Below are 72,089 nucleotides of genomic sequence, written 5' to 3'. Positions count from 1 at the left end.
GCATATGATATTAGTACAGTCCAAAATATTACATCTTGGCTAAAATATAGCACCATATATAATATGATAATTTTGTTTGAGTATAGTATTTGCAGTTCTTGTACATGCTAGCTATATAATTAAATTAATGTAGTAGAAGAAGTCGCAGCAAAAGTGTGTTTACTCAAAGATACAATACAATTAGAATTTTTTATTAGGTTACTCAGGGCAAGGAAACCCACAATCAAGTATCAAATATCCTATAACCCTGAGTCCTGAAGCTTTATATGTGAGTTTCAGTTACGGAAATTCTGATTTATACATTGGCTACACAATTGTGATGAATCCACCTTGACCTTCCTTTCTAAAATTACATGACAGAACCAAGATGGAAAGTACAGATAGTGATAAATTAAAAGGATTTGCATTACAGGCTATGAGTCAGTGAGGGCTCTTCATCTTTATGCTAAGTTTAGATTTTTATATTTCACCTTACTTATATAAAACTTTAACACTTTGAATTATCTCCTGTAATCATGATGTCTAAGGTCACTGCTGTCCTTTTTAGGTTAGGTGATAAATGTCTGATAGTGTCTGAAATATCTGTCCGAGACCCTTGTTCCTCTTCACTGCACCATCTGTAGTGAGGTAGAGCATGAGGTGTACCTGCTGTACCATTCAATTTACATGGGACTGCTGAAAACAGCTGAGTAATGTACTCACCTGACTCCAGTCCCATAGACTTTGACTGGAGTGGCATTGCGCAAGTTGTGCAGTGAAGAAATGGGGGGCTCAGGACCCCAGTTCTAGTGATCAGTGGATCTCTGTGGATAGGTGATAAATGTTGATTCTCAAAATGCCCCTGTCATATACTGCATATAGCAGGGTAATGTAAAGCAGCGGTCCCCAACTTTTTTTGCACCAAGGACCACTTTCGTACAAGACAATTTTTCCATGGACTGACTGGAGGGTTTGACGGTGGTTTTGGTGGTATCACGCGCATCACAAAACAACCTGCAGACTACAATTAAATGGAAATAAAATAAAAATGAAAACGTTTTTAGGGTCAGTTCATACGTTGCGTAAATACTGCGGATTTTCCACAACGGAATTCGATGCGGAATAATTGTAGCATAACACAGTAGCAGCGAAGTGGACAATATAGAACAAATCTGAACCAAAAGCTGCGTAAATAACGAGCGGAATAAACCCTTAGAAATTAACATGCGGTGCAGAGTTTTATTCCTCAGCATGTCAATTGTATTTGCGTAAACGCTGTTAATTTGTTGCGGGTTTCCCCCAGTGAATTCAATCGCAGTGATTCCGCAGCAAAAACACAACTCAGAAAAAAAATACCCAGGAGTCTGTGTTTTTTTCCACCATGCTGGCCTCCTGGGACAGCGTTTCATCCCATATGACCGCTACAGCCAATCAAAGGTTGTATCGGTGGTCACATGGGATGACGTTTCTGCAAATCACAGGCTGCAGCGGTTTCCTTGGATGGAATGACATTCCAGGAGGCTGGCCTACTAGCAGGCCAGCTAAATGCTGCAGATTTCCGCAGCGGACATTCTGGGTGAACACCTACTCCACAGTTTGGTAATCTTTTTCGCCCCGACTTCCCTGTGGCCACCGGGGTGGATACCGGATACCGCGGCCCGGTAACAAATGATCCCCAGCCCAGTGTTGGTCCGCGGCCCAGTAGTTGGGGACCACTAATGTAGAGGACTACATATATGCGACATCTATAAACATTAAGAATAAAAAAAATAATTAAAAAAACCAAAACTTTTTTGCTAAAAGTTTTAATAAATTAATTTAGCTAAATATTTGTTCTGAGCACTGCTTAGTTTTCTGAAGTTATAACAACTTACGTATACATTATCATGTTTTTTTTTGTTGTTTTTTTTAATTCTTTATGTTTGTGACCAAAAAATTTACATTTTACAAGAAGAGAAAGAGTACAAAATCACAGCAGCATAAGAAAAAGAATGTGTTGAACAATTCACAACATTCATGGCACTTTGGTGAGGCAGGAGTGCTCAACGATTCGAAGATAAAATAGCATAAAAATATAATGGGGAGCAAATACACTAATGTACTACACAAAATAATAGTGCAAGAGTGTGCACAGGGAGAGCGAAGGGGGGTAGATGAGGAGGAAGGGAGGGAAGGCAGGGGGAGGTTTGTAACTCCAGATAACTATAGGTAGATGTCGGAGCGGAGATCACATTATATAATATGGTGATCAATAGCAGTGCAACAGAGGCCTAGGAGGTAGGGTAAGCAAGGCTAGAGTCTCGGAAGATATCCCAATAGGAGACATTGAAATACGTTCCATTGAGCCCATGTTTGACAGAATTTGTCATGTGAATTATTGAGAGAAGATGTTAAGTCTTCCATGTGCGTAAGGTCATTGACCTTTGAAATCCAGAGGGATAAAGTGGGAGGAGAGGTTTGCCATTTCAGAGGGATGCAATAACGTGCTGCCATTACCAGGAAGTGGAGCAGTGAACGCTTGTAAATTTTGGCAGGAATATCGCAGTGGTGGAGAAGGAAGTGAGCCGGACCCAAGGTTATTCCAGTGTCCGTGACTTCGTGGATCACCGGCTTGACCCCTTCCCAGTATGATGCTAAAAGGTTGCAGGACCAGAAAGCATGGAGGAGGGTACCATCTCCCATGCCGCATCTCCAGCAAAGGGGGGATGCATTAGGGAACATCGTATGTAAACGTTTTGAGACTCTGTACCAGTGAGATAGAAGTTTATATCTAGCCTCTTGATAGCGAGAACTAATAGATGTCTTGTGAGCCAAGGTGAGGATGCGTGTGTGAAGGAGAGAAAGATATGTTCAAATCTGATTCCTATTGTGTTAGATAATTAGTAGGAGGTATATTTGGGGGGTTTGCAGAAGAGTGTAGATCGTAGACAGGGTATGGCAAATCGGGCCGGATACGGAGCATAGTTCCTCTAGTGGTGTCTTATCATTTTGATAGGCAGAAGGAGGCGAGATAGAAGTACAGAAATGTCTAAGTTGGAGGGTTCTCCATAGCCCCAGAGGTTTAGGGTCTGATAAACTGGATAGGTCAGAGGGAGAGAGCCAGTCTGACGCAGAGGTGAAATGGGAAGCCCTAAATTTACCAGTGAAGGACTCCAATCGGAAGCTTTGATCTTCTAGGCCTGGAAAGAAGAGGGGGTTACCCAAGATAAGGTACATGGGGGACAGGGACGAGAGCAGAGTTGTCATATCTCATTAGGGAGGACGAATAGCATGAGAATGTTGGGCCAATGGTGGGATGTTGGCGTAAAGATTTCATATGGTCCGGCTCTAGCCATGTGGCGGCAGAAAGGGGAATATTAGTGAAACTATGTTCTAGAACTATCCAGGGTTTGGTAGATGAATGCCTGCACCAATCGACTACCCGTTAAAGGTGTGATGCAATGTAGTAGGATCTAATATCTGATCTAATGCTAAGTCACCGGTTTCACTGGGTCTACACAATAGTGTGCATTTAAGTCAGGTCAAGTTTGCCTGCCCAGATGAATGAGATTTGGAGAGAGTTAACCATTTTAAAAATTTAAGTTGGTATGGCAATTGGGAGGGCCTGGAACAAATACAGGATTCTTAGCAATACGTTCATTTTAAAAATGGTACAGCAACCCATCCACGTGAATGTGCCTTTCGACCATCTAGTACAGTCTGCCTGGATGCCTGCGATGAGAGGAGGGAAGTTTAGTTTGAAGAGGTCTTTCAGGTCGGCTGGGATCTTAACCCCAAGGTATTTAAGGGCCGATGTGTTCCAACATTATCAAGTTAGCTTCAAACACAAAAAATGCAAGCAGAAAGGATTGTTACTAATGGAAACCATTGTAATAACCATGTCTTTGAATGAGTAAGGTCACTAACTCATAAAAGCTCTAATAAAATAAACAAAAAATAAAGAAAAACAAAAATATTTGCCCTAGTGGGTAGCAGGTAAATTTTATGACAAAACACAATTTGCCTATTAGGCAACTAACCCTATTTTCCACACTACTAACAGAAGGTATTGTTCTAGTCGCATAATGTTTCACGTGTTTTTGCCGAGATGGCGTCCTCCGGGCCATTGCCCCATTTTACCTCTGAGGATGCCATCTCGGCAAAACATGTCGGGGGGGGGGGGGGAGCTTTGTTGAATGTTTTTTTTAACATACTATCTGCTCAGAATTGATTCTGGGATAACGGTCTGCAGACGCTTCCCTCTAATATAGACTGTATATTAATTCTACAGCTGTCAGCAGAGACTGACCATTACATCTATATGAGTGATAACGTTTCAGGGTTGTTAGAATATAGGCTATGTGATTTTTAACCCCTTAGTAACCAGCCCATTTTAGGCCCTAATGACCAAGCTATTTTATTAGTTTTTCTATAGTCGCATTCAAAGAGCTATAACTTTTTTATTTTTTGGGCTACATAGCTGTATGAGGACTTGTTTTTTGCGGGATTAGTTGTACTTTTTAATAGCACAGGTTTTTTATGTTTTACGACTTTTGCACAATAAAAACACTTTTGAACTAAAATTATTTGTTTTTGCATCGTTGCTTTCCAAGAGCCGTAACTTTTTTATTTTTCCATCAATGTAGTGATTTTTTGGGCTTGTTTTCTGCGGGACGAGACATAGTTTTGATTGGTACTGTTTTGGGGTGCATGGGACTTATTGATTCATTTTATTATGATTTTTTTGGGGGGGCAATGGAAAAAAATTGCAATTTCGCCATTGTTTTTTGCGTTTTTTTTTTACGGTGTTCACCTTGCGGTTTAAATTACATATTAACTTTATTAATGGAGTCATTACGGTCGCGGCGATACCATATATGTGTACTTTTATTTTTATTTTACACTTTTACTAAATAAAACCACTTTCTATGGAAAAAAATGTTTTTTGTTTTTTTTTTACTGTAACTTTTATTATTAATCTTTATTTCACATTTATTATTTATTTCACTAGTCCCACTAGGGGACTTTACTGTGCGATCTTCAGATCGCTGATATAATGCTCTGGTATACTTCGTATACCAGAGCATTATTGCCTGTCAGTGTAAATCTGACAGGCAATCTGTTAGGACGTGCCTCCGGCTCGTCCTAACAGGCATATGTCCAGGGTAGACCTGGGGGCTTTTATCAAGCCCCCGGCTGCCATGACACCCCATCGGAGACCCGCGATTGCATTCGCGGGCCGCCGATGGGTGACAGAGGGAGCTCACTCCCTCTGTAAACAAAGTTAAATGCCGCGGTCGCTATTGACGGCGGTATTTAACGGGTTAAACGGCCATGATCGAAGTAAACTTCGATCGCGGGCGTTGGAGCAGGAGCTCAGCTGTCATCAGACAGCTGAGCCCCGGCTCCAACCTGCACGGGAGACCCGTGCAGGACTTAGACTAGGCTCACGTGAAAAGGCGTCAGCCTAGCCTAAGGCCCCTTAGTGACCAACGTAAAAAGGCGTATTGGTGGTCACTAAGGGGTTAATAAAAGTTATTTTCATTATTGGAAATTATGTGAATAGAACAATTCAATACCTTCTGTAAACTGATAAAATAACCCTACATATATTCTGTCTATTCATTTAGCAATTTTGCAAAAATTAACTCCCAATATTCTCATTTGCCTAATTACGACATAAATAAGTATGAAACAGTGACACTGCCCTTGACGCTGAGACCTGTATCCGTCAAATCAACGGGTCTGACGGCTTCAGTTACAAACTTAGATGTGATCTGTAACAGATAAATCCTGCGTGTCAAAGACACGAAGGACCCGCTGTCACTGAACCCGTCAGTGATGCTGACCTGACGGATTCAGGTCTCAGCGCTACATGTACGGTTAGGTCCAGAATTATTTGGACAGAGACACAATCTTCATGATTTGTACTCTGCATGCGACCACATTGAATTTGAAATGAAATAACAGATGCAATTGAAGTGTAGACATTCAGGTTTAATTCAAGGGGTTGAACAAAAATATCCTGTGAAACGTTTAGGAATTGCAACCATTTTTCTACACAGCCTGCTCATTTCAGGGCCTTAAAAGCAATTGGACAAATTAACGTTACCAGTAGAGATGAGCGAACCGGGACAACCGAACCCGGTTTCGGTCCGAACTTCCGGAAAAGTTCGGTTCGCAGCGAATCCGAACTTCACCGGGTTCGGCCGAACCCGTTTTGACCGAACCCGGTCAAAAATATTATACAAATCGGCAGCCACTTGTCTCTATCAATCACTGATAGAGAAAAGAGGCTGCTGATTAAAAATAAAATAAAAAGCATTTCATACGTACCTGGTCGTTGTCTTGCGGACGAGTCCCTCTTCTTCCTCCAGTCCGACCTTCTTTTCTGACGCGGCAGCCTGTGATTGGCTGCAGAGGCCTCTGCAGCCCGTGATTGGCTGCAGCGCTCACATGGGCTGCATCGTCATCAAGGAATGTCGGGCCGGATGTCGCGAGGGACGCGTCACCAAGGCAACGGCCAGGAGACCGGACTGGAGGAAGCAGGGAGTTCCCGGTAAGTATGAACGTCTTTTTTTTTTTTACAGGTACTCTATATTGTGATCGGTAGTCACTGTCCAGGGTGCTGAAACAGTTACTGCCGATCAGTTAACTCTTTCAGCACCCTGAAGAGTGACTATTTACTGACGTCGCCTAGCAACGCTGCCGTAATGACGGGTGCACACATGTAGCCACACGTCATTACGGGGCCTCATGCACACGACCGTAAAAACACCCGTTATTAAGGGTCATAATTACGACCCGAAATAGCGGGCCCATAGACTTCTGTTAGCCACGGGTACCTTCCCGTTTTCTCACGGGAAGGTGCCCGTGCCGTTAAAAAGATAGAACATGTTCTATTTTTTTATTTTACGGGTCGTGCTCGTAATTACGACTCGTAATTACGAGCACGTCCGGACGTAATTGGCGCTGCTATTCATTGGAGTCAATGAATAACGGCTCCAATTCCGGCCAAAGAAGTGACAGGTCACTTCTTTGACGCGGGCGTCTATTTACGCGCCGTCATTTGACAGCGGCGCGTAAATTACGCCTCGTGTGAACAGACAAACGTCTGCCCAATGCTTTCAATGGGCAGATGTTTGTCAGCGCTATCGAGGTGCTATTTTTGGACGTAATTCGGGACAAAAACGCCCGAATTACGTCCGTAATTAGTGCGTGTGAACATACCCCGAATTACGCCCGAAAATAGCGCCTCGATAGCGCTGACAAACATCTGCCCATTGAAAGCAATGGGCAGACGTTTGTCTGTTCACACGAGGCGTAATTTACGCACCGCTGTCAAATGACGGCGCGTAAATAGACGCCCGCGTCAAAGAAGTGACCTGTCACTTCTTTGGCCGTAATTGGAGCCGTTATTCATTGACTCCAATGAATAGCAGCGACAATTACGTCCGTAATGGACGCGGCGTTCAAGCGCCTGCACATGCCGTTACGGCTGAAATTACGGGGATGTTTTCAGGCGGAAACATCCCCGTAATTTCAGCCGTTACGGACGCTGTCGTGTGAACATACCCTAAATTTTATAGCAGCACGGCCCGTAAAATAGAAAAATAGAACATGTTCTATTTTTTTAACGGCACGGGCACCTTCCCATGAGAAAACGGGAAGGTACCCGTGGGTAACAGAAGTCTATGAGCCCGTTATTGCGGGTCGTAATTACGACCCGCAATAACGGGTGTTTTTACGTTCGTGTGCATAATGGGAGCACGGCTTGGAAAAACGACCGGCTGCCTGTGGCCGGCCGTGCTCCTCTCCTGAAATACTCTGTGCTGCCTTAAACTCTGTCGACATGTCAGGATCCTGTTTCTTTTAAATGCTGCTAGGGAACCCGCTCGATCCACTATATAAGGCTGCGCTACAGTGCAGCATTTAAAAGAAACAGGATCCTGACCTGTCCACAGAGTTTAAGGCAGCACAGAGTATTTCAGGAGATGAGCGTGCAGATTCAGTGCTGCTGTGAACTCTGCTCTTACCATTACGTAGCTCTCAGTCTGTTACCTCTCCTCCACTACTGTCCTCAATAACACCTTCATGATTGGCAAGTCACCACGTAACGGTAAGAGCAGAGTTCACAGCAGCACAGAGTATTTCAGGAGATGAGCGTGCGGATCTTGTGCGCAGTGGTGACTTGCCAATCATGTGAAGGTGTTCTTGAGGACAGGAGTGGAGGAGAGGTAACAGACTGAGAGCTACGTAATGGTAAGAGCAGAGTTCACAGCAGCACAGAATATTTCAAGAGAGGAGCGTGCAGATTCTGTGCTGTTGTGAACTTTGTTCTTACCATTACGTAGCTCAGTCTGTTACCTCTCCTCCACTCCTGTCCTCAATAACACCTTCACATGATTGGCAAGTCACCACCCCGCACAAGATCCGCACGCTCATCTCCTGAAATAATCTGTGCTGCTGTGAACTCTGCTCTTACCATTACGTGGTGACTTGCCAATCATGTGAAGGTGTTCTTGAGGACAGGAGTGGAGGAGAGGTAACAGACTGAGAGCTACGTAATGGTAAGAGCAGAGTTCACAGCAGCACTGAATCTGCACGCTCATCTCCTGAAATACTCTGTGCTGCCTTAAACTCTATGGACAGGTCAGGATCCTCTTTCTTTTAAATGCTGCACTATAGCGCAGCCTTATATAGTGGATCGAGCGGGTTCCCCAGCAGCATTTAAAAGAAACAGTGTGTGTGTTTGGGTATGTGTCTTTGTCTGTTTTTGTTTTTATATGTGTGTTTGTGTTTATGTGTGTTTGTGTATATATGGGTGTGTTTGTGTATATGTGTTTGTGTATATATGTGTGTGTATATATGGGTGTATGTGTACATGTTTGTGTGTAGATGTTTGTGTGTGTGTGTTTTTGTATATGTGTGTGTTTGTGTATATGGGTGTGTGTTTATGTGTGTGTTTGTGTATATATGGGTGTGTTTGTGTATATATATGGGTGTATTTGTATATATATATATTTGTGTGTAGATGTTTGTGTGTGTGTGTGTGTGTTTTTGTATATGTGTGTGTTTGTGTATATGGGTGTGTGTTTATGTGTGTGTGTTTGTGTATATATGGGTGTGTTTGTTTATATGTGTGTTTGTGTATATGTGTGTGTTTGTGTATGGTTGTTTGTGTGTGTGTGCGTGTATATATGTGTGTAGGTGAGTAGAAGTATTGTTATTGTTCACATTGATAACTGTTTTTTTATGTTGTTGCAGATTTTGATGTACAGATTGGACTACATCTTCGATTCGTTGGACTACTGCGTAGATCTACGTTTTTTCAAATTTTAATAAAATGGTTAACGAGGCTTTTGTTGGGGATTTCTTATTTCAATAAAAAAGAATTGTCTTTGTGTTTTTTTTTAAACTTTATTAGTGCCTAGATAATGGCAGTTGGCTGATTGACAGCGTCCATTATTAAGGCGGTACTTAGTGTTAGCCGGTGCAGAGGCTAGCACTAACCACCCATTATTACCCCGGTACCCACCACCACCAGGGGTGCCGGGAAGAGCTTGGTACGATCCAGTACCCGACCATCTGTTGTGATGGTCGGGTACTGGGGCGGCCGTAGGCTGGTATTATGAGGCTGGGACGGGCCAAAAACAGTGGACCTTCCCACCCTTGTAATGCTAGGCTGCTGCTGCTGTGTTGTATCAGGCTGGTTATAAAAATGGGGGGGACCCCACGTCGTTTTTTTTTTTTAATTTAACAAATTTAACAATAGACGTTGGGTCCCCCACATTTTTAATAACCAGCCATATACAAGGCCGCAGCAGTCTGGCATTACATGGGTGGGAAGGGCCACTGGTTTTGTCCATTCCCAGGCTAATAACACTGTGTTGTTTGTGGCTGGTTATGATAAATTGGGTGGAACCCCATGTCTTTTTAAAAAAATAAATAAATAAATTTAAAAAAATGACGTGGGGGTCCCCCCCACTTTTATAACCAGCCAGGTACAATACAGCAGCAGCAGTCTAGCATTACAAGGGTGGGAAGGTCCACTGTTTTTGGCCCTTCCCAGCCTCATAATACCAGCCTGCGGCCGCCCCAGAGTCCGACCATCACAACAGATGGTCGGGTACTGGATCGTACCTGGCTCTTCCCGGCACCCCTGGTGGTGGTGGGTACCGGGGTAATAATGGTGGTTAGTGTTAGCCTCTGCACCGGCTAACACTAAGCCTCGCCTTAGTAATGGATGTTGTCACTCTGACAGCGGCCATTACTAAAGTGATAGTAATAAAATTTGAAAAGAAAAGACAAAGATATAGATAAAATATTTTATTGAAATAAAGCACCCCCAACACAACCCTCATTAACCATTTTATTGTAGAAAAAAAAAACGTCATCGAAGTAGTCCTCGAAACCGACGTAGTCCAAACACCAAACCTGTAAAAAAAAAAAAAAAATGAAATAAAACATGTTGTAGGCTTAGATTCAGTTTAATGTGTGATACTGACTGTTATACCATGTATAGAAGCCTGCCACGAAGTTGACTTAGATACAGGGCGCCAGCAGACAGTATCATACATGGCCATACAGACATATATACAAACAAACATACATGCAAACATACATACATACATACATATATACAAACAAACATACACACATACATACATGCAAACTATCATACATACATGCATACACACACACATGAAACCATACATACAAACATGCAAAGATACATACATACATATATACAAGCATGCACAAATATACATGCAAACATAAATACATGCAAACATAATTACATACATGCACATATATATAAACATACATGCAAAAATAAAAACATGCAAACATACATGACAACATACATACATACATGCAAACATACATACATACATACATACATGTATACATACATGCCAACATACATGACAACATACATACATGACAACATACATACATGCAAATATACATTCATGCAAACATACATAAATGCAAACATACATACATGCAAATATATACATGCAAATATACATACAAACATGCACATATATACATACATGACAACATACATACATGACGACATACATACATGCAAACATACATACATACATAAAATGCAAACATACATACATACATACATTCATGCAAACATACATACATACATGCAAATATATACATGCAAATATACATGCACATATATACATACATGCCAACATACATACATACATGCAAACATACACACATGCAAACATAGATACATGCAAATATATACATGCAAATATACATACAAACATACATGCACATATATACATACATACATGACAACATACATACATACATACATGACAACATGCAAACATACATTCATGCAAACATACATTCATGCAAACATACATTCATGCAAACATACATACATACATACATTCATGCAAACATACATACATGCAAACATACATACATACAAATATATACATGCAAATATACATACACACATGCACATATATACATACATGCAAACATACATGCACATATATACATACATGACAACATACAACATACATACATACATGCAAACATACATACATGCCAAAAAAATAAATAATACGTTCATACTTACTTTCCTCCTGTCCGGCCTCCAGCGATGACGTTTCATCCATGTCGCCGCTGCAGCCTGTGATTGGCTGCAGAGGCGGTCACGTGGGATGAAGCGTCATCCTGACGTGCGTGACCGCCACTACAGCCTGTGATTGGCTGCAGCGGCGAAAGGGATGAAACGTCATCGCTGGAGGCCGGACAGGAGGAAAGTAAGTACGAGACGTATAATTTTTATTTTTTTATTACATTTAAATTGTATTTTCTGCGCGCCGAGCATGTACTGTCAAGGTTGCTGAAAGAGTTAGTGCAGGCCATTAACTCTATCAGCACCCGAGACAGTAGCATGCTCGGCGCAGGTAAGTGACAGGTTCGGTCCGAAATAGTTCGGTCCGAATCAAACTTTTTTGTGAAATTCGGCGAACTAGCCGAACCAAACTTTTAAAAAGTTCGCTCATCTCTAGTTACCAGAAATAAAAAATTTAAAAAAAAAATTAAAAATACTTTGTAGAGAATCCTTTGCAGGCAATGACTGCCTGAAGTCTGGAACCCATGGATATCACCAAATGCTGGGTTTCCTCCTTTGTGATGCTTTGCCAGGCCTTTACTGCAGCTATCTTCAGTTGTTGCTTGTTTGTGGGTCTTTCTGCCTTAAGTTTTGTCTTAAGCAAGTGAAATGCATTCTCGATCGGGTTGAGATCTGGTGACCGACTTGTCCATTGCAGAATATTCCACTTCCACTTCTTTGCCTTAAAAAACTCCTGGGTTGCTTTCGCAGTATGTTTTAAGTCATTGTCCATCTGTACTGTGAAGCGACGTCCAATCAACCTTGCTGCATTTGGTTGAATCTGAGCAGAAAGTATATCCCTGAACACTTCATAATTCATCCAGCTGCTTCTGTCTTCAGTCACATCATCAATAAACACTAGTGACTCAGTGCCTTTGGCAGCCATGCATGCCCATGCCATTACACTGCCTCCACCATGTTTTACATAGGATATTGTAGGGAGAGACCCTGCATTTGCTGAGCCAGGGCCTCAAGGGGGTCCATAGAAGTGTGGGAACCAGGGTAGAAAAGGTATATGGGCCTGTGATTATGTAATGTCAGGATAGGGAGACAGACAGGTGAGCCCTAATCTACCCGCCACTCAGTCCCTGCCTACTTGCATAGCCCGTCCTAGGCGACGGCGTACAACTGGGCAACGGTCCCTATGCTCAATATGTGCACGACAGACAAACAAGACAAGGGTACACAAAAGCAAGGGAAGTGGGGCAGTTGCCCACGGCAACACCGTGAGCAACAGAGTAGTCGACGAGCCGAGTCAAACCAGGAGTGTACGTGGTAACAAATGCAGAGCAGGGGAATAGTCAGTCAAGCCAGGGTCAATATGAAGCAGAGGTCAATGGCAACAGCAGGAACAGCAGAGCCAGGAAACAAGAGAATCACAGGCAAAGGACAAGCAGCAAATGAAGGTATAAGTAGACCAAGGGCGGGAGCTAAAACCATCTGGCCAGGCTGCGATAGGCTCTCCCACTCCTCTGCCTACCAGCCTGAGTGGTAGCAGATCGAGTCACTCTAGCAGACCTAGGAACAGATGCAGACTGATTAACCACGGGCGTCGACACAGAAGCTGTGTCAGGCAAATCCTTTACAGATATGGTGTGCTTAGGATCATGAGCCGTTCCAAGCCTTCTTCATACTTTCTTCCTCCCATCATTCTGGTGGAGGTTAATCTTAGTTTCATCTGTCCAAAGAATGCTGTTCCAGAACTGGGCTGGCTTCTTATATGTTGTTTGGCAAAGTCTAATCTGGCCTTTCTATTTTTGAAGCTGGTTATTGGTTTGCACCTTATGGTGAACCCCCTGTATTTGCTCTCATGAAGTCTTCCATTTATGGTAGACTTAGATACGGATACACCTACTTCCAGGACAGTGTTCTTCACTTGGTTAGATGTTGTGAAGGGGTTTTTCTTCACCATGGAAAGGATTCTGCCATCATCCACCACTGTTGTATTCCTTGGACGTCCACGCCTTTTGGAGTTCACGAGATCACTAGTGCGCTCTTTTTTTTTCAAGAATGTACCAAACTGTTGATTTGGCCACTCCTAACATTTGTGCTCTCTCTCTAAAGGATTTCTTCATATTTTTTTTCAGCCTAACGATGGTCTGTTTCACTTGCATTGAGAGCTCCTTTGACCTCATGTTGTGGATTCACAGCAACAGCTTCCAAATGCAAATGCCACACCTGAATTCAACTCCAGACCTATTGCCTGCTTAATTGATGATGGATTAATGAGGGAATAGACCATGCAGACCATTAAATAGCTTTTGAGATATTTGTCCAATTACCTTTGGTCCCTTAAAAAAGCGGCAGCTACATTTTAAAGAGCTATAATTCCTAAACCCTTCTTCAAATTAGAATGTGAATATCCTCAAATTACCGTTGAGAGTCAGCATTTTGATACCATATTGATTATATAACTGTATATTCAATGTTTTGGTAAACAGCTAAAATGCCAAAACTTGTGTCAATGTCCAAATAATTCTGGACCTAACTGTGGATGCTCTGTATACAGAATACAAACCAGCTGAATCTGAAAAAGTAAAAGTAATTTTTAATAAAATGTAATTGCAAAGTTGCACCAATCACAATGATACACATTTTTATTAAATAAAGAAAAAATTGTTTTTAATGGTGTACATAGCCTTTAACCCCTTAACAACCGGTGTATAGACTTTCTATGTCGGGCGTTCGGGGTAGTTCTTCAGAAGTGCCGCCTTTTCACGTCGGCACTTCAGTAGTGATTTTGCACTCATCGTGCGCTCTGCCTCTGAAGCCAAAGCGGTTATCAGCCACCTTAGGCTTCAGGGCAATGATCGGAGACCAATAGCAGTTGTCTCTGATCATGTGATCACTGTGAGAACCATTCACAGTGATAACAAAAGTTAACAAAGTTGCGTCCCTCCCTGTCTTGCTGTCTGTCCTCACACTTACTTTGTATGAGAAGAGACAGAGAGAGAATTTTACTGTGAAAAACAGCCACTGATATAGATATATATATATATATATATATATATATATATATATATATATATATATATATATATATATATATATATATATATATATAAATATATATATATATATATACAGGGTGGGCCATTTATATGGATACACCTAAATAAAATGGAAATGGTTGGTGATATTAACTTCCTGTTTGTGGCATATGGGAGGGGGGAAACTTTTCAAGCTGGGTGTTGACCATGGCGGCCATTTTGAAGTCAGCCATTTTGTATCCAACTTTAGTTTTTTCAACGGGAAGAGGGTCATGTGACACATCAAACTTATCGAGAATTTCACAAGAAAAACAATGGTGTGCTTGGTTTTAACGTTACTTTATTCTTTCATGAGTTATTTACAAGTTTCTGACCACTTATAAAATGTGTTCAAAGTGCTGCCCATTGTGTTGGATTGTCAATGCAACCCTCTTCTCCCACTCTTCACACACTGATAGCAACACAGCAGTAGAAATGCCTCCCGATCTGACCCCCTTAGACTTTTATCTTTGGGGTCATCTGAAGGCAATTGTCTATGCTGTGAAGATACGAGATGTGCAGCAACTGAAACTACGGATACTGGAAGCCTGTGCTAGCATTTCTTCTGCGATGTTGCTATCAGTGTGTGAAGAGTGGGAGAAGAGGGTTGCATTGACAATCCAACACAATGGGCAGTTTCAGAAACTTGTAAATAACTAATGAAAGAAAAAAATAACGTTAAAACCAAGCACACCGTTGTTTTTCTTGTGAAATTCTCGATAAGTTTGATGTGTCACATGACCCTCTTCCCATTGAAAAAACTAAAGTTGGATACAAAATGACCGACTTCAAAATGGCCGCCATGGTCAACACCCAGCTTGAAAAGTTTCCCCCCTCCCATATACTAATGTGCCACAAACAGGAAGTTAATATCACCAACCATTCCCATTTTATTTAGGTGTATCCATATAAATGGCCCACCCAGTATATATACATACATATATATATATATATATATATATATATATATGTATATATATACATATATATTATAAGCTTTATATAAGTTGTACAGCTAGGCTAGGCAACGGTTATCCTCAGGGTTATTCTAGGGTTAGTCTATGGTTATTCTAGGGTTAGACTAGGGTTAGAAATTTTTTGGTTAAGCCTATTTATATTTTTGTGTAAGAAAGAAAAAAAACTGAAACAATTAAAAAAAGAATAATATAAAAAGTTTTATAGTTAGTCTTGTGTCTACATGTGTGTGTACGACATCCGTTTTTTGTAAAGTGTACTTGTGTGACGTCCGTGTATTTTTGTCTGTAAAAAATTAAAAAAAGTAAAAAAAATAAAATCTGTCATACATGCGTGTGTGTCTAGTTACAGTCTTTGTCGTACGTGTGTATTTGTAATTAGGATGGCCTATAGGAGGTTCACGGTGGATGAGGCATACGCCATGTTATGTTCTGACGGATGAAAGCGATACAGAAACAGCGTCCGAGGTAGAAATGTTATCTACCAGTGATAGCGACTATAGGGATATGCTTTCTGCAAATGCAAGTGTCACTGCAGAGTCCACAAGCACGGAGCATGTCGCTGAAGTACCACAAAACACGGCCGTCTCTATTGCCTCAGAATATATTGAGTGGTAACCTACAGAATCATTTTCCCCTAATATCCCAGAATTTATTGCCACAGGGACACAGTGTATGGCACTATTATATTTAGAGGTGCAGTGTGTGGCACTATTATATTCAGAGGTGCAGTGTATGGCGCTATTATATTTAGGGGCGTAGTGTGCGCCACCATGAAAATTTTATCTTCGTTTATAGGTGCAGAAATGTTTGAAAAGTGAGAAGCTGAAGACATCTAAGAGGCAGACTGCAGAAATGGGCTGTGGCCGGGAGAAGTCACCATAGAGGTCTGGACCGGATGGAGAAGAAAAGAGAAAAAAAAATATCTAGAATCTAAAAGTTACTGGTGAGTCACTTAATGTAAATGTTTATTCTGCCTCTAATCAGTACTGTAGTCACTGTATAACCTGCAGTGAGATGATGGGTGGTATGATTTTTTATTTGTGAAACAGCAACTCCCAGCATATCCATCCAGCAAATGCATGGAGCCAACAAGGAGTTCAAAAACAGGGGTATGCTGTGTAAAATAACCATTAGCAAGAGGAGTGGAGTCGATAACCACTACCGGGACAGGTTTAGGCAAATCAATCAAAGGCATAGCTAAAGACATAGCAAATTCCACAGACATGATATTAGCAGAAGACCCTGAATCCACGAAGGCACTGCCGGTAGCAGACCTACCACCAAAAGAGACCTGAAAGGGAAGCAAGATTATATTACATTTCATATTTACAGGAAATACCTGTGCGCCCAAGTGACCTCCCCGATGATCACTTAGGCGCGGAAGTTTTCCGGCTGCTTTTTCTTATGCCTAGGACAGGTGTTCACTTGATGCTTGTCATCCCCACAATAGAAGCAGAGACCATTCTTCCTGCGGAACTCTCTACATTGTAGGGGGGATACGGAGGCCCCGAGTTGCATAGGTACCTCCGAGTCTTCCGTGGAAGAGCGAAGCAACGGAACCTCGGGAGGCATCATGGGGGAGTCAGAGGGGAAAACACAAAAACGTTCAAGTTGTCGTTCCCTGTGACGTCGGTCAAGTCGTACCGCTAAAGCCATAACCTGGTCTAGGGAGTCAGAAGAGGGATAGCTAACTAGCAGATCTTTCAGGGCGTTCGACAGACCCAACCTAAACTGGCACCTTAAGGCAGGGTCATTCCACCGAGAAGCTACGCACCACTTCCTAAAGTCAGAACAATACTCCTCAACAGGTCTCTTACCCTGTCCTAAGGTCACCAGCTGACTCTCGGCAAAGGCAGTCCTGTCAGTCTCGTCATAAATGAGTCCGAGAGCAGAAAAGAAAAGATCAACGGAGGAAAGTTCAGGGGCGTCAGGAGCCAAGGAGAAGGCCCATTCTTGGGGCCCTTCCTGGAGCCGGGACATAATTATACCCACCCACTGGCTCTCAGAACCTGAGGAGTGGGGCTTTAAGCAAAAATAGAGCCTACAACTCTCCCGAAAGGAGAGAAAAGTCTTCCGGTCCACTGAGAACCGGTCAGGCAACTTGAGGTGGGGTTCAAGAGGTGAGGTGAGGGGCACTACCATGGTAGCATCAGGATGGTTGACCCTCTGAGCCAGGGCCTGGACCTGTAGGGAGAGATCCTGCATTTGCTGAGCCAGAGTCTCAAGGGGGTCCATAGTAGTGTGAGGGACCAGGGTAGACTAGGTATATGGGCTTGTGATTATGTAATGATGGGGGTAGGGAAACAGACAAGTGAGCCCTAATCTACCCGCCACTCAGTCCCTGCCTACTTGCAACGACCCGCCCTAGGCGACGGGGTACAACTGGGCGACGGTCCCTACGCTCAATAAGTGCACGACAGACAAACAGACAAGGGTACACAGAAGCTAAGGGAAATGGGGCAGTTGCCCACGGCAACACCGTGAGCAACAAGAGTGGTTAACGAGCCGAGTCAAACCAGGAGTGTACGAGGTACCAAACGCAGAGCAGGAGAGTAGTGAACAAGCCGAGTCAAACCAGAAGTGTACGAGGTACCAAACGCAGAGCAGGAGAGTAGTCAGTAAGCCAGGGTCAATATGAAGCAGGGTCAAATAGTTCAGAAGCTGCAGCAGGGCCAGGAAAGCAAACGAGAAGAATCACAAGCAAGGAGGAACAGGAAAGGCAGGTATAAATAGACCGAGGGCGGGAGCTAGCTCCGTCTGGCCAGGCTGTGATAGGCTCTCCCACTCCTAAGCCTGCCATCCTGAGTGGTGAAAGATGAAGTCAGTCTCACAGACATAGAAGCAGGTGCAGACTGATTACCTATGGGCGTTGACACAGAAGCTGTGCCTGTCAGATCCTTTACAGAAAAATTGCAAAAATGTGCATTTTTCTCAATTTAAATGTATTTGCGTGTAAGACAGTCACTTATACCACACAAAATTGTTGCTAATTAACATTCCCCATATGTCTACTTTAGATTGGCATCATTTTTCGAACATCCTTTTATTTTTCTAGGACGTTGCAAGGCTTAGAACTTTAGCAGCAATTTCTCACATTTTCAAGAAAATTTCAAAATACTATTTTTACAGGGGCCAGTTCTGTTGTGAAGTGGTTTTGAGGGGCCTACACAATACAAACCCCCACAAGTCACCCCATTTTAAAAACTGCACCCCTTAAAGTATTCAAAACAGCATTTAGAAAGTTTATCAACCCTTTAGACGTTTCACAGGAATTAAAGCAGTGTAGAGGTGAAATTTACAAATTTCATTTTATTTTGCAGAAATTCATTTTTAATCAATTTTTTTGTAACGCAGAAGGTTTTACCAGATAAATGCTACTCAATATTTATTGCCCAGATTCTGACGTTTTAGGAAATATCCCACATGTGACCCTAGCGTGCTTATGGACTGAAGCACAGGCCTCAGAAGCAAAGGAGCACCTAGTGGATTTTGGGGCCTCCTTTTTATTAGAATATATTTTAGGCACCATGTCAAGTTTGCAGGGCTCTTGCGGTGCCAAAACAGTGGAAATCCCCACAAGTGACCCCATTTTGGAAACTACACCCCTTGAGGAAATTATCTAGGGGTATAGTGAGCATTTTGACCCCACAGGTTATTTGCAGAAATTTTTGGAAGTAGGCCATGAAAATGAAAATCTATCATTTTTTCAAAGAAAATGTAGGTTTAGCTTATTTTTTCTCATTTCCACGATGACTAAAGGAGAAAAAGCACAACATTTATAAAGCAATTTCTCCCGAGTAAAACAATACCCCACGTGTGGTCATAAACGGCTGTTTGGACACATGGCAGGGCTCAGAAGGGAAAGAGTGCCATTTGGCTTTTGGAGCTCAAATTTAGCAGGAATAGTTTGCGGAGGCCTTGTCGCATTTGCAAAGCCACCGAGGGGCCAAAATAGAGCAAACCTTACAAAAGTGATCCCATTTTGGAAACTACACCCCTTGAGGAAATTATCTAGGAGTGTAGTGTGAATTTTGACCCGACAGGTTATTTGCAGAAATGTTTAGACACATGGCAGGACTCAGAAGCGCCATTTCACTTTTGGAACTAGGATTTAGCTTGATATGTGTGTGGATGTAATGTTGCTTTTGGTATAATAAAGGTGTTAATAAAGCATGAAATTACTAATTTATGGATATATGGTACTCTTTGAAGCAATCCTTGATACACAGGCCTGGTTTTTCGGGGCAGGTTTCACAGTGGTAAATAGTGTCTTTTCTTATTCCCCTTTTGGAACACACTCTGCACCTTTTTTTGTGTCCTTCCCTTCTTTGAAATTTGGGGCACTTCATTGGGGAAATGTTGCCCTGGTATAATAAGTGGACTATCGCTACCAGCAGATGTGCTTGTGCCCTCCCCTGCCTGGTTCCCAAATAGAAGCGCCTTGTTCACCACTTCCTGAAAGTTAAGGAATGTCCCTGTCCGGCTTGCACATCGAGATAGTACGTAAGCATTATACAATGCCATCTGTATAATGTGTACGGCCAGCTTTTTGTACCATGTCTTTGTTTTCCGTAGGGCACTTTAAAGGGAACCTGTCACCAGCATTTCACCTATTAAACCAGCAATACCTGGTGGTAGTGGGTGAAAAATCATTTCTATATAACCTATAATTATCTTCATAGTCAGCTCTGTAGCTTTAGTATTCAGGTTTTTAGTGTTCCCACACCGTATGCAAATGAGCATAAAAGAGTCAAATCTTCACTTGAAAAGAGTCAAATCTTAATTTGAAATTAGTCATAACTTCATTCCTCAAGTCTTTCCAAGTTAGCCCCGCCTCCTTACTTTTGATTGACAGCTCCTCGCCTTCCCCCAGCACACAAAATCCTGCGCTTGTGCATTGATGTCCTCTTCTGGTGTGTGCGCACAAAAGGATGCCGGATTATTACGATAAAAGGCGCAAAATGTTTGCAGACCGTTATTTACAGTCAGAGGAGGAGTTTAGGAGAGGGGATAACGGCAATGAACTTTTGAAAGCAGCGGCCAGTGAGGGATAAGTAAAGTTCAATAGGTGAAATGCTGGTGACGGGTTCCCTTTAAGGTTTCAGTACTTGATCAGAGAGATCAACCCCGCCCACTTACTTATTGTAGCCCAGTAATGCAATTTGGCTTCTGGGTCACTGTGGTGGTACCTTGTTCAGGGAAAGGGGTGCTGCCACTGCCATCTATTGTGGTCAATATAGGGACATCCCTCTTGTCCTTATATTTGACGAACAGCATGTACTCGCTGCATACAATGAAGGAAATAAGTATTTGATCCCTTGCTGATTTTGTAAGTTTGCCCACTGTCAAAGACATGAACAGTCTAGAATTTTTAGGCTAGGTTAATTTTACCAGTGAGAGATAGATTATATAAAAAAAAAAAAACAGAAAATCACATAGTCAAAATTATATATATTTATTTGCATTGTGCACAGAGAAATAAGTATTTGATCCCTTTGGCAAACAAGACTTAATACTTGGTGGCAAAACACTTGTTGGCAAGCACAGCAGTCAGACGTTTTTTGTAGTTGATGATGAGGTTTGCACTGAGGATCCTGTCAGATAGATGCGAGTCCCACCTCTGGAAACTGCACCTATCTCTAGTACCAGGCACGCTAAACCCTGTTCTACCTCTTTCTGTTATCGCTGCCTCTCAGCCACTTCCTGACCATGGACTTTCGGTAACTCTTATAGTAGTGAATGGCAGTTACGGAAGCAGTGTAGCATGCGTGCTACGCTGTTTCCGTAATTACCATTCAGTTCTATGGGTACTTATGGAAACAGTGTAGCTCAGCGTGCTACGCTGTTTTCGTAACTCCCGACCATTAAGTCAGAAAGTGTCCGGGAGGCGGCGAGAGCAAAAATAGGTAGAACTGGGTTTGGGGGCTCCGTTCTAGAGATAGGTGTGGGCCCCAGAGGTGGGACCCGCATCTATCTAACATTTTTGACATATCCTGAGGCTATGTCATAAATGTCCCTAATGGGAAAACCCCTTTAAGTAGTCAGACACCACTCCCCTTGTAGTAAAATAACTACTGAGGGCTGTATGGGTAGATTATATTGCAAGGGGAGGTCATATTGTCTGACTAACTGCTGAGGGCTCTATAGGGGGGTTTGAGTGTTCTGACTCTGACGTCTATGTGGGGGGGATATCCCTCCCATAGAGACCTCAGCAGTTAGTCACTCAGACCCCCCCCCCTATAGAGCGCCCAGCAGTCAGTCAGACAACCTCCCCTTGCAATATATTAGCGCCCCTGTATAACATATAGCACCCCCTATATATAGTGCCCTACATATAGTCCCCCTGTAGATTGTGTCCCACATAAAGCCTCCCCTGTAGATTTTGCCCCACATATAACCCCCTGTACATTGCGCTCTACATATAGCGCACCCTGTATATAGCGCCCTACATATAGTATCCCTGTAGATTGTGTCCCAAATAAAGCCTCCCCTGTAAATTGTGCCCCACATATAGCCCCCCACCTCCTGTAAATAATGCCGCCCACACTTTTTAGTTGAAAACAACAAACTTTAGATACTCACCGTGATCCCGTTCCCACGCCGTCCTGTGTCAATGCAGGCCTACTCTCTTCTCAGCAGGTTTGCTGGGGCTGAGTGACGCAACGGTGCGATGTCGCATTCGCGCCGCTTGCTTCGCTGAAAGGCGCTGATTGGCATGGCAGAGTGACATGCCCCGTCAATCAGCGCCCTTCAACAACGGAAGCGGTGCGATGACGTCATCGCGTTGCTACCATCCTTGATTGGCAGGGCAGAATGAATTCCCCCGCCAATCAGTGCCTTTCAACAAGTGTAAAGGCGCTGATCGGCGGGACAACTCATTCTGTCCTGCCAATCAGAGTCATTGTAAGGTGCTGAATGGTTGGGCACGGAACGTACCCGGCCATTCAGCGCTTATGCATGTAATTGTACAAATAGTGCAGGAGGGGGTGGCGGCGGCTGGTTTCAGTTGCGCTGCTGCCCCCTCAGAGAGGCAGCGGGGCGGACGGTGCGTCCCTGCCCTCCTCATTAGCAGCAGCCCTATTCCCTCCCCATTAGCGGCAATATGTGATTTTTTAAAATGATGTGCGGTTCGGGCGGCCATGGGCCCCCCTGGGAGCTGTGGGCCCTGGGCAGCCACTCGAACCACCCATATGATGATCCGCCACTGCCCATAGCCTACACCGCAAGTAATGAAAGTCGATGTGGTTGTATTGCAACCTGCAAGTAACTGCGACACTACAGTTTGGATTTCCTGCAACTGTCATGTTGTGGCAACTTGCGTGTTGCGACACAACCACATTGACTTTTCTTACATGCAAACTTGCACAATGCGAGACTCGCTGGATATGGACCCTTGGGACAATGTTTCCACATGGGCTAAATGAATCTCTGAGCTACGCTCCGTTTCTGTAACCATTGACTCCGCAGTGGGTCTTGGTTTTTTAATCTTTTCTATATTTGTGTTATTTTATAGTACTAACTACTCTCGTTTTGTCCATTCTTTTTTTCATATAACTAGAACTTCGCATCACCTATTGAGTCTATCTGAGGAGGTTACTAAGGGGATCATATCTAAGAGGACAAAGGAAGAATTCCTTAGTATCGTCCTGCATGCTATGTTTGTGTGTTCCGCTATTATGTAATTTTGCATTATTACAATAAATTCTACATATCCTCTATGTATGTATATTTTATATTACATTGAATTGTTCGTTGACACATTTATATTATACTCATTCATTGTGGTTATGTTTTTAATACATATGTCATATTACAACATATTGTTCCAGTATGTATCTTATAATGCACTTTCCCTGTATTTTTATACACCTATTGGTATTCACATTAAAAGTTTTTAACCAGTTTTTATAAAGCTTTTGATGATTGAATATAATATTCTGTCATGGTCTTATTTATTAATTGTCATATTATAACAACTTTGTGTCACTTATTCATTCTTATTCACTCACTTTATTTATTTCATTATCATGTTACATTCACATGATGTTTGAGGGTCTTTTTTTCCTTTTTTTCATTCACCACCATCGGTCCCATAATTAATATATTAGTTATTACTAATACTGGACCGTCATATATTCATTATATTCATTCATTCACACCTTTGTTCTTATGCATTCCCTCTTTATGTCACCACACACACATATCACCACATTTCTCCTACTATCACCCTTCTTATCCATCAGGGCATTTCCTCTCACTCCCTTGTCATCACAGTTTATTTACACTCACACGGCATACCATGACTGCCGTCCCCCTCCCTCCCCCTCCCTTCCTTTTCTCTCACTGCTCACACAACATTCCATTGTTCACGGTAATCAGTGCAGACATACTCTTATCCTATTATCCATTAACTACATTTCTCTTCATCTTATGGTGACGTAGCCACGATGAGAGGGTGCGCTGATGCAGTTTGAGAAAGCACAAAATACTAAACTCTCGGGGGGGGAGTGGTCCTGGCTCATTCCGTCTGCTGTCTCTAATTGGAGCAGGCTGTGGGGGGCGCGGTCAGTCCTCGCCGCCCCACATCCTCTCTGATGACGCAGTACAGGAAGTGGGGCAGCGCCATCTTTGTACCCCGCATCAGACGCCACCTATCCTCCATCCGGTCATATCACCTCCTCCTCTTGACTCATAACACCTGGGATGCGCAGTATATAAGAGTGGGCACGAGTAGCTTGACCCCAACCCCGGACGAAGGCAGGTGCCGAAACGCGCGTCGGGTGTAGACGTCCCATCTTTGCATCACAATGTCTACTGGTATGTTGAACAAATACTTGCCATCTTCAGCAGCTTGCACAAAACTTTGCCTATAACTCTTTGATTACACTTCAAAACCAGCTTTTGCACACCTAAACTGCTTTATACTATTGTATCCTGTTGGCGTTGTTTATACATTTTCTTTTTTACTTAAATCGCCACTACTGTACGAAATATATGCATATATGTGTTTTAGCCAGGTATGCTGCTATTTATTTATTCGCTGCCATAATACCCTATTGTTTCCAACATGTTGACCAAATTAGCACATCTGATTTATGATTGATGTGACGTCCTTTTTTATTGTGTGACTTATCCTTATTTCCATCTTTTTACTTGTCTCATGTCTCTATTCAATAAAGATTGTATATATATTTTTTGTACTTCACGTGCCTCAAGTCGATCATTTTTTCTTTGTCAGTTTCTCATGCTAAAACTTTTGATCGACGCACCAAGTGTATCTTGGTCAATACTTAGGATATGATAACGTGCCGCTCACATAACTAGCAACAGTGCTTTACAGTGTAAATGTTGATGCTTCGAGCACTATTATCATCATCATATTCTGTCTGTTGGTATTCTTTTGGTCTATATCTAATTCTTGTCTGTGTTCTCACAGAGTTCAATACCTCGGGTCCTATGGATTATAAAGCCAGGGAATGTGCCTGGCGGTCTCAGATGGAACAGGTCTTCAAGGATGAGTCCCCAATATTTGGTTTTAATGTTTGCAGAAACGTTAGCGAGCTCCAGAATAAATACACAAATTTGTTACATCGCCGTATGAAAGTGTGGTGGAACAAAACTTTTCTGGAAAATTATATCCAGAGAAACCTTGTCCCAAGGGGTCTGAGAATCCAGATTTTCCCATCTTTTCCTATCATTGAAGAGGATTTTATCTCCAAATGGGAAGAGGTCTGTAACCAGGGCTCCAAGAAATTTATGGAACTTCTGGTTGACCTCAATCAAAAAATGATATTGTCAATGGATGAAGAAATAGAAAGTGTCCAGGCCCAACTGTTCCCACTTATGTCCATGGATAACATGTCCAAATTTAAACATAATCTTGATGCACAATTTGCGGAGTGGGAAAAAGATATTCAGGAAGTTAAATCAAAAAAATTCTCTAGAGATATTGGGGATTTTCAAAACAACAAAGTATATAGGTGGAGAAGAAATCAGGCCCCAGGAGGCCGGAGTCGTACTCCTTCAATCTCCTCTGTGTCATCTCAGAGTGAAACTGACAACACGTCCTATAGATCAAATTTTAATATCCGACCCAAAAGAAAATTAGCACAAAGACAAGTGGCTAACAAAAAGCGACCTGATGTACGAGACCAAAGCAGCCGCCCTAAGGTAATTAATCTATCAACACATGTGTTTTCCAATATTGATTTAGAATTAATAGCTAAGGGTTTAACTTTTTCACCAAGCGCTAGCTTTGATATGTTTTCAGCAGTGAAAGACCTACATATCTTTGGTCGTTCGCTCATCTTCAAAAAATGGTTTGACAAACCAGTGGATAGTGAACATTTTCCAACGTTAGAAGAACAGCAGGCATTAAAAGCACTAGAGGATCTTTTGGATGAGCACAAGAACGATGAAGCTACAGGTAATGTTCCAGCATGCATTCGCATTAAATCTAAAAATTTCCCTGCTCTTAGCTTGTGCCCGGCGGTAGACCTGTTCATTAAGTCAGTGACCCAAGAATTTTGGAACATTCCAAGGAGTATCAAATATGATAATCTAACCCCTATGGAGAGAAAGAGTTTGAAACAATTACAGAAAATAAATGACGTGGTATTCAAGGCCGCAGATAAGGGGGGTAACGTGGTAGTCTGGCCCAGCAATATGTATGAGGCAGAGGCAAATAGACAGCTGCGGGATAAACACTGTTATAAGAAATTGACCTTTAACCCTCTGTCATCTTTCAGATCTGACTTACAGGCCAAACTCTCACAAGCAGTAGAAGAAAATATAATTTCAAAGGAACTATGCAAGGCACTTTCAATTGACGAACCTACCATACCAACCCTTTATTTACTACCCAAGATTCATAAAAATGAGAAAAGTCCACCAGGAAGGCCCATCATTTCAGGTAGGGGCAGTTTGACTGAGGGTATCTGCAAATTTATCGACTTCCATCTAAAAAACTTGGTCATTAATTTACCCTCATACATTCGTGACACTGCCGACTTGTTACAGAAAATCAGTGGCGTCAGTATTGACAGGGACATGCTCCTTGTCACTATTGACGTAGAATCTCTCTACACGAGCATCAAACATTCAGATGGGATTAGGGCGGTTGAATATTTTCTTTCAATGTCTGACTTGGAAAAACCACTCTGTTCTTTCATCATTCAGATGCTCGAGTATATTTTAACACATAATTTCTTTGTGTTTAATGGCAGTTTTCACTTACAGCTCCAAGGTACAGCCATGGGGGCAGCGTGCGCACCCTCGTACGCCAACCTCTTCCTTGGCCTCTGGGAAAGGGATCTCTTCTCGGATGACCGGGGTGACTCAATGGCACGGGTACTTTTATGGGCCCGTTACATTGATGACATTTTGGTCATCTGGAAGGGCACACAGGCTGACCTGGATTCCTTTATGACTGGGCTAAACACAAACGTTCTAAATCTGAAATTTACTTATAAAGCTCATCCCAGTCTCTTGGAGTTTTTGGATGTTCAAATTTTTACGGATGAAAATGGCTTTCTTCACAGCGATGTTTTCCGTAAGGAAACTTCCGTAAATGCATTATTACATTCTTCCTCTTCCCATCCTCCGCAGACTATTCAAGCAGTCCCTATTGGACAATTTCTGCGGATAAAGAGGATATGCTCGTCCGATTTACTGTTTGAAGAGCAGGCAGAGGATCTAAAAAATCGTTTTTTAGAACGGGGATACAGTATGAGATCTATCAAAAAAGCCTACCAAAGAGCTAAGCGTACCCCCAGAGACGACTTGCTTTTTCCCAAGAAAAGGACAGATAAACACAGTCAGGTAAGATACATTACTGGGTATCACTCCCGATGGCCACAAATGAAAGAAATTTTCAAACGCTATTGGCCGATATTACTCACAGATCCCACCTTGGATAGATTTATTACCAAATATCCAACTATTACTGCGAGACGGTCCAAGAATTTAAAGGACCATTTGGTGAAAAGTCATTATGACCCAATAAAAACTAAATACCCATTCGGGACCAAGGGTCCAAAGTGGGGTTGCAATCCCTGCGGACAATGCATCGCGTGCCCTAACATTGAAAAAGCCACTACATTTACTAATGCCTCTGGCACTAAGATTTTCAATATTACTCACCCTATAACATGTACCACCAAAGCTGTCGTATACTATGCAGTCTGCCCTTGCCCAAAAATTTATGTTGGTCTCACCTCCAGAGAGCTGAAGGTTCGAGTACGAGAGCATATGGCCGACATAAAGCGAGCATCAAGGTCAGAAAATCTGGAAAATCTAAAACCTGTAGCCCGACATTTCAAAACGCACCATTCCAGTGACCCGTCAAAATTGAAGGTGAGGGGAATCGACCATATTGCATGTGGTATGAGAGGAGGTGCTATTAAACAAAAACTTGCACAATGCGAGACTCGCTGGATATGGACCCTTGGGACAATGTTTCCACATGGGCTAAATGAATCTCTGAGCTACGCTCCGTTTCTGTAACCATTGACTCCGCAGTGGGTCTTGGTTTTTTAATCTTTTCTATATTTGTGTTATTTTATAGTACTAACTACTCTCGTTTTGTCCATTCTTTTTTTCATATAACTAGAACTTCGCATCACCTATTGAGTCTATCTGAGGAGGTTACTAAGGGGATCATATCTAAGAGGACAAAGGAAGAATTCCTTAGTATCGTCCTGCATGCTATGTTTGTGTGTTCCGCTATTATGTAATTTTGCATTATTACAATAAATTCTACATATCCTCTATGTATGTATATTTTATATTACATTGAATTGTTCGTTGACACATTTATATTATACTCATTCATTGTGGTTATGTTTTTAATACATATGTCATATTACAACATATTGTTCCAGTATGTATCTTATAATGCACTTTCCCTGTATTTTTATACACCTATTGGTATTCACATTAAAAGTTTTTAACCAGTTTTTATAAAGCTTTTGATGATTGAATATAATATTCTGTCATGGTCTTATTTATTAATTGTCATATTATAACAACTTTGTGTCACTTATTCATTCTTATTCACTCACTTTATTTATTTCATTATCATGTTACATTCACATGATGTTTGAGGGTCTTTTTTTCCTTTTTTTCATTCACCACCATCGGTCCCATAATTAATATATTAGTTATTACTAATACTGGACCGTCATATATTCATTATATTCATTCATTCACACCTTTGTTCTTATGCATTCCCTCTTTATGTCACCACACACACATATCACCACATTTCTCCTACTATCACCCTTCTTATCCATCAGGGCATTTCCTCTCACTCCCTTGTCATCACAGTTTATTTACACTCACACGGCATACCATGACTGCCGTCCCCCTCCCTCCCCCTCCCTTCCTTTTCTCTCACTGCTCACACAACATTCCATTGTTCACGGTAATCAGTGCAGACATACTCTTATCCTATTATCCATTAACTACATTTCTCTTCATCTTATGGTGACGTAGCCACGATGAGAGGGTGCGCTGATGCAGTTTGAGAAAGCACAAAATACTAAACTCTCGGGGGGGGAGTGGTCCTGGCTCATTCCGTCTGCTGTCTCTAATTGGAGCAGGCTGTGGGGGGCGCGGTCAGTCCTCGCCGCCCCACATCCTCTCTGATGACGCAGTACAGGAAGTGGGGCAGCGCCATCTTTGTACCCCGCATCAGACGCCACCTATCCTCCATCCGGTCATATCACCTCCTCCTCTTGACTCATAACACCTGGGATGCGCAGTATATAAGAGTGGGCACGAGTAGCTTGACCCCAACCCCGGACGAAGGCAGGTGCCGAAACGCGCGTCGGGTGTAGACGTCCCATCTTTGCATCACAATGTCTACTGGTATGTTGAACAAATACTTGCCATCTTCAGCAGCTTGCACAAAACTTTGCCTATAACTCTTTGATTACACTTCAAAACCAGCTTTTGCACACCTAAACTGCTTTATACTATTGTATCCTGTTGGCGTTGTTTATACATTTTCTTTTTTACTTAAATCGCCACTACTGTACGAAATATATGCATATATGTGTTTTAGCCAGGTATGCTGCTATTTATTTATTCGCTGCCATAATACCCTATTGTTTCCAACATGTTGACCAAATTAGCACATCTGATTTATGATTGATGTGACGTCCTTTTTTATTGTGTGACTTATCCTTATTTCCATCTTTTTACTTGTCTCATGTCTCTATTCAATAAAGATTGTATATATATTTTTTGTACTTCACGTGCCTCAAGTCGATCATTTTTTCTTTGTCAGTTTTACATGCAATGTAGGCTACAGGACATAGCAGTCATTGGCCAGCCAACCTGTGTCTTGCGTGGCCAAAGTCGCCGTGTAGCAGATAGATAAATTTATTTATAGAGAAAAATTTTATTGAAAAAAAAGTGTGTGTTTTTTTAAATGTTTTTTTTTACATTACATTATTCTGCAGTCTGCCAGAGAGGGAGAAGATGCAACTGGTGATCGCTGTGACAGGCTACTGACGGACGTAAAGTTGTTTTTTTACTGACGTTCATCCAGTACATTTTTAGAGCCTAGTTTTACTGTAGCACGTTACTTAGACTACAGTTTTTTTTTTAGTAATAGATAGCATCAGTTACTGACGGACGTTCAGTCGTTTCTTTCTAACTGACGATCGTACAGTAAATTCTATTAATTTTTTATATTTTTAAAATTCTTATCTTCTAATTTCTGTCCACTATACACGTGTAAAAACACTACACACACACACACACACCCCTGTGTAAAAATAAAAGTTGATTACTTATGTATAAACACCACACAACCCTCTGTAATAAATCAAAATGTCTCAATCGTCCAGAAGGATGTATTCAGTCGAGGAGGCATACGCCATCATTGCCTCTGACACTGATTCGGCCAGCGAGGGAGACGAGGAATATGCCCCACTCCTTTTAGTTTCCTCCTCTTCCTCCTCCTCCAGTGATGAGGAACCCCCGCAAAGGCGATCCAGGAGAGCAGCTGAGGCAACCCCAATGATTGATCCCATGTGGACTCCACTCCCTGAAAATTATGAGCCTCAAATTCCTGATTTTATAGGCAGCTCGGGAATTCAGTTTGAGACTGAATGCCTCACAGAAATTGACTTTTTCAAGGTCTTATTCTCTGAGGAGTTTTTTACTTTAATGGTGGCCCAGACTAATCTGTACGCCAACAATTTTTAACCCAAAACCCCACTTCATCATTTGTTAGGTGGACACCAGTAGATGCAGCGGAGATGATGACATTTTGGGGCCTTGTGCTGCATATGGGACTAGTGAGGAAGCCAGAGGTTAGGCAATACTGGAGTGCGGATACTTTGTACAACACCCCAATTTACCGTATGGCCATGTACCGAACTCGCTTTGAAGCGATTTTAAAATTGTTGCATTATAATTATAATGCACAGTGCCAGCCCCAGGACGGCCCCACATTTGACCGTCTATTTAAAATCAGGCCACTCATTGATCATTTCTGCACCAAATTTTCACAAGTGTACACCCCCAATAAATATATTTCCATAGAAGAGTCCCTTGTTCATTTTAAGGGGAGGCTTAAATTCCGCCAATACCTGCCCAATAAGACGGCAAGGTATGGAATTAAATTGTACAAACTGTGTGAGAGTACATCTAGGTATACACACAGGCTTAGGGTTTACGAAGGGAAGGACTCTATTATTGAACCCCAAGAATGACCACCCCCCTGTCCTGGGAGTTAGTGGGAAAATAGTGTGGGATTTAATACACCCATTGCTGGACAAGGGTTATCACTTTTACGTGGATAACTTCTATACCAGCATCCCACTATTTAGGTGCCTTTCTGCCAGAAGTACTGTAGCATGCGGTACTGTGCGCAAAAATCAGAGAGGCCTCCCTAAAACACTGCTTAGCCAAAGCCTCAGAAGGGGTGAGAGCAGGGAACTACAGTGAAGGAAATAAGTATTTGATCCCTTGCTGATTTTGTAAGTTTGCCCACTGTCAAAGTCATGAACAGTCTAGAATTTTTAGGCTAGGTTAATTTTACCAGTGAGAGATAGATTATATTTAAAAAAAACAGAAAATCACATAGTCAAAATGATATATATTTATTTGCATTGTGCACAGAGAAATAAGTATTTGATCCCCTACCAACCATTAAGAGTTCAGCCTCCTCCAGACCAGTTAGGGCAAAGCCACACGTGGCGGAATTCCTCTTGAATTCCGCAGCGGACACTCCGCAGCGTTAATCCGCAGCGGAGCCGTTTGTCCATTGACTTTTAGCAGTGTTCGTTTCGACGATGCGTAAAATTCCGCTGCGGAGCATAGGCTGCGGAGCGGAATTTGGTGTCCGCAGCATGCTAGGGCTGTTGCGGAGTTGTGGCGGACTGGTTGCAGACTCATGGCGGAATTTCTCCATTGACTTCAATGGAGATTCTAATTTCCGCAATGAAGTCCGCAGCTGTCATGAAAATGTTTTATGTGCTGCGGATGCGTCTTGCTTTTTTGACATGACATTTCTTCATTCTGGCTGGACCTATGTATTTCTAGGTCTACAGCCAGACTGAGGAAGTCAATGGGGCTCCCGTAATTACGGGAGCGTTGCTAGGAGACGTCAGTAAATAGTCACTGTCCAGGGTGCTGAAAGAGTTAAGCGATCGGCAGTAACTGTTTCTGCACCCTGGACAGTGACTACCGATCCCAATATGCAGCAACCTGTCAAAAAAATAGAAGTTCATACTTACCGAGAACTCCCTGCTTCTGTCTCCAGTCCGGCTTCCCAGGATGACGTTTCAGTCTAAGTGACGGCTGCAGCCAATTACAGGCTGCAGCGGTCACATGGACTGATGCGTCATCCAGGGAGGTCGGGCTGGATGCCGAAAGAGGGACGCGTCACCAAGACAACGGCCGGTAAGTATGAAATTAGTTTACTTTCACTAGGGAAAGTGCTGTCCCTTCTCTCTATCCTGCACTGATAGAGAGAAGGGAAGCACTTTTACTGCAGTCCGCAGCAGCTAGTCCGCATCAATTTACTGCACATTTTGGGCAGATCCGCCGCAGAATCTGCAACGCAGATTCTGTGCGGCATTGATGCGGACAGTTGCGGAGGAAATCCGCCACGTGTGGGCATGCCCTTACACGTTCCAAATCAACTTGGTGCCTGCATTAAAGACAGCTGTCTTAAATGGTCACCTGTATAAAAGACTCCTGTCCACAGGCTCAATTAATCAGTCTGACTCTAAACTCTACAACATGGGCAAGACCAAAGAGCTTTCCAAGGATGTCAGGGACAAGATTATAGACCTGCACAAGGCTGGAATCGGCTACAAAACCATAAGTAAGACGCTGGGTGAGAAGGAGACAACTGTTGGTTCAATAGTAAGAAAATGGAAGACCTACAAAATGACTGTCAATCGACATCGATCTGGGGCTCCATGCAAAATCTCACCTCGTGGGGTATCCTTGATCCTGAGGAAGGTGAGAGCTCAGGCGAAAACTACACGGGGGGAACTTGTTAATGATCTCAAGGCATCTGGGACCACAGTCACCAAGAAAACCCGTCTGAAGTTTGCAAATGAACATCTGGATGATTCTGAGAGTGATTGGGAGAAGGTGCTGTGGTCAGATGAGACTAAAATTGAGCTCTTTGGCATTAACTCAACTCGCCGTGTTTGGAGGAAGAGAAATGCTGCCTATGACCCAAAGAACACCGTCCCCACTGTCAAGCATGGAGGTGGAAACATTATGTTTTGGGGGCACAGGACTACTTCACCGCATCAATGGGAGAATGGATGGAGCCATGTACCGTCAAATCCTGAGTGACAACCTCCTTCCCTCCACCAGGACATTAAAAATGGCTCGTGGCTGGGTCTTCCAGCACGACAATGACCCGAAACATACAGCCAAGGCAACAAAGGAGTGGCTCAAAAAGAAGCACATTAAGGTCATGGAGTGGCCTAACCAGTCTCCAGACCTTGATCCCATCGAAAACTTATGGAGGGAGCTGAAGATCCGAGTTGCCAAGCGACAGCTTTAAAAAAAGTGTAACTAAACTTCTAACATATCATAGTTAATGTCAGAAGTTTTGATCGGTGGGGTTCCGAGCACTGAGACCCCCATGGATCGCTAAAACAAAGTGGCAGAAGCGCTCAGGTCACCGCTGTGCCGCTTCGTTTTTGATCTGCTTTTCTCGGAAAGCCAAGCAAGCGGTGTACGGACGTACACCACTCCGAGGTATGCCAATCAGAAACTAATCGGTGCAGCATTCAATCGTGCATTTCTGCCGCTTCACTTTAGCGATCGGTGGGGGTCTCAGTGCTCGAACCCCCCACCGATTAAAAGTTCTGACATATCACTATGACATGTTAAAAGTTTATTTACACTTTAAAGAGAGGTGGTATCATTTATTTTATTATTATTATTATTGTTATTATTATTTTCTCTTTAACCCCTTAACGCACCGTGACGCAACTGTACGTCATGGTTTGTCCTGCATTAAGGCACCATGAAGTACAGTTACGTCATGGTGCTTTTCTGTCACCAGGTCAAAACACATGTTGACAGAACAGTGACATCGGCTATCATAGACAGCCGAAAGTCAGTGTGACTCATCGGGGGAACAATCGCGGCGCCGCCAGCGATCGCTGTGATTGGTCAGTCAGTTGTGACTGACCAATCACAGTATTGCAGCATGGTTACCCGTCTAAAAGAGCCGGGTAGCCACGCTAGCCGATCGGCTGTTAGCAACAGGAGGCCTAACTATGCCCCCCTGTTTGCCAAGTACGGCAGCCTGTTAGGCACCGCCCAGAGGCGGGGCTTTAAAGGCTTCCGGCCGCAGATGAAAGATGGCGGCGGGCTCAGAAGCTGAGCCTGCGCCATCAGCCGAAGGATGTCAGCTGTATGTTACAGCTGACATCCTGCTGTAACGGCAGAGAATGGAGCTAGCTCCGCTCCCTGCCATTACCACCTTAGATGCCGCGATCAAAAGCGATCGCAGCATCTTAGTTGCTTCCAGGATACCGGCATCGCTGCGATGTGGTCGCACGGATGCTGATCGTTACTATGGCAACCGGAGGCCAACAGTGGCTTCCTGGTCTGACACGTACGGAAGCCTATTAGGACCCGCGCAGAGGCGGAGCCTAATAGGCTTGCTGTCAGTGAATAGCTGACAGCTCTTATGCATTGCATTATGTGGGTAGTGCAATGTATTAGAATAAGGGCTCGTTTACACGAGCGTGTTATTCGTCCGTGCGACGCGCGTGATTTTCACGCGTGTCGTATGGACCTATAATAGTCTATGGGGCCGTACAGACAGTCCGTGATTTTTGTGCAACGTGGGTCCGTTGCAAAAAACTCACGACCTGTTCTATATTTGTGCGCTCTTCGCGCATCACGCACCCATTGAAGTCAATGGGTGCGTGAAAACCACGCATGTCACACGGAAGCACTTCCGTGCAAACAGCGTGATTCGCGCAACAGCAGTGAAAAGGATGAATGAAAACATGTGCTTTTCTGTTTACAAACATCCAAACGGAGTGTCATAATGATGGCGGCTGCGCGAAAGTCACGCAGCCGCGCATCATATGGTGATGACACACGGAGCTGTTAAGTGCCTTTTGCGTACGCAAAACGCTGCGTTTTTTGCGTGCGCAAAATGCACACGCTCGTGTAAACAAGGCCTAAAGATGAGAGGTGCAGGTCTTCAAGTACCCTATTGGGACAAAAAAAAAGTTAAAAACTGCCTATTTTCCTATAATAAGTCTTTTATTATAGGAAAAAAAAATTAAACCGTTAAAAAAGTACACATATTTGGTATCACCGCGTTCGTAACAACCCAAACTATAATGTTACTTTTCCTGCAAGGTGAATACCGCAAAAAAACTAAAAAACAATGCCAGAATCGCTATTTTTTTGGTCACCTTCCCTTCTAAAGTATAGAATAAAAAGTGATCAAAGAGTCGCACATACCCCAAAATAGTACCAATAAAAACTACATCCCGTCCCCAAAAAGTAAGTCCTTACACAGCTTTGTCAACTAAAAAATAAAAAAAATTATGGCTCTCAGAATATGGGGACACAAAAAATTAATTATTTAAAAAAAAAGGGATTTTTTTTGTGCAAACGTTGTAAAACATAAAAAGAAACTATATACATATGGTATCGCCGTAATCGTACCGACCCGCAGAATAAAGTAAAATGTCATTTATAGCGCACGGTGAACACTGTAAAAAAAACATCAGAATTGCTAGATTTTGGTCACCTTGCTTGCCAAAGAAATTTAATAAAAAGTGATAAAAAAATTGCGTGTACCCCAAAATGGTACCAATGAAAACTACAGATTGTCCCGCAACAAATAAGCCCTCACACAGCTCTGGTGGAGAAAAAAATAAAAAAAGTTCTGTCTTTCAGAATATGGTGACGAAAAAATGCAGTGTTCCAAAAGCGGATAAGATTGGGCACCATTTATCAGTGTGACACACATCTATGAATTATTTATTTACCCCATTATTATACCCTCTTATTATGCCCTGATGTACTCCGCACAGATACATATGCCCCCACATTATAAACTGAAATACCAGTAAAACCCCAAACAGAACAACCACTGAGCAAAATCTGCACTCCAAAAACCAAATGTCGCTCCCTCCCTTCTGCACCCTGCCCAAACAGCAGTTTACGTCCACATATATGGAATCGCCATTCCCGGGAGAACTAGCTTAACAGTTTGAGGTATTTGTCTTCAGTGGCACAAACTGGGCACAACATATTGTGCACTAAATTGGCATATCAGCGGAAAATTGCAATTTTCACTTTGCACCATCAGCTGGGCACTAATTTCTAATGTAGAATCACCTGTGGGGTCAAAATGCTCACTACACCCCTTAAAATGCCCTAAGGGGTGTAGTTTCCAATATGGGGGTCACTACTTGGGGGTTTGTTTTAATATTTGAGTTCCGAGCCCTGCAATTGTGGGCCAATGCTGTGAAAATTACCAAAATAGACCTCAAATGCCCATGGTGCTCTTCACTTCTGAGCCCTGTCATATGTCCAGGCAAATGATAAATGCCTTGAGGGGTGCAGTTTCCAAAATGGGGTCACTTCTTGGGGCTTCCACTGTACTCTGGTAGCTCAGTGGTTTTGCATATGCGACATGGCGGCCAAAAACCAATACAGCAAAATCTGCATGCCAAATAGCGCTCCTTCCCTTTAGAGCTTTGCTGGGTGTCCAAATAGCAGTTTATGACCACATGTTTGGTATTTCCGTAATCGGGAGAAATTGCTTTACAAATGTTGGGGTGATTTTTCTCCAGTATCCCTTGTGAAAATGAAGACATTTTACAATTTAGTGGAACAAAATTTAGATTTTCATTTTCACGGCCCAATTCCAATACATTCTGCAAAAGATCTGTGGGGTCTAAATGCTCACTCTACCCTAGATAGATTCCTTGAGGGGTGTAGTTTCCCAAATGGAGTCACTTTTGGGGGGTTTCCACTGTTTTGGCCTCTCATGGGCTTTGCAAATGAAACATGACACCCGAAAAACAAATCAAGCAAAATTTGAGCTCTAAAAGCCAAATGGCACTCCTTCCATTCTGAGCCCTGCTGTGGGTCCAAACAGCAGTTTATTACCACATATGGGGAATTGCCATACTCAGAAGCGTTTGCTTTACAAATGTTTTGTTTTTTTTCTCCTTTATCTATTGTGAAAATGAAAAACACTGAGCTAAAACGACATTTTTTTTTTAGAAAAAACATAGATTTTCATTTTTAGAGCATAATTACACTAAATTCCGCAAAATACCTGTGGGGTCAAAATGCCCATTATACCCCTTGATGAATTCCTTGAGGGGTGTAGTTTGTCAAATGGTGTATTTTTTGGGGTGTTTTCTTTGTTTTGGCCCCACAAGACCTCTTCAAACCTGACATGGTGTCTAAAATATATTCTAATAAAAATAAGGCCCCAGTATCCTCTAGGTGCACCTTTGCTTTTGAGGCCTGTGTTTCTGTCCAGTAGCATGCTAGGGCCACATGTGGGATACTTCTAAAAACTGCAGAATCTGGGCAATAAATATTGAGTTGCATTTCTCTGGTAAGACCTTACAGAAAAAATGGATCAAAACTGATTTTCTGCAAAAAAAATTACATTTGTAAATTTCACCTTTAATTTGCTTTAATTCTTGTGAAACGCCTAAAGGGTTAAGAAACTTTCTAAATGCTGTTTTGAATACTTTGAGGGGTTCAGTTTTTAAAATTGGGTGATTTATAAGGGGTTTATAGTATATAAAACCAGTTCAGAATGCAACCGGTCCCTAGAATAAGGATTTTTACATTTTCTTGGAAACGTGAGAAATTGCTGCTAAAGTTCTAAGCCTTGTAACGTCTTAGAAAAATAAAAGGACGTTAAAAAAACAATGCAAACATAAAGTAGACATATGGGAAATGTGAAATAGTAGCTATTTTGTGTGGTATTACTATCCGTTTTACAAGCAGATACATTTAAATTTAGAAAAATGCAAATTTTTGCAATTTTCCCAAAATGTTGGTGTTTTTCATAAATAAACATTCAATGTGTCGACCAAATTTTACCACTAACTTAAAGTCCAATGTGTCATGAGAAAACAGTCTCAGAATCGCTTGAAAATATAAAAGCATTTTAAAGTTATTACCACTTCAAGTATTAGGGCGGGTTCACACGTGGCGGAATTTCACTTAAATTCCGCTGCGGATACTCCGCAGCGTTAATCCGCAGCGGTGCCGTTTGTCCATTGACTTACACTTTAATTTAGCAGTGTTCGTTTAGACGAGGCGTAAAATTCCGCTGCGGAGCATAGGCTGCGGAGCGGAATTTGGTGTCCGCAGCATGCTCTGTCTGTTGCGGAGCAGTGGCGGACTCATGGCGGAATTTCTCCATTGACTTCAATGGAGAGTCAAAATTCCGCAATGAAGTCCGCAGATCTTATGTGTGCTGCGGAGCGTATTGTTTTTACTACCATGACATTTCTTCATTCTGGCTGGACCTATGTATTTCTAGGTCTACAGCCAGACTGAGGAAGTCAATGGGGCTCCCGTAATGACGGGAGCGTTGCTAGGAGACGTCTGTAAATAGTCACTGTCCAGGGTGCTGAAAGAGTTAAGCGATCGGCAGTAACTGTTTCTGCACCCGGGACAGTGACTACCGATCTCAATATACATGTATCTGTAAAAAACATATAAGTTCATACTTACCGAGAACTCCCTGCTTCTGTCTCCAGTCCAGCCTCCCAGGATGACGTTTCAGTCTAAGTGACGGCTGCAGCCAATCACAGGCCAAGCACAGGCTGCAGCGGTCACATGGACTGGTGCGTCATCCAGGGAGGTCGGGCTGGATGCCGAAAGAGGGACGCGTCACCAAGACAACGGCCGGTAAGTATGAAATTCTTTTACTTTCCCTAGGGAAAGTGCTGTCCCTTCTCTCTATCCTGCACTGATAGGGAGAAGGGAAGCACTTTTCCCGCAGTCCGCAGCAGCTAGTCCGCATCAATTTTCTGCACATTTTGTGCAGATCCGCAGCAGAATCTGCAACGCAGATTCTGTGCGGCATTGATGCGGACAGTTGCGGAGGAATTCCGCCACGTCTGGCCGTGCCCTTACATGTCAGATTTGAAAAAAATGGCCTGGTCCTTAAGGCCAAAACAGGCTTAGTCACTAAGGGGTTAATAAAACAGTGCATCAGTGAGTTTGGTCCAACTCTCTAAATACTTTTTTATTAAAAATGATTTTTACTTTTTGAGATACAGCTGCTTTATATCCTGAATACAGAGCAGCTGTATCTAGTGCTAAAACCACTATCCGTCAGGTGAGTGGCACTGACAGGTATAGTGTCAGCGGGTTGGGGGGGTTGAATTGCGTGTGAGGGGGAACAAGGAGGCCCAAGTTGTGTCAACAGCCCATGGTACACTTAATCCGCCACTGGCTATGGTATATAGCGATCTTTGGTGGGACGACCTGTGTCGTGGCCAAAGTCACCATGTAACTCACACTAAGTATTTTGCAGGCAGAAAAAAAATCTGCCTCAAAATTCCTGAAGGTATTTTGAGGCAGATTTTGACCTGCCTGCACTTATTTGCAGTGTTTTCCGCCCAAGGCCATTGAGGACCGCGCGTGTAAAGCGCTTTTTCTGCCTCCCAGCCACCCGGGAGAAATAACAATTTCAGCCGTATATTGGCGCGGAGTCCGACGCGGTTTCCACGTCAACATCAGCGCCAGAAAACTCTGTGTGAACTAGGTCTTAGGGTGACGTTAGATGTGGCAAATTCACTGCAAATTTTACCTGCGGATTTGGGCAGGCAAAGTCTGCAGCGGATTACAGTACAAGGCAAGTAGATGAGATTTTACAAATTTCATGCTGCAGACATTTTACACGGCAGATTTTCAAATGGGGTTTTCCAGTCCACAAAAATTGATGGCCTATCCTCAGGATAAGCCATCAATATCTGATCGGTGGTTGCCCGTCTCCCCGCAGCCCCGCCGATCAGTTGTTTTGAAGGGGCCTCGTTTGATCGTCACTTCCCCTTCATTTCCTTTACTGCTCACACTGTGAATCGCGGACACACTTGTAGCGGTGGTTCACAGTATTACAGTATACACTTGAATAAGAGAAGGCTGTAATACTGTGAACCGCCGCTACAAGTGTGTCCGCAATTCACAGTGTGAGCAGTAAAGGAAATTAAGGGGAAGCAGCGCTCGTACGAGCATCGCGGCACCTTTAAAACAGCCGATCAACAGGGGTGCCGGGTGTCGGACTCTGACGATCAGATATTGATATCCTGAGAATAGGCCATCAGTTTTTGTGGACTGGAAACGTCTGGTGTCAGAGAACGAGCTTTGGAAATTTTTTCTCTAAAAGACAGTTTGCACACCATTCATTGTAAGCTCCACCTTGTGCCCAGGGTGTAAGGAATGCACACATATTTGGTATCGTTGAAGTCGGCAGAAGTTGCCAAATATATATTCAGGTGTGTTTACCCAGTGGCATGTACCACATGATGTAAAAAAATAAATAAAAATCGCCTAAAATCACACATTCACATTTTTTTCAACTTTTTTTTCCATTTTTTCTTCCATATTTTTAAAAAAAAGTAAAATATGTCTATTATTTCTTTTTACACAATATAGAAGCCCAATATGTTCTGAGAAAAACAAAACCAAATACATGTAGGTTGGAAAAATAATAGAACAACAATTTGCTTTTAAATTGGCACATGGCTAAAACGTAAAAATGGGCCTGTCAGGAAGGGGGGTAAAGCTCCTGGTCCAGGAAGTGGTTAAGAAAAGCTTTATTGACGTTGGAGCGATGTTTATTGATTTTGTTACGTAGGGCTTGAGTAGTTCTTCCTATATACTTGAAATTACAGGAACATTGTAGTAAACAAATTAGATAGTGACTTCCACAGTTCAGAAATTACTGTATAGGAAACTATTCTAACGTTACAGAGGAGGAAAAAGTACCGTATTTTTCGGACTATAAGACACAGTTTTTAGCAAGAATAAATCTTGCTAAAAAGTCCCTGCATCTTATAGTCGGCAGTCAGGGGACCCGGCCCCCTGACCGCTCCTTACTTAACCCCTTCCCGACCCGTGATGTGCCGGCACATCATGGAGCAGGGAGGGGATGATGTATGGAGCGGGCTCACACGCTGAGCCTGCTCCATAACTGCAGGTGTCAGCTGACACGCTGCACTAATGGCTAGGAACAGTGATGGCGCTGTTCCTGGCCGATTAACTAGTTAAATGCTGCGGTCAATAGCTACCGCTGCATTTATAGTGGTGAAACTGAACAAATTAATTAACCCCCAAAAATTTTTAACCAATAGTTTTTTCTTTGTAAAGGAAGTAAAATATGAAAGTTTTTGCTATTTTCTGTTGTCTAAAACCTGGGTGCGTCTTATAGTCAGGTGCGTCTTATAGTCCGAAAAATACGGTTTTCTTCCTGTGGGTCATGTTATTGCAGCACAGGCATCTAGATTGTCCACATTTAAAAGAGAAATATAATGTGGGGAACATTTTCAGAACGGAGGCTTTTTTGTTGTTGTTGTTCCGTAATCTACTTGGAGCAAGGATATTCCTAAGGGTCTGAGATCTTCTAAATGTTATATTCGGATTGATCTGGTATCAGGTTTTTCGAGATGTAACAACAACAAAAACCTCAGTTCTGAACATTTTCCTGGCTCTTTTAAATGTGGACAATCTAGATGCCTGTGCTGCAATAACATGACCCACAGGAAGAATACTTTTTCCACATCTGTAACGTTAGAATAGTTTCCTATACAGTAATTTCTGAACTGTGGAAGTGACTAATTTATTTACTACAATGTTCCTGTAATTTACAGTATATACGCAGAACTACTCAAGCCCTACGTCCTATATACTAATCAATAAACATCGCTCTAATGTCAATAAAGGTTTTCTTAAACATAGCGTTTCATCCCACTTTACATATGCACATAAGTGAAAATTTGATTCTATCAACATCACTCCCATCGAACATATTCCCTCGAAAACCCCTAATAGATTCATTAAAATAAAACAACGGGAAAATTACTGGATTTTTAAATGATCATGTTTACACCCAGGGGGATTAAATGATATAACCGAATCATCTTTATATTGACTACATGGACACTATAAGTTTTTAGACAAGCCACGCTGTTTTACCTTATTAATATAATTGCAGTGTTTTACCCTTGTTATATAAGCTTTTTAAATATTGATGCATTCCTTTTTTTGTAATTCCGTTTACCCAATTACCGTTGTTCATTTTATTACTCTGTTATTATCAAATTTATTCCATTGATACTATTGTATATTTTATATACAGATAATTTGAAATACCAAACATGTCTATAATACTGCTACCCATATGATCTCTGTATCTGTGTATACCCATTGAATTGCCCGTATGATACTTTTACCATTAAAAAAAATTGCATACCTTCCAGTTAGTATTTGTCTAAAACATCCGAACTCTGAACCCACAAGTTCATTAGATTATGCAAGAAGCTTCTTAGTATCTATATATACCTGTATCCTTTTAAATTCTTTTACATTTTATTTTACATCTTACTTATTATTATCATTATTGATACATTACTGTCCCCCTTTTCAGTCATATGTAAAACTACCCGGTAGATCGTTACCCAATGATATAATTCACCAAATCGCTTTAGTTTACTTAGTGCCCCTTAGTTTATTGTAACCAAAGTACTGGTTAATTAATAATACTTTCACTCGTAGTTTTTTCTCTCCTTTCAATATAAGTATAAATATATTGTCTCAGAAAGTATACCTTGTTTCCCACGCTAGTATTAAACTATTTATTAACAATTCATTCATTTCTCACCAGTCCTGTAGACATGCCGCGGCAGAGTTGGTTTTATCCTCCTCGGCATCCGCAGTTCCTCTGTTGCCTTGACTCCAGGGACGCTTCGCGATCGCTTGTGTACTGGTGCAACAGCCTACAGATTGTGTTTTTCTTTGTTTTTCTTAACTTCTGCAAATAATATGTGAGTAAACAATTGTAGTTGTTTTTTCAGAGTTTTGATGGTTGTATCAGTCGCTATTACTTTTGCATTTGTATTATGTATTACACCCTACCCTGTGCAAACGAGGTTCACCTCTTTATATTCTTTTAGTAATTTATTTTTAGGAAATGTCTGTATTATTTAATCTAATATATTTATATATAACTTGTGCTTTTAAATTATAACTTTGTTCGTTTTAACCTTTGGTTTTGCTTTGCAACACTTTGACCCCTGTATGTCGTTATGACTGATCTTTGACCGTTGCAGATTTGGTGGTTTTTATCATTGTTAACAAATTATATTTAAGATAGAGTATTGTTTGACATATCTATGGCCTGATGAAGACATCAGTTCGATGTCGTAAAGCGTAGCCTGTTTTAATAAATTCTTTCGATTATTTTTACAATACAATGGCCCTTATTACATGTATAGCAGCACCGTATTGTGGTCCACCTTTTCTCTCCTTTTCTTACTAAAACTAGGAGCGAACAAGGAAAAATCTAAAATCAATGGAAAATCATTCATTCAGATTAGGACTTAAATGTCTTAGACTTACAGCTGCCTACTTTACCAGATACCTAACTGTTACTTCTGCCAGTTTTGCAGCTATATGTGGGAGGGGTATGTTCTGTATAGCTGCATGACGCGGTTTTTCTATTCTGCAGGAAGCTCTAATGGAAACCAGAACGGTTGTCCCCAGACTTTACAGATACAGTAACAAATAAAAAATGGCTAAGTCGACTATTTGAACCAAAAAAGGACAACCTCTATTTAGTCAATGTTGATTATTTATAGTAGAGGGAATTTTTTTTCAGTTATGTTATAGTAGGCCCACAGGCGTATAGCCACTGGGCCTTTGACTTTGCTCTAAAGGGTTAATTAGTTGTGTTGTAGGCTAGGTGTGTAAATATTCAGGGCTGACCAATCACTCCTCGTTACTCCAAAATCCCACCTATTGGTAAGGGGGTGTTTTATGCAAATGGTCGGGGGCATATAGGAAAATTCTCCTCTTCCTTCTTCCTTATTTGCCCGTAAACGTCTGTGACGATGGACCGGCAAGAGATCTTTAACATAATTCGCAGTGGCTGCAGGAAGGAAGTGAGTGGCTGTGGTCTCTAATCCAAGAGACTGTTCCACTGGTTTCCGTGATTGGCGTCCCTGCACACCGCTGCTCCAGTTTGTCCTGCCCGCCAACCCACCTCTCCCCGTTGGGGGTGGTTGGTACATGGTCTCAGACCTTGAGACCTAGGTCCGCTCTGTCAGCTCCGACCCTTTTGCTGATACACAGTGTACTGTACCAGCTCCAGCGTCCTCTGCAGGTGCGGCGCCGGAGGCTGTTACACCTCATAGGATATTGCCGGCTACATAACAACGCACGCTCCCTCCGGCCTGGGCAGAGCTAGGTCCCATTCAGTGGCCGTGCGGAGCTCCGTACACGTCACTGCAGCGTCGGCCTCCTTCATAGCCAATAATACGGAGGTGCTGCCCAGAGGTGTCCCCTGCCTTCCGCCTGTCCGCTGTTCCTATGTCACCAGCCACTGTGGGGATAAACGTTCCAGCCCTCAGGCAGGCAATAGTGGGGTCTGGTATGAGCTTTCCCCACCTATGTTCGATGATGACTTCTCTGCAGTTCTTTCCGTCTACGCAGGCACAACCTGCATTGTAGCCCTCTGTCCCTGCTGCCTAGGAACAAGCCGTGCTGGTTCATCCCAGCTTAGGGCTTGTGTATGTTTTAGATGAAAGCCATTCCCGCCCTTCCTGTCACTTCCCAGGCTAGCGGCAGTAGGTATTGTTCGTGATCGCATTATGGACACTCCATGCGGTCACGTAGACACCTATAAAGGATCTGCCAGACACAGCTTCTGTGTCAACACCCATAGGTAATCAGTCTGCGCCTGCTTCTATGTCTGTGAGACTGACTCAATCTTCCACCACTCAGGATAGCAGGCTTAGGAGTGGGAGAGCCTATCACAGCCTGGCCAGACGGAGCTAGCTTCCGCCCTCTGTCTATTTATACCTGCCTTTCCTGTTCCTCCTTTGCTTGTGATTCTTCTCTGCTGGTTTCCTGGCCCTGCTGCAGCTTCTTGAACTACTTACCCTCAGCTTGTTATTGACCTCGGCTTACTGACCACTCTTCTGCTCTGCGTTTTGTACCTCGCTCTTCTCCTGGTTTGACTCGGATCATTCACCTCGCTTGTTGCTCACGGTGTTCCCGTGGGCAACTTCCCCATTTCCCCGGCTTCTTTGTACCCTTGTCTGTTTGTCTGTCGTGCACCTATTGAGTGTAGGGACCGTCGTCCAGTTGTACCCCGTCGCCTAGGGCGGGTCGTTGCAAATAGGCAGGGACTGAGTGGCGGGTAGATTAGGGCTCACCTGTCTGTCTCCCTACCCCATCATTACAACACCATTCTCGACAATCTCATCGTTCCCCGTCGACATCCAGGTCTTCAGGATCGTCTTCTAGGAATTCTGTCTCAGCAACCACGGCAGCACTCTCCCACAGGACTCTTGTGGAGCATGCCAACATCGATCCGAATCATTGCGGAGGCGTCGAGCGGTGTCTACGGTTGAGCCGGTATTGGTGCCTCTGGTTCCTGCGACGCCTGCTCCTCTTCCGGTCCTGTCTACAGCATTTCCGATGAGCACATCTGTCCCTGGTGAGTCTGATTGCCTTCAGGCATGGAATATGGGTGTTTCTTCTGATGGTGTTTTGTTGGCTGCTGTTCGTTCCCTATTGGCAGATTCGGCTCCTTCCTCTACGTTGCCCTTGGCACAGTTCGTGGTTGGGAAGTCCCTGGTTGAGGCTTCCACCTCCACGTCGACACCATCCCTGCCTGCTTTCAGGGATACGTATTTTAATAGTATTGCTCCTCTTGGTACTCACCTCTCTGAGGACACTAGGGATAAGATATACAAGAATGAATACGTAGATATTTGGTCCTTGCTCTCCACAGACTCTTCGACTGTAGACAGGGAGCGGGGTGTTCAGCTTAAGCCTAAGGTTGCTAGAACATTTAATAATTGGATACAAGCTTTCGCGGTTTTGGGTTGTGTATTGTGTCAGAAGTGCCCCGATTGCTGTTACCAGTTTTTTGTGTATTTAGATACGATTTTCAGCAGTTATAATTCTCATGGCGGTTCTGCATGTTGGCGCTATGATGAAGAATTTCATAGGAGGTTGGCACAAAGGCCAGATGTTGTACGGGACACAAAGGCGACTGATGTATGGTTGCGCCTAATGAAGACCCAGCAGCCCTTTCCGTGTATTGCCCACTTCTCTGCCACTTTCCTCCGGAGCTGGGGCCAAAATTTTGGGTGCAGATGCGCGAAGACTTGGTGCTTGCTGGCACTTCAACAAGGGCCATTGCATATTCTACGGGTTGTGTAAATTCAAGCATGAATGTTCTACATGTGGAGGTGCTCACTCCGCCAGTAGATGTTACTGTCACATTGTGCCCCAACCGGTCCTCCGCATCCTGGTAGGGCAGAGGATGCCATTTCGCATCCTAGAGAAGTTGCTCTGGCTAGAGCGGTACCCCAAGATGGAGGAGGCCACCCTACTTAGAACCAGTTTTTCTTTTGTTTTTTTAATTCTATTTAAATATCAAGCAGATCCTGTTTTTTCTGAAAATTTGAAATCGGCTTCAGAGTTTCCTCTAGCCATCTGTGAAAAGGTGGGGGAAGGAGGTTGATTTGGGTTGCATGGCAGGACTATTTTTCGACCCCAAATTTTCCAACCTTCTGGATTCTCCGTTGGGTGTTGTTCCCAAGAAGGAACCTGGTAAGTTTCGCCTTATTCACCACCTTTCTTATCTTAAGGTTCAATCGGTTAATGATGGTATTAGCACGGACCTGGCCGCAGTTTCATATGTATCGTTCGATAGGGAGGTTGAGTTAGTTTGTCAGGCTGGTCGGGGCACCCTTATGGTGAAATCTGACGTGGAATTAGCATTTAGGCTGTTACCTTTACACGCAGAGTGTTTTCATCTGTTGGGTTGCCAGCTTGATGGGTTTTATTACTGCGAAATGTGTTTACCAATGGGTTTCTACTTCAAGGTTTTCAGCTCGTTTCTTGAATGGGTTTTGCGTGACATTTCTGGCTTCAGCTCTGTAGGGCATTACCTGGAAGATTTTCCAGTTGTTGGCCCTGGTTCCTCCCCTCGTTGTAAATATTTGTTAACTTATTTCCAGTATGTTTGTCGTAGTTTTGGAGTCCCCTTATCTGAAGAAAAGATCGAGGGTCCCTCTACTTTGTTTTTTGGGCATCGAAATAGATTCTGTGGAAATGGTGTTTCAGCTGCTGGAGGCCAAAATCGTTAAGATGCGTTTGGCTTTGGATTCGGCCCATTATTCGCGCAAGCTGCAGCTGCGACAGATACTGTCCCTGTTGGGTTTATTGTTATTCGCGTGCAAGTTTATGCCCATGGGTCGTATTTTTTTCTAGGCGTTTATCTTTGGCCACTTTTGTGCAGTACCTCTTCCATTAAGGCTGATTTACGCGTCTGCCAAACCTTTCTGGATGATTATAATGGCCGCACTTGTTGGCGTGTGTCCCGGTTTCAAATTGTAATTTGGAATTGTTCACTGATGCAGCTGGGGCTATCAGATTCGGTGCATTGTTCAGCACGGCTTGGGATAGGCTTTTTGGTTCTGTGGAGGACGATCATCTGACTGTGACTTTGGAATACTTGTCGCGCTTGCATGCCCGCAGCGTCTTTCGGGTGTGGCCTTTTTCTCCAAATTGCCGGGTTGGTTGGATGTACTAATTTTTCATTCAACAAGTTTTAAAAAGGTTGGAAAAAGTCTGCGGTTCAGCATGAGTCTTGCTGAAGTCTACTGAAGGGGTCTACATGGCGTGCGCTGGTTGCCCGAGGTGGTGGAAATCAGCAGGCATCAGCTGATGTCTACGGTTCTGGTAGTACACATTGGAGGCAATGACTTGTGCTCAATCCACCTGGGGGAGCTTATCGCTCTAATTCAATGGAACCTGCAGCGTTTTTTATCTTTTTTTCCCGAAATGGTATTAGTGTGGTCTGAGATCATTCCGCGGGTGGTTTGGCAAGGCGCTAGGGATGTTATTGCCATTGAGCGGGGGAGGAGAATGCCAAACACTAGGGTGTCCAGATTTGTTCGTTCTCAGGGTGCGCTGGTGGTTCGCCCTAGACAATTGGAAGGGGCTAACCGTTGCTTATTGCTCCCCGATGGTGTCCACTTTACCGACAATGGTTTGGACATTTTCTTCTCTGAGCTGCAGGACGGCATAGAGCAGGTACAATTTTTTTTGGCTGGGGGTCGGAGAGACGTGTAGATGGAGATTACACGTGCTCCCTATGGCGGGTTTAAAATGATAAGATTTAACCCACATGCCCTCAGTCTTAGGCCGGCATGCATGTTTGGTAATAATTGACCTATGGTTATTTTATATAGTTGTGTTTTGAAGTTTTAGGTCAATTTAAAATAAATAGTATTTTGGTTATTTATTAATTTTCTAAGAAAAATAAAGCTGTGGCCGACCCCTGAGTAAACCCACTCTAAAAGGTCAATGTTATGTTATGCGTATTTATTGTTAGGGTATTTTATTTAAATCACATTAGCCTACAAGTAGTTTACGTTCCATTATGCACACAGTCTCAAGTAACATGCAAATCATGATACTTATGCTGTGTCATGTACTAAACTTAACAGGGGCAAACACAAACAGCAGAGGGCCCCTGTGCAAGATAAGTATATGGGCCCTTTGCTCCCCAATAGCTCATTATATTATATTTGAATAGATTTTTACAGAGCTGGGTGGGACGTCCGGAAGTCTACTAGCACAGTCTTCCTTCATGACGAAACGACTCATCGTCATGTGACCAGCCCCACTGCACTCTATGTAATCGCTGTAGCAGTAGTACACAATTACATAGAGTACAGTGGCGCCAGTCACGTGACGACGAATAATGTCGTCATGAAGGAAGATTATGCCACTAGACTTCAGGTCCCCCGCCAGCACTGTAAAAATCTATTAAAATCTTATAATCAGCGCGATGAGGGGCCGGGATATATATTAGCAAGTGTACTCACATACTGCAGCAAGACAGCAAGAATAGCACTGCAGACTGCAATATTCATGTTGGATCAAATCTATGGCACTCTGCAGGTTGTCTGGGTGCTGTAGGTAGGTAATCTTTCAGGAAATAACACTGTGGTATCGGGTAGCTTGTACCCAGTTATGCATAACCATGGTACAAGCTACCCGCTACCACAGCGTTATTTCCTGAAAGATTTTTTCTATTGACCAGCGGCAATAGAGTTTGAAAAAGGCCGGATTGTGGCCGAAACGTTACCTTTTCTCATATTGCCTTGTCCAAATACATTTTTTTTTGCATATTTCATCTAAAGGAGTGCATGAGTTTATCTTTCTAAGTATGCAATATTCATGTTGTCGAAAAATCCAGACGGACTTGCAAAAATGCCAGTGTGAACAGAGCCTACAATATCAAAACATCCTGCCGTATAGAGTGACTATCAATAATATTAGCCACTTAGCCGTTAGAATAAAGAGGACTTCCCATCACCCCCCCCCCCCCAATGCGATCTCTGGGGGGGAGGTGATGGTTTTATTGCAGCCAGGGGGCCTAATGTTTGTGCTCCCATTAAGCCCTGTAAAAATCACTATGTACTGAAATATATTAGCATTGCAGTACATTGTGCAAGCAATCCAACGATCACTGGTTCAAGTGCCCTAGGGGGACTAATAAAAAAATTAAATACTGTTAAAGAAAGTTTAATTATATACAAAAAAAATATTAAAAGTCTAAAAAACTTTTGCCTAGTTTTTCCTCCTAAAATGTAAAAAACAAAAACAATTACTATAACTGGAATTGGTGCGTCCCTAAATGTCTGAACTATTACAATATAACATTATATGATTTGCACAGTAAACGCAGTAAAAAAAAGAAAAACATTTTAAAAGCCAGAATCAATGTTTTTTGATCACGTCATCTCCCATAAAAAAATGGAATAAAGATCTCATAATCAAAAAGTCTTATGTTTCTCAATATTGGACCAATAAAAACGACAGCTCGCCCTGCAGAAAACAAGCCCTGATACCGCTCAATTGACGGAAAAATAAAAATGTTATGGCTCGAGGAATATGGCAACACAAAACAAATTTTACTTTTAACAATTATTTTTTTCCTTGTAAAAGTAGTAAAACATAAAAAAAAACTATATAAATTTAGTATTATCGTAAAAGTATTGACCCGCAGAATAAAGGTAATATGTAATTATTACTGCACGGTGAAGGCCGTAATAATGAAACCCAAAAAACAATGGAGGAATCACTGTTTTTTTCATTCCACCCCACAAAGAAATTGTTAAAAAAATTACAAATCATTCCGCCATAAATAAGCCCTTATAAGGCTACATGGACAGAATAAAACAATTGGGGCTTTGGGAATGTGGGAAGGAAAAGGCAAATAGGCAAAGAAATTATGGCTGCGGAGGGAAAGGGTTAACGAGTTAAAGATTGAACTGTACATTTTAAATATACACAGAAATGTTTTTGATGTTTTCTCCCATATTTAAAAAAAAGTCTACTTTCCCTATAATGGCTAAGGAATGATTGAAAATAGAGATGAGCGAACCGGGACAACCGAATCCGGTTTCGGTCCGAACATCGCAAAAAGTTCGGTTCGCAGCGAATCCGAACTTCACCGGGTTCGGCCGAACACGTTTTGACCGAACCCGGGCGGGCAGAAAAAGCATTACAAAAATATTATACTAATCGGCAGCCACTTGTCTCTATCAATCACTGATAGAGAAAAGAGGCTGCTGATTAAAAATAAAATAAAAAGCATTTCATACGTACCCGGTCGGTGTCTTGGTGACGAGTCCCTCTTCTTCCTCCAGTCCGACCTTCTTTCCTGACGCGGCAGCCTGTGATTGGCTGCAGAGGCCGCTGCAGCCTGCGATTGGCTGCAGCGGCCGCGGCAGCCTGCGATTGGCTGCAGCGGCCGCGGCAGCCTGCGATTGGCTGCAGCGGCCGCGGCAGCCTGTGATTGGCGGGAGTTTGGCGTGAGTACGCATGGCTATGGTGCTGTGCACCCATTTCTCTCCTTCTCAGCATTTAAATCAGGGGTCTCAAGCATCGGCAGAGCGCTAGTACAGGCTCTGCTCCGGGACGCTGTGGAATTCCCTGACATCGCTGCCCATATATGGACAGTGTGTCAGGGTCTTCCCCAGAGCGGAGTCCCGGGCAGAGAACTAGTATCGGCTCTGCTCCGAGACTCTGTGGAATTCCCTGACATCGCTGTCCACATATGAACAGCGATGTCTGGGGCTTCCCAGGAGCCGGAGTCCCGGGCAGAGCGCTAGTAGGCTCTTCCTGGGACTCCAGCTGGGCTCCTGACATGCCTGGGACTCCTGCTCTGGGGAAGCCCCTGACATCATTGTCGATGTATGGACAGCAATGTCAGAGGCTTTCCCAGAGTCCCGGAGCAGAGCCGATAATAGCGCTCTGCCCGGGACTCCGCTCTGGGGAAGACCCTGACACACTGTCCATATATGGGCAGTGATGTCAGGGAATTCCACAGTGTCCCGGAGCAGAGCCTGTACTAGCGCTCTGCCCGGGACTCTGGCTCTGGGGAAGCCCCAGACATCGCTGTTCATATGTGGACAGCGATGTCAGGGAATTCCACAGAGTCCCGGAGCAGAGCCGATACTAGCGCTCTGCCTGGGACTCCGCTCTGGGGAAGACCCTGACACACTGTTCATATATGGGCAGCGATGTCAGGGAATTCCACAGAGTCCCGGAGCAGAGCCTGTACTAGCGCTCTGCCCGGGATCCCGGCTCTGGGGAAGCCCCAGACATCGCTGTTCATATGTGAACAGCGATGTCAGGGAATTCCACAGAGTCCCGGAGCAGAGCCGATACTAGCGCTCTGCCCGGGACTCCGCTCTGGGGAAGACCCTGACACACTGTCCATATATGGGCAGCGATGTCAGGGAATTCCACAGAGTCCCGGAGCAGAGCCTGTACTAGCGCTCTGCCCGGGACCTCGGCTCTGGGGAAGCCCTAGGCATCGCTGTTCATATGTGAACAGCGATGTCAGGGAATTCCACAGAGTCCCAGAGCAGAGCCGATATTAGCGCTCTGCCCAGGACTCCGCTCTGGGGAAGACCCTGACACACTGTCCATATATGGGCAGCTATGTCAAGGGATTCCGCAGCGTCCCGGAGCAGAGCCGATACTAGCGCTCTGCCCGGGACTCCGCTCTGGGGAAGACCCTGACACACTGTCCATATATGGGCAGCTATGTCAAGGAATTCCACCGAGTCCCGGAGAAGAGCCTGTACTAGCGCTCTGCCCGGGACTCCGGCTCTGGGAAGCCCCAGACATCGCTGTTCGTATGTGGACAACGATGTCAGTGAATTCCAGAGTCTCGGATCAGAGCCGATGCTAGCGGCTCTGTGTCCCGCGGGCCGCAGATGACAGCCCCAGGGGCCGCATGCGGCCCGCGCGCCGCGTGCTTGAGACCCCTGGTGTATATGTACATGTTTCAATACTGCGTTAGCCGCAAGGTCATGAATTTCTCATGACCAACCTTTAAACATGAACCTAACTTCTGTATGTTTCCTGAAGAGAGAAATTATTATTTTTTTTGGCCTGTGATTGGCTGCAGCGGCCGCGGCATCCTGTGATTGGCTGCAGCGGCTGCGGCAGCCTGTGATTGGCTGCATCGGCCGCGGCATCCTGTGATTGGCTGCAGAGGCAGCGGCAGCCTGTGATTGGCTGCAGAGGCGGTCACGTGACGTGCGTGACCTCCACTACAGCCTGTGATTGGCTGCAGCGTCGACATGGATGAAACGTCATCGCTGGAGGCCGGACAGGAGGAATGTAAGTATGAACGTATTTTTTATTTTTTTTTATTACATTAAAATTTTATTTTCCGCGCGCCGAGCATGGTACTGTCAGCACCCTGGACAGTACCATGCTCGGCTCACGGAAATTACAGGTTCGGTCAGAACTAGTTCGGTCCGAATCTAACTTTTTCGCGAAATTCGGCGAACCAGCCGAACCGAACTTTTCATAAGTTCGCTCATCTCTAATTGAAAAGTATTTATGTCTCTGAAATTTTACTTTCACAAACTTAAAGGGAATTTGTCGCTAGAATTTTTTTTTTTCAGTTAAACAATTAGTTAATAACTCATTACACATTGTTTTAATTGTATTCATTGTTTCACAAGTCAGAAAATATTATAAATTAGATTCTAACTTATAACCAACCTCATTGATTTCTGCTGCAAATTTGGGGTGGACACACTCTACTCTAGTTTCATCACACAATCCCCCCTCCCTTCTTCTGGCTAATGCCAGGCGGTGGAGGGGTTTGAATGTCTTCAGACCGCCTACGCTGTGTGCCGCCATTTTCTGAGCGACTGCACAGTGATAGGAGTTTCTACAGCGAGCAGCGACCAGTGGCTGCTGGTTTGGTCTGGGGTAGATGCAAGATAACTGGCTGCATGTTTGGTGTGGGGGATTCAAGAGAAGCGGCGGCATGTTTGGTGTGGGGTAGTTGGCTGAGAAGCGGTGGCATGTTTGGTGTGGGGTAGTTGGCTGAGAAGCGACGGCATGTTTGATGGGTGAGGGGGGGGTGTTGTGATTAGCGGTGGCGTGTTTAGTGTGGGGTAGTTGGCAGAGAAGTGGCGGCATGTTTGGTGGGAGGTGTGATTAGCAGTGGCATGTTTGGTGTGGTGTAGTTGGCAGAGAAGCGGCGGCATGTTAGAATTCTCCAAAAGATCTGTAGATAATTGGTTTATTTGTGGGGTTTTTTCTATTTTAGTGTTCTTTTATTTTTTAGGAGGAGGAGAAGGACCACGCCAGTCAAGAGTGAAGACCTTGAGGACCGCGACTGTTGAGAGCATATCCAGACGACAGTGGTGGCAGTATGCGGAGCGGCTTAGCACGGCGTGGACGTACGGGACAGTTTGAGCAGCAGTACCCAGGATTTTTAGAAAGTAAGTAAGACAGGTCCAAGGGAGTTCACAGAATTTTAGTGAATACATCTAGAGAAACATACATGAAACACACAATGGTAACACATAATAAACAACAACTTTCATACTTGCCTCAGATTGGCGTGAAAGTGGTTACTGCTGCTCCATTCACACAACTGCCATGCTATTACGTGTGCAACACCTCCTTATGTGCGGCAACATTCCTCCCATTCACTCTATTCATGTGGTTTCTCATGGTCTTTGGGCTATGCACAAAAGTGCACCTATGACTGCAAGTAACCCGGACCATGTCATGTCAAGCAGCCACTGACGGCTGTAAAACGCCAATTGTTGTTATATGGTCCGGTTTGAAGGAGATTTCCATGCTTGGGGACTTTTAATCCCTGTCATGTATAATTACAAGTTGATGCTTGGTTTCGGTCTGCCATGGTAAAACTTTGCTTCATGCGGCAGATCTTTGTGAACTGGAAAAGTAGCGGAGTGGCGAGACAGGGAACACATTTTCCACAAGCTACCATGTTGTGCATATTTCACCGCTTGAAGGGGATAAAACCAATTATAAATTTGTTATTTCATTCTTCTATAGGAAATATGACTTTGACATGCCACATCATTGGCAGTACCATTGTGAAATACAATATGAAGATCCGGTCGGATGATGAGACAATGCAAGGTGTTTTCGCCTGCTGCTAATTAGATTGTGATTGCCGTTGATGTCTGCGTGGTTTCACCAGCAATGTTTTCTCTACACACGATTTGAGCCACGGGCTACAGTAAACATTTCCATGTTGTCTCCTAACCAATATCAACGTATTTTACGCTTTCTTCTTCAATTTTTTATTTGTATGTGTTTTTTCCTACCTGTCACTGTTGACTTTTTTAAGTACAAATTATTTGTGACTACAGAACAAAATAATTATTATTTATGTTCTGGATGTAATTCATATATTTGTGTTTGTGATGAAAGACATTTTATGTGTTACTTTGCAATCCACTTAGGGTTTCATCAATAAAATCCGACTCGGTTTAGAAATGTTCTTATTTTTCATTCCCTGTCTCTATTCCAGCACAAATACAAGTAATTTTGGATAAATCACACAAATCTGCTCTACCAATGCCATGGAGATGCTGAAACTGTCTGGCACTGCGACCATTGACTGTTTTGCAGTGATAGTGTCACAGAAGACCCTTTATTTTTCAGCCTTGGTGAACAGTCAATTCCCTGTGCCAAACCGTTACCTATAAACTATTTTACATTTCCAAAACATAATTATCCACATGACATATAGCTGTCACCCATCACAGTAAATATTTATGGAACACTTTTAGGAAACAGAACCCAACCGTCCGTCATTGGAATTATATCGTTATACTTTCAGTCGAGTGCATTCATGGTTTTGGCATATACAGTGAAGGAAATAAGTATTTGATCCCTTGCTGATTTTGTAAGTTTGCCCACTGTCAAAGTCATGAACAGTCTAGAATTTTTAGGCTAGGTTAATTTTACCAGTGAGAGATAGATTATATAAAAATAAAAAAAATAAAATCACATAGTCAAAATTATACATATTTATTTGCATTGTGCACAGAGAAATAAGTATTTGATCCCCTACCAACCATTAAGAGTTCAGCCTCCTCCAGACCAGTTCCACACTCCAAATCAACTTGGTGCCTGCATTAAAGACCACTGTATTAAATGGTCACCTGTATAAAAGACTCCTGTCCACAGATTCAATTAATCAGTCTGACTCTAACCTCTACAACATAGGCAAGACCAAAGAGCTTTCTAAGGATGTCAGGGAGAAGATCATAGACCTGCACAAGGCTGGAATGGGCTACAAAACCATAAGTAAGACGCTGGGTGAGAAGGAGACAACTGTTGGTGCAATAATAAGAAAATGGAAGACATACAAAATGATCGTCAATCAACATCGATCTGGGGCTCCATGCAAAATCTCACCTCGTGGGGTATCCTTGATCCTGAGGAAGGTGAGAGCTCAGCCGAAAACTACACGGGGGAACTTGTTAATGATCTCAAGGCAGCTGGGACCACAGTCACCAAGAAAACTATTGGTAACACATTACGCCGTAATGGATTAAAATCCTGCAGTGCCCGCAAGGTCCCCCTGCTCAAGAAGGCACATGTACAGGCCCGTCTGAAGTTTGCAAATGAACATCTGGATGATTCTGAGAGTGATTGGGAGAAGGTGCTGTGGTCAGATGAGACTAAAATGTAGCTCTTTGGCATTAACTCAACTGGCCGTGTTTGGAGGAAGAGAAATGCTGCCTATGACCCAAAGAACACCGTCCCCACTGTCAAGCATGGAGGTGGAAACATTATGTTTTGGGGGTGTTTAAAAATGGCTCGTGGCTGGGTCTTCCAGCACGACAATGACCCGAAACAGCCAAGGCAACAAAGGAGTGGCTCAAAAAGAAGCACATTAAGGTCATGGAGTGGCCTAGCCAGTCTCCAGACCTTAATCCCATCGAAAACTTATGGAGGGAGCTGAAGATCAGAGTTGCCAAGCGACAGCCTCGAAATCTTAATGATTTACAGATGATCTGCAAAGAGGAGTGGGCCAAAATTCCATCTAACATGTGTGCAAACCTCATCATCAACTACAAAAAACATCTGACTGCTGTGCTTGCCAACAACGGTTTTGCCACCAAGCATTAAGTCTTGTTTGCCAAAGGGATCAAATACTTATTTCTCTGTGCACAATGCAAATAAATATATATAATTTTGACTATGTGATTTTCTGTTTTTTTTTTTTTAGTTAATCTATCTCTCACTGGTAAAATTAACCTAGCCTAAAAATTCTAGACTGTTCATGTCTTTGACAGTGGGCAAACTTACAAAATCAGCAAGGGATCAAATACTTATTTCCTTCACTGTAAATACACATACACAGACTGAACCAGACATGGTTATCCACGTTTTTGGTTTGTCATCTTGGGAGTGATATGGGTCAATTATTACACTAGACTACTTTTAATCTTGCGCATAAAAAACACGAAATGACAAGCTTCTGTCAGCGTCTCTGATCTCCTCATTTCTGTGAGAACTGTGAGGAGATCGGAGAGTGACAGAAATACAGTGGAAAAACAGTGTTTTTAGTGCCCATCTGCCCTTTATAGTGCCCATCTGCCCTTTATAGTGCCCATCATCCCTCAGAATATAACTAATAATATTCTTTAGTGCCCATTAGGGCCCAGCAGCCCTCTCCAGTGCCCACCAGCCATCTTTAGTGCCCACTAGCCATTTTAGTGCCCACCAGCAATCTTTAGTGCCCACCAGCCCCCTTTGCTGCTCATTATAGTGCCCATCAGTCCTCCCTAGTAACAATTAAACCTATATAATACTTTTCTTTAGTGCCCATCAGTATATTAGCCCCCTTTAGTGCCCATCAGCCCTCTTTACTGCCCATCCTTTACTGCCTATCCTTTAGTTCTGCTATAGATCCTACCAGCACCTTTTAGGGTATGTGCACACACACTAATTACGTCCGTAATTGACGGACGTATTTCGGCCGCAAGTCTCGGACCGAACACAGTGCAAGGAGCCGGGCTCCTAGCATCATAGTTATGTACGATGCTAGGAGTCCCTGCCTCGCTGCAGGACAACTGTCCCGTACTGTAAACATGATTACACTACGGGACAGTTGTCCTGCAGCGAGGCAGGGACTCCTAGCATCGTACATAAGTATGATGCTAGGAGCCCAGCTCCCTGCACTGTGTTCGGTCCGGGACTTGCGGCCGAAATACGTCCGTCAATTACGGACGTAATTAGTGTGTGTGCACATACCCTTATCGTCCACCAGCACCGTTTACTGCCCACCCTTTAGTGCCAATCAGCACTAGTTCAACCTCGCCCACTACTACCATATATTTGAGTAGTAGTTTTGTGGGATTCTACATTTTATCTTCATAAAAAGAAAAAAAAAAAAAAAGTTTTAGTAATTTAGTAGTCATTTTGTGTGCTACTTTTGCACGTCACAGTTTCCTTGCCAATACTGTTCCTGAATTTAGTTTTGCACGTCAGGATTAGTGCAGTATTATTACATACCCATAATGTCTCGTCTATTTAGCGTGGAGGAGGCATATACCATTTTATGTTCAGATACAGAAAGCGCCAGTGAGGGTGGATCTGAGTTTGTGTTATCCTCCTCCACTGATGATGAGGAACCCCCTCAGAAACGAAGCAGGGCTAGTGATCCGAATGAGCCCAGCACAAGTAACCCCGGCACCAGTGACCCCAGCACCGGTGACCCCATATGGCTACCGCCTACCTCTTACACACCTGAAATTCCTGCGTTTACCTCTGCCCCTGGCATAAAAATAAATCCAACTGACTTTCAGGAAATAGATTTTTTTAAATGTTTTTTTTCGGATACTTTAGTTGACCTAATGGTTGTGCAAACAAATTTATATGCACAACAATTCTTAGGCAAAAATCTGACATCCCATTATGCCAGAACCCAAGCTTGGCATCCAACCAATGCAAATGAAATTGCAACCTTCTGGGGGCTCTTGCTCCACATGGGCCTTGTAAAAAAGCCAACCATCAAATCATATTGGTCCACAGATGTTTTGTATGATACACCTGTATTCCGTGCTGTGATGCCGCGAAAACGTTTTGAGGCCCTTTTAAAGTTTTTGCACTTTGCTGACAATGAGCAGTGCCCCCCCCCCGGATCATCCAAATTTCACATATTTTAATTTGGTTTTTGCAGAAGTTTATGTTCCTGAAAAAAACATAGCCATTGACGAATCTTTAGCCCATTTCAAAGGACGGCTTCATTTCTGACAATATTTGCCAAACAAAAGAGCCAGATATGGCATAAAAATATATAAACTGTCCGAGAGCCAGTCTGGATACACACACTCCTTTCGTGTGTACGAGGGGAAAGACAAACAGATTAGTCCCCCAGAGTGCCCCCCAGTTCTTGGCACAAACGGTAAAATAGTGTGGGACCTGCTGCATCCTCTGATGGATAAGGGGTACCACCTATACCTCGACAACTTCTACACTAGCGTTCCGCTTTTTAAGTGCCTTGTTGAAAGGAAAACAATGGCCTGTGGCACTGCTTGCAGGAATCTAAAATACCTCCCAAAGCCTTTTCTTGCTGAGAAACTGTCAGTTGGCGAAACCAGGGCACGATATGATGAAAATGTGCTCCTGGTAAAATTCAGGGACAAAAAAGAGGTCCTCGTGCTCTCCACAATACATGGCAACACCACAAACCCAGTTTCAGTGCGTGGAACAATCACCAATGTTTCAAAGCCTGTATGCATACAGGCCTACAACAAGCATATGGGAGGGGTGGATTTGGGAGATCAACTAATGAAGCCATACTGTGCCATGCGAAAGACGAAAGTATGGTACAAAAAATTGTCCGTATATTTAATTGAAATGGCCCTCCTCAATTCTTTTATTTTGTACCGAAGTGCTGGCAATCGTTCTAGGTACCTCGAGTACCTTGAAAAAGTAATTAAAAATTAATTTTTAAAGACCAAGAGGAAGGAGCGAGTAGCAGGGCTTCAGGAAGTGAGGCAAATAGAATTGTCCCTGGCCAGCACTTCCCCAGTGAAGTCCCCCCAACGGAAAAAAAGAGCCATCCACAAAAACGATGTCGCGTGTGCGCGAAGAGGGGTATCCGAAAGGATACGATATATCAATGCAGCACTTGCCCCTCCAAACCAGGGCTTTGAATGAAAGAATGTTTCAGAATTTACCATTCTTCAGTGGACTACTAATTTTTTTCATGCCATTTTCAGGATGTCCATATAAACTTCATCTTAAATTTTATGTCACCTTCATTTAAAAATTGTCCACTTGTGCACCAATTGGATATATAAAACAAAACAAAAAATCATTATACCCCTAGATGAATACCACCATGGTGGCCCAAAATCACCCAAGCAAAAACTAGGCCTTGAAGAGCCTCATGGTACACCTTCACTTCCGGGCCCCACCGTGTGCCTCAATACAAAAAGGTCCTATATAGGGTATCAATGAACACAGGAAAAAAAAATGAATGAATTGTGAGTTCTTTTTTTTCTCATTGGTGCTTGATACATCCCCAAAATGTTTCATCAAACTCACGCGTTTGTAAAATAAATAAAAAATAAAATTCTACCAATTTGGTTTTAATTCCTAATCTGAAAAGTAAAATTTCTCACTATACCCCTAGATGAATACCTTGAGCGGTGTTGTTTTCTTAATTGGGTCACATCTTGGGAGTTTCCTCTATATTGGTACCTCATGGTCTCTGAAAACACAATATGATGCCTGAAAAATATTCCAGCAGAATCTGTGATCAAAAACCAAATGGTGCTCCCTCCTTTCTGACCCTTGCCATGTGCCCATATAGCAGTTTACAGCCACATATGGGGTATTGCTGTAATCAAGAGAAAATGGGTAACAAATTGAGCAGTGCTCTTTCTCCTATTGCCCCTTGTATAAATGAAAAGTTTGTGGCTTAATCGACTATTTATTGGAAAAAATTTTTTATTTTCACTGCCCAATGTTTATGACTTCTATGAAACATCTGTAGAGTCCAAATGCTCACTACACCCCTAAAACAAAATCCTCAATGGGTGTAGTTTCCAAAATGGAGTCACTGCTTGGGGGTTTCCACTGTACTAATACCTCAGGGGCTCTTCAAATGCAACATGGCGCCTGAAAACCATTCCAGCAAAATCTGCGCTCCAAAATCCAAATGGTGCTCCTTTTCTTCTGAGCAGAAGTTTATGACCACATATGGGGTATTTCCGTAATCAGAAGAAATTGCTTTACAAATGTTGGGGTGCTTTTTCTCCTTTTTTCCTTTAAAAATGTGAAAATTCTATGTTTTTTCAGAAATAAAAGTATATTTTCATCTTCACAGACTAATTCCAATAAATGCAGCGAAAAACCTGTGGGGTCAAAATGCTAACTATACCACTAGAAAAATTCCTTGAGGGGTATAGTTTCCAAAATGGGGTCACTTTTGGGGGGTTTCCACTGTTTAGGTCCCTCCAGGGCATTGCAAACATGACACGGCACCGAAAACCATTACAGTAAAATCAGCACTCCAAAATCCAAATGGCGTTCCTTCCCTTCTGAGCCCTGCTGTGGGTCCAAACAACAGTTTATTACCACATATGGGGTATTGCCGTAATCGGGAGAAATTGCTTTACAAACGATGGGGTGCTTTTTGTCCTTTATTCCTTGCAAAAATTAGAAATTTCTACGTTTTTCAGAAAAAAATTTATATTTTCATCTTCACAGACTAATTCCAATAAATGCAGCGAAAAACCTGTGGGGTCAAAATGCTAACTATACCACTAGAAAAAATTCCTTGAGGGGTATAGTTTCCAAAATGGGGTCACTTTTGGGGGGTTTCCACTGTTTAGGTCCCTCCAGGGCATTGCAAACATGACACGGCACCGAAAACCATTCCAGTAAAATCAGCACTCCAAAATCCAAATGGCGTTCCTTCCCTTCTGAGCCCTGCTGTGGGTCCAAACAACAGTTTTTACCACATATGGGGTATTGCCGTAATCGGGATAAATTGCTTTACAAATGTTCGGGTGCTTTTTGTCCTTTATTCCTTGCAAAAATTCAACATTTCTACGTTTTTCCAGAAAAAAAGTAGATTTTCATTTTCACAGACTAACTCCAATAAACATAGCAAAATACCTGTGGGGTCAAAATGCTAACTATACCCCTAGATAAATTCCCTGAGGGGTGTAGTTTAAAAAATGGGGTCACTTTTGGGTGTTTCCACTGTTTTGACACCACAAGACCTTTTCAAACCTGACATAGTGCCTAAAATATATTCTAAAAAAAGCAGGCCCCAAAATCCACTAGGTGCTCCTTTGCTTCTGAGGCCTGTGTTTCAGTCCATTATCACACTAGGGCCACATGTGGTATATTTCTAAAAACTGCAGAATCTGGGCAATAAATATTGAGATGCGTTTCTCAGGTAAAACTTTCTCTGGTACAGAAATTTTTTTATTACAAATGAATTTTGTAAAAAAAAAATGAAATTTTAAAATTTCAGCTCTACTTTCCTTCAATTCCTGTAAGACGCCTAAAGGGTTGAAACACTTTCTGAATGCTGTTTTGAATACTTTGAGTGGTGCCGTTTTCAAAATGGGGTGTTGTATGGGGGTTTCTAATATATAAGGCCCTCAAAACCCCTTCAGAACTGTACTGGCCCCTGTAAAAATAGCCTTTTGAAATTTTCTTGAAAATGTGAGAAATTGCTGCTAAAGTTCTAAGCCTTGTAACGTCGTAGAAAAATAAAAGGATGTTCAAAAAACGATGCAAACATAAAGTAGACATATGGGAAATGTGAAATAGTAACTATTTTGTGTGGTATTACTATCTGTTTTACAAGCAGATACATTTAAAATTTGAAAAATCATAATTTCTTCATATTTTCTCTAAATTTTGGTGTTTTTCACAAATAAGCAATACATTTATGGACAAAATATTTTCACTAACCTAAAGTACAATATGTCACGAGAAAACAATCTCAGAATCAATTGGATAGGTAAAAGCATTCCAGAGTTATTACCACATAAAGTGACACATGTCAGATTTGAAAAAATGGGTCTGGTCCTCAAGGCCAAAATGAGCTGGGTGCTCAAGGGGTTAAAAAGTTGAAAGTGACAACATAAATAAATAAAATTTCTGTTTACATTATAGAAAAAGCAATATAATTACAAAAACATCATGACACCTTCCCTTTAAATATATATATATATATATATATATATATATATTCCCCATGAAACTACTCATAATTTACGTTTTTGTGATAGAATAACAATAGCAATTTTAAAAGTGGTTGAAAGCACATACATCAAAACACTTATCTCAAGCAGAACAACTAAACAAATATAAAAACAAGCAAAAAACAATGTAGAAAAACAGCTTTTCAAGATGATCAAACATAAAAATATTGCACAGCACAGTAGAGCAGAGGTCAGTGGCGTAACTACCACTGTAGCAGCCGTAGCGGGGCCCGCAGCATGATAGGGGTTTGTGCCGCCCGCCGACACAGCCGTTATGGCCTCTATGGCCGAGCCTCTAACATTTATGGGTCGGGCGACACAGGCCCTTTCATGCCCAGGGGCGTCTCTACCACCGGAGGGGGCCCTGGTGCTAGCGACAGCCATCCCTTCTTGCAGTAATTGTACCTGCGTCTATAGCACGCAGGTATAAACACATGCATTAGTGCTTAATGGCTGGGCACGTTCCGTGCCCGACCATCAGCACCTTACAATGATGCCGATTGGAGGGGCAAAATTACTTGCCCCGCCAATCAGCGCCTTTCAGTGATGCTAGCGGCGCGATTACTTAATTGCACCGCTTCCGTGGTTGAAAGTCGCTGATTGACGTGGCAAGTCACTCTGCCTTGCCAATCAGTGCCTTTCAACGACACGCCACTTGCGTCCTTCAGCTCCAGCAGACCTGCTCAGAAGAGAGCAGATCTGCATTGCCACCGGACGGCGCGGGAATGGGATCAGGGTGAGTATGTAAAGCTTTTTTTTTTTGTGGAATTATCTACAGTGGGGGCTCTGTTTACAGGGGGGTCTATATGTTGGGATGTGGGGCACTATATTCCGGGGCGAGCTATATGTAGGGCACTATCTACAGGGATGGGCTATATGTGGAGCACTATCTATAGGGGGAGCTATTTGTAGGGCACAATCTATAGGGGTGGGCTCTATGTGGGTGTCACGTTGGGTTCGTGGACCCACTGGGCCATACCGTCTGGCCAACAGGGCGCAGGTAACAGTCTATAGTTTGTATAGGGTACCTGTGGCAGCTCGGACAGTAGCAAGGCAGGCTCGGCTGGGACTAGGCAGCAGGCAGACGTCAGGCGTGGTGTAGCAGGACAGGCGTGGTATACAGCACAGCACGACTACAGCTCAGCATGGCACTTGACCAGGATAGTACGGGATACAGGATACAGGATACAGGTACGGGAAACACTGGGAACTGGAAGACACTAGGAGACCATTTGCATAGACAAACTATGGGACTAGAGATGAGCGAACTTATCAAAAGTTCGGTTCGGCTAGTTCGCCGAATTTCACAAAAAAGTTCGGTTCGGACCGAACTAGTTCTGACCGAACCTGTCACTTACGTGCGCCGAGCATGCTACTGTCCGGGGTGCTGATAGAGTTAATGGGCTGCACTAACTCTTTCAGCAACCTTCACAGTTCATGCTCGGCGCGCGGAAAATACAATTTTAATAAATGTAATAAAAAAATAAAAATTATACGTTCGTACTTACTTTCCTCCTGTCCGGCCTCCAGCGATGACGTTTCATCTCTTTCGCCGCTGCAGCCAATCACAGGCTGTAGCTGCGGTCACGCACGCCAGGATGACGCTTCATCCCACGTGACCGCCTCTGCAGCCAATCACAGGCTGCAGCGGCGACATGGATGAAACGTCATCGCTGGAGGCCGGACAGGAGGAAAGTAAGTATGAACGTATTATTTTTTTTGGCATGTATGTATGTATGTATGTATGTATGTTGTCATGTATGTATATCTGTGCATGTATGTTGGCATGTATGTATATATGTGCATGTTTGTATGTATATTTGCATGTATATATTTGCATGTATGTATGTTTGCATGTATGTATGTTTGCATGTATGTATGTTTGCATGTATGTATGTTTGCATGTATGTTGTCATGTATGTATGTTGTCATGTATGTATGTATGTATGTATATTTGTATGTATGTATGTTTGCATGAATGTATGTATGTTTGCATGTATGTATGTATGCATGTTTGTATGTATATTTGCATGTGTGTATATATATGTATGTTGTCATGTATGTATGTATGTTGTCATGTATGTATATCTGTGCATGTATGTTGGCATGTATGTATATATGTGCATGTTTGTATGTATATTTGCATGTATATATGTATGTTTGCATGTATGTATTTTTGCATGTATGTTGTCATGTATGTATGTTGTCATGTATGTATGTATATATGTGCATGTGTGTATGTATGTTTGCATGAATGTATGTATGTTTGCATGTATGTATCTATGCATGTTTGTATGTATATTTGCATGTGTGTATATATATATATATATGTATGTTGTCATGTATGTTGTCATGTATGTATATATGTGCATGTATGTTGGCATGTATGTATATATGTGCATGTGTGTATGTATGTATATTTGCATGTATATATTTGCATGTATGTATGTTGTCATGTATGTATGTATATATGTGCATGCATGTTTGCATGTATGTTGACATGTATGTATACATGTGCATGTTTGTATGTATATTTGCATGTATATATGTTTGCATGTATGTATGTATGTTTGCATGTATGTATGTTGTCATGTATGTTTGTATGTATGTTGTCATGTATGTATGTATGTATATATGTGCATGTATGTATGTTTGCATGTTTTTATTTTTGCATGTATGTTTGCATGTATGTTTATATATATGTGCATGTATGTAATTATGTTTGCATGTATTTATGTTTGCATGTATATTTGTGCATGCTTGTATATATGTATGTATGTATCTTTGCATGTTTGTTTGTATGTATGTATGTTTTCATGTGTGTGTGTGTGTATGCATGTATGTATGATAGTTTGCATGTATATATGTGTGTATGTTTGCATGTATGTATATTTGCATGTATATATGTGCATGCTTGTATGTATGTTTGTATATATGTATGTATGGCCATGTATGATACTGTCTGCTGGCGCCCTGTATCTAAGTCAACTTCGCGGCAGGCTTCTATACATGGTATAACAGTCAGTATCACACATTAAACTGAATCTAAGCCTACGACATGTTTTATTTCATTTTTTTTTTCACAGGTTTGGTGTTTGGACTACGTCGGTTTCGAGGACTACTTAGATGACGTTTTTTTTTCTACAATAAAATGGTTAATGAGGGTTGTGTTGGGGGTGCTTTATTTCAATAAAATATTTTATCTATATCTTTGTCTTTTTCTTTTCAAATTTTATTATTACAACTTTAGTAATGGCCGCTGTCTGAGTGACAACATCCATTACTATCACGAGGCTTAGTGTTAGCCGGTGCAGAGGCTAACACTAACCACCATTATTACCCCGGTACCCACCACCACCAGGGGTGCCGGGAAGAGCCAGGTACGATCCAGTACCCGACCATCTGTTGGGATGGTCGGGCTCTGGGGCGGCCGCAGGCTGGTATTATGGGGCTGGGAAGGGCCAAAAACAGTGGACCTTCCCACCCTTGTAATGCTAGGCTGCTGCTGCTGTGTTGTATCTGGCTGGTTATAAAAGTGGGGGGACCCCACGTCATTTTTTTAAATTATTTATTTAAATTTTTTTTTTTTAAAAAGACATGGGGTTCCACCCAATTTATCATAACCAGCCACATACAACACAGTGTTATTAGCCTGGGAATGGACAAAACCAGTGGCCCTTCCCACCAATGTAATGCCAGACTGCTGCGGCCTTGTATATGGCTGGTTATTAAAAATGTGGGGGACCCGTCTATTGCTAAATTTGTTAAATTCAAAAAAAAAAACGACGTGGGGGTCCCCCCCATTTTTATAACCAGCCCGATACAACACAGCAGCAGTAGCCTAGCATTACAAGGGTGGGAAGGTCCACTGATTTTGGCCCTTCCCAGCCTCATAATACCAGCCTACGGCCGCCCCAGTACCCGACCATCACAACAGATGGTCGGGTACTGGATCGTACCAAGCTCTTCCCGGCACCCCTGGTGGTGGTGGGTACCGGGGTAATAATGGGTGGTTAGTGCTAGCCTCTGCACCGGCTACCACTAAGTACCGCCTTAATAATGGACGCTGTCAATCAGCCAACTACCATTATCTAGGCACTAATAAAGTTTAAAAAAAAACACAAAGACAATTCTTTTTTATTGAAATAAGAAATCCCCAACAAAACCCTCGTTAACCATTTTATTAAAATTTGAAAAAACGTAGATCTACGCAGTAGTCCAACGAATCGAAGATGTAGTCCAATCGGTACATCAAAATCTGCAACAACATAAAAAAACAGTTATCAATGTGAACAATACCAATACTTCTACTCACCTACACACATATATACACGCACACACAAACAAACAACCATACACAGACACACACATATATACACAAACACAACAAGATATAAACACACACACACACACACACACACACATAAACAGACAAACACACACATATACACGAACTCACACATATACAAACAAAAACACATATCCAAACAAACACACACACACACACAGTTATACACACACATACACGAACACATATACACAAACACATATACAAACAAAAACACACATACCCAAACACACATATACACATAGGGGAAGGAGTAGGATCCAGCGCTCAATCTGTTTTTTAAAATGGATTTTCTTTTCCAAGTTTATTGGCAAGATGCTAAAAGGAAGTCCAGTTGTGGAAAGTCCTGGGTTTGGTAAGTAGTAAGGTGATATCCTCGGGCCTACGCGTTTCGGACGACTCCCTCGTCCTTAAACTTGGCTGTAGTGGTTTTGAATAGCGCGCGCTGTCAGTTTTTGTATTCAGTTAGGAGGGTCAGCTGATTACTTTCTGCGTGTCACTGTTGGTAACGTGTTGGAACGCAAGCCGGAAGTCGTTGTCTGATCCTGAGTTAGAATCGGTGGAGCTTGCATATAAGTATTGTTTCATTTGATATAAGATTATTCTTTATATAGGTACATTTTTGCGTATTTAAAGCTCATAAATAAAGTTGTTGATTGTCAATATATTCTGACGTTTCAGTTTTTTCATTTTAGGAGTATCAGACAGCAACGATAGCCGACCTTGTGAGTCATCCATGCCTGGTATGTCTCCTATGAAACATCATAAACGTTCAGGTTTAGGTGAGTATGGACTTGTATATTGTTGTGTTATTATAACCTGTAATTATTACATTTATGAATATTCCATAGGACCTCTTATTGAAATATCACACAGTAAATGCGTTATTTAAGGCTAGAAATGTAGTGGCTACGGAACTTTTCGGATGAAGGTTTCATAAAAATAACGCAATGTTTTTGTGTGTAGCGGCGCATTATAATGGAGAACGAGGATATTGTGAGGAAAGTGCGGGTAGGACGCAACTGCAACTATATGGGGATAGGGATACATTTATTGGGACGAACGAGACTGGGTAGTGTGTGAGTTAAAAGTGTGTGCATATCAAACAGCAAATATTATGTATGCAACACTGGATACACGTTGTATACCTTTGATTGTATGTGTTTTGTGATTGAACATATTTGGTCGGAATGTATATCATGTATAGATCTTGTGCTTGACTCGTATGTGATTGTTGTTGCTACTATGACATTAGTATAAATACATTAATTCCTTTCTTAGGTTTAAGCCCTTTGGGAATCTCGTGTTTAATCTGTAGATCCAATAGGCTTCACGGAGATGAGTTTTGCGTTTTATGTCACCTCCCCTTTTACATGGATGGATCTTTTCAATGGCATAACATCTAAATGATTTAATTGATCTGTTGTGTTGGGAAATGAAGTGTTTAGATGCGTTTGAGATGTTCACAATATTTTCGTTTCTCACGTAGCTGAGATGTTCAAGGATTCTTATTTTAAATTTTCTGTTGGTACAGCCTACGTATTTTAATTTACATTCTATACACTCAATGATGTATATGACCGAGTCTGAATTGCAGTTAATGTAGTTTTGTATATTAAACTTGTCGGTATATGTAGAATCACTAAAGGTTTTAGTTATTTGAACGTATGAACAAACTTTGCAGGGATGTTGGCCACACTTATAGAAACCTGTGGTTTCTAACCATGTTGTGTTTGTTTTCTCATTAGCAGTAAAGAATGATGGAGATAGAACATTGCCTAAAGAGGCAGCTTTTCTTGCCACTATTTTGCAACCCCCAGCTAGCACCGTACGCAAAGTATCGTCTTCCATAAGGATAGGTAAGTAGTTGGTTATTAGTTTTTTGATTTGCGTAAACTGGTTACTTTGCTGTAGAATTAACGTGGGTTGGCTGTCGGTAAATTGGGTATTCTGTGGTCTGTTTTCTCGTTTATTATGGTGGCTCAAGAGTTGAGTTCTAGATTTTTTGGTCATGATGTTACTGGCTCGGTTGAGTGACCATTGGGGATAGCCTCTCTCAAGGAGTCTTGTTTTGATAGATTCTTGCTCTAACTCATATTGACTTTGGGAAGTGCAATTTCTTTTAGCACGGTGCATTTCACCTACTGGTATGGCTTTGATGGTATGCCTGGTGTGATTGCTATTCGCATGTAATATATTGTTTGTAGATGTAGGTTTGCGATACGTTTTGGTTGAGATAGTTTGACCATTCGCACCTGTTAACTCCAGATCCAGAAAAATGATATTAGTGGGATCGAAATGATGAGTAAATTTAAGATTGCAGTTATTGTTGTTGAGAGTTTCCACAAAATTTGAAATCATGTTGGTGTCTCCTTTCCAAATAATCAATATATCGTCGATATATCTACCGTACCAATCAATATGATGGCTGTGTATATTTTCGGTGGAAAAAATATGAAATTGTTCCCACCATGCCATGACCAAGTTTGCTACTGAGGGGGAAAATTTAGCCCCCATGGATACACCTCTGAGTTGTAAATAATATTTTGTGTCGAATTGAAAGTAATTATTAGTTAAGAGAAACATGAGTACATCTAGTATATATGATTGGAATTTTTTGTCATATGTACTGTGTTTAGTCAAATGATAATTAAGAGCGGCATATGCTATATGATGTGGAATTGATGTATATAGAGCCACGACATCGCATGTAAGCCAACTATTTTCTTTATCCCAGATTTTGTTGTGTAACAAGTTTAGGACATGTTTGGTATCTCTGAGAAAACCGGGTGTTATTTGTGTTAATGGTTGTAACAGTGTATCAAGCCATTCTGACAATTTCTCAAGAATTGATCCTATGCCGGATACAATCGGTCTCATCGGAGGAGGGAGTATCTGTTTGTGGATCTTAGGAAGTGCGTGTATGATTGGAGTAATTGGTTGGTCAATATAGATATAGTCCACTTGTTTTTTGCTAATGAAACCTCCATGGTGGCCCTCTTCAAGTAGTCTTTTCATAGAATGTTTAATTGTTTCTACAGGGTTTTTGTCCAATTTCTTGTATGTTGTATCATCCGATAACATGTCTATAATAGATTGGTGATAATCCTTTTTGTTCATGACTGTGACATTACCCCCTTTGTCCGACATTTTTATGATGAGTTGTTTATTTTCTTGTAATGATTTTGTTGCCTCGTTGAGTTTTTTTGACATGTTATTAGTTGGACATTGGCTTTTAAGGCTGTCAGCAAGATGATGAAGTTCTTTTTCTATAACCATTTGGAAACGGTCCATTGACTCAGTACGTGAATTAGTTGGATAAAATTTTGAATTTGATGTTTTGAAATTGGACGCTGTAGTCACTACTTGGTTTGGAGTTTCACTTCGCAAATGATCCAGACTTACTAGGGTTGTAAGCTCTTCGAATGAGAATTTGGACAGCTGGAAGGTTGTCTCTGGTGATATTATGTTGGTATTTTCTTCATCTACAATTATATTTGATGTTGTAGTCTCCTTGACTCCTGGTACTGTATCCTCTTTATGAAGAAAATGCTTTTTAACCGTCAAGTTTCGAATGAACTTATTGATATCGAGTATTGTATTGAACAGGTTAAAATTCTTCTTGGGGGCAAAATTTAGGCCTAAGGACAGAACTTCGTTTTGTTCTGTAGTGAGAGGTGTAGATGAAAGATTGGTGACATTGGTGGTTAATGCTGTTGATATTTTCTTGACCGGAGGCGACGGTTTTGTTCTATATTTGTTCGATTTATGTTTTCTACCGCCCCTCCTTCCCCGTTTTTTGACTGGAATAAAGTATTTTCTGGTCTGTAGCTAGTGTGAGGACGTATTCGAATGTTCTCGTCTTCTGATATGCCATCTGCAGATTCTGGTTCCGTGGAACTGAAACTTACTCTATTCGGTAAGTCTCTATATTGTTTGTAGGGCTGGTTTCTTCTTTTGAGAATAGGTCTTGGTTTATTGTAGTTTCTTGTTTTTGAGCTCCAATTATAGACTTCATTGTTGGTGTAATCTCTGATGTCCCTTTGAAATTTGTTTTTCTTTATATCTGCTATAGTATGGTCCAACTTGTCGGTAGCAGATGACATCCTGGTTTGGAGAAGAGTGAATGATGGTGAGTTGGAGAAACATTCTAGTGATTTCTTTATGTCCAAGATATTGGTGTCTAATTCTTTTAATTTAATTTCTTCCTGTTTTGTGATCAGTTTCATTAAACTGATGGAACAATTAGATAGGGTCTCATTCCATTCTGTGAGAAACTCCTCTGTATAAACAAAGCTGGGCATTTTTCGGAGTCGTAACCCTCTAGGGATCATATTCTTTGTAATATAATTTTTTAGTGTAGTTAGATCCCACCAGATTTTTGCCTGTTGAGCTAAGTGTTTTTCAAGTTTGTGAAATAAATCCTCCATGTCTTGGTTGTTTTCTGTGTGGTCGTCATAATTGCCAAATACTTTTTCGGCCAGTTCTATACGAGTAGATTGAATATCTTGCGTCATAGTATGAGTATATAATAACACATAAAGTGATGTTTGACCAAGGAGATAGTGCAACGTGCAGGTGAAATAAAATCAAGAATGAATCAAATGCATCAACCAGCTCATTAGACGCAATGTATAAGTATTAATATAAGATGGTATTAGTTTGTTGATCAGTTGAGGCCATTAGTTACGAAATAATTATTAGTGTTTTAGCCTTACTTGTTACAAACTTGCTTGAGACAGGACTTGTATATTTTAC

The 72,089-nt window shown here is 42.4% G+C and overlaps 1 protein-coding gene and 1 long non-coding RNA gene across 3 annotated transcripts; both read left to right on the top strand.

Moving 5' to 3' along the window:
* Nucleotides 1-23,633: 23,633 nt before the first annotated feature.
* On the top strand, nucleotides 23,634-27,319 carry LOC142758301 (uncharacterized). The gene is made up of 3 exons (XM_075860688.1): nucleotides 23,634-26,052; nucleotides 26,375-26,538; nucleotides 27,234-27,319. The coding sequence occupies exons 1-2, from the start codon at nucleotides 24,972-24,974 to the stop codon at nucleotides 26,407-26,409; spliced, it is 1,116 nt and encodes a 371-aa protein (XP_075716803.1). The 5' UTR covers nucleotides 23,634-24,971; the 3' UTR covers nucleotides 26,410-26,538; nucleotides 27,234-27,319.
* A 1,383-nt stretch (nucleotides 27,320-28,702) lies between these two features.
* On the top strand, nucleotides 28,703-55,196 carry LOC142738825 (uncharacterized). 2 transcript variants are annotated; one of them, XR_012880601.1, is made up of 5 exons: nucleotides 28,703-29,495; nucleotides 30,092-30,148; nucleotides 43,015-43,174; nucleotides 54,040-54,196; nucleotides 54,783-55,196. It is a non-coding gene; the product is annotated as an uncharacterized LOC142738825 (long non-coding RNA). The 2 variants fall into 2 exon arrangements; XR_012880600.1 differs by lacking the exon at nucleotides 30,092-30,148 and having other exon boundaries at nucleotides 28,707-29,495; nucleotides 54,783-55,193.
* The last annotated feature ends 16,893 nt before the right edge of the window (nucleotides 55,197-72,089 follow it).

Source organism: Rhinoderma darwinii, chromosome 1 (genome assembly GCF_050947455.1).
Source record: "Rhinoderma darwinii isolate aRhiDar2 chromosome 1, aRhiDar2.hap1, whole genome shotgun sequence".
NCBI classification, from domain to species: Eukaryota; Metazoa; Chordata; class Amphibia; order Anura; family Rhinodermatidae; genus Rhinoderma; species Rhinoderma darwinii.
The sequence above is the reverse complement of the archived record's forward strand: the minus strand, read 5'-3'. Positions and strand labels throughout refer to the sequence as shown.

Bases quoted from the DNA above. Each gene is read 5' to 3' on its own strand.
- LOC142758301 (XM_075860688.1), top strand. From the start codon at position 24,972: ATGTTGATGCTTCGAGCACTATTATCATCATCATATTCTGTCTGTTGG. The intron at 26,053-26,374 runs GTAATGTTCCAG...GTCATCTTTCAG, and splicing joins CAAGAACGATGAAGCTACAG to ATCTGACTTACAGGCCAAAC.